Source organism: Trifolium pratense, linkage group LG3 (assembly GCF_020283565.1).
Source record: "Trifolium pratense cultivar HEN17-A07 linkage group LG3, ARS_RC_1.1, whole genome shotgun sequence".
Lineage (NCBI taxonomy): Eukaryota > Viridiplantae > Streptophyta > Magnoliopsida > Fabales > Fabaceae > Trifolium > Trifolium pratense.
The window spans coordinates 10,162,976-10,223,055 of NC_060061.1; the positions used below are offsets into that span (position 1 = coordinate 10,162,976).

A 60,080-nucleotide genomic window follows, 5' to 3' on the forward strand; every position below is an offset into this window, starting at 1 on the left:
ACCATGTTAAATGTGTTTGAATTTCATTCCAAAAACTAGCTCAAAAAATGAGGTTGCTAAAGTACATTTATACACTCAATAGTCCAGAAACCTGAATAATGTGAAACTTCAAACAACTTCAATAGTTTTCACCAGAAATCGAACTCGGGTTCTCTCGAATAATTTGTTCTAAGGGAGTTTATTAACCATTTTAATAACCTCACCTTATTTTGGCTTGTTAAAAAAAAATAACAATAACCTCACATTTAAATAATGAAGAAATGTAATGAGACATTTGACTCAAGCAACTCATTGATGTAACTATAGGCCCGACCCCTATAAACCCCTTTTAAAACAAATTATTTAGGAGAATTCGAATTCGATTCCTAGTGTAAACTGTTGAAGTTCCATATTGCTCATGTTTCTGAACTATTGAGTGTATAAATGTACTTTGGCACCCTCACTCTTTGATCTGGTTTTTGGGATGAGATGCAATCTCATTTAACATGATATCTGAGCCGGGTTAAAAATCTCAATGTGACAATTGGACCTAAGTCCACGCTAGGTATGAGGGTGGATGTTGAAGTTGTTTGGAGTCTCACATTGCTTATATTCTTAAGCTATTTAGTATATAAATGTGGTTGGACATCCTTTGAACTGACTGTTGGTATGAGATCCAAGCTCATTTAACATAAATGTTTTTTGACAAACTTTACCTACCTTACAACCGAACTCTGAATTACCATACTCCTTCTCCTCTTGAGATCCGAAGTGTTAACAAAGTAAAATAAAATAATGAAGAAATGTTGAACAAGTTGTACAGTAGTACAGTACCATTCCATCTCTGCAAGATGGATCTATCCAATTTGTACATTAAAGTGAGATGAATGAGTGATTGGCTATGAATGAGGTGGTGGTGGCAACAAGAACAATAGTAGTATTACTCTGTTAGTGGGGCTATGAAATTGAATCTCACGTTATATCCGCGTCAATTTAATGCACCCTATCTACACTCCCAACTGTAAAAGTTTATTTTACATAATACTATACTTTAATACTTTATGTCTTTTAATCTTATTCTTTTCCACTATATATATTTACACTACTCATTCACACACTTCATTCATTCTCATTCACTCACACACCCCTATCTATCTACCACCTTCCATTTCTTGCTTCAATGGCATTTGTTAATGTCATCATAAACATGTTTGCATTGTTGGTTGTGGTAGTACTTAGTTTGTGGAGTGGTGTTGGAGCTGAGCCACAAGTTCCTTGTTACTTCATTTTTGGTGATTCTTTGGTTGATAATGGTAACAACAATGAACTAAACTCTTTGGCTAGAGCTGATTACCTTCCTTATGGAATTGATTTCCCTGCTGGACCTTCTGGTAGGTTTTCCAATGGGAAAACTACTGTTGATGAAATTGGTAAGAGCCTTCAACTTTTTTTGTATATAATTTGCTTAAAAAATTTGCATGCAATTGTAATTATGCTGTTAAAAATGATTAATAGCTATATAGGAGTATAATCTACAGTATTTATCCAGTCTTAAACTAGTTGCACATGCATGCTGGATCAAGATTGGCTGCTGTTGGACATTCACACAGTTCAACGCAGTAATAAATCTCAACCGTTGATTTAAGACCGGACGGTTTAGATTGCAAAGTCAAATCACACAGCTCAACGCAGTAATAAATTTCAACTGTTGATTTGAGATCGGACGGTTTAGATTGAAGAGTCAAATTACACATTAAAATGATCTGAGCCGTCAATTTAAATCTAACGGCTGAGAGTTGTAACCGCGTCACGCAGTTATAGCAGGGAATCCAATTCCCATGTAATAATCATCCTTGTCAGAATCAGTTATGATGGGTCAATGACATCAATAAAGCCAGTACTTATATTCTTAAGGTCTTTTCAGAAAAAAACTTATATTCTTAAAATTTTAAGGTCTGTTTCCTTGCCATCTTAATTTTGTTTTTTATCGATAAGTTATCATAAACTATATTGAGACTTTTAAAGTCCCTTCGAAGGACATAGTTCAAATCCTTCATAATGAATTAGCCTTTCACAACGTGACAAATCAATGTTTGAATCTCAGTTAAAAAAGGAGTCCACATTTAGTGTTTGGAATATGATCAGCTATGAGGAAAAACATTACTCCCCCGGTCACATTTATAAGCAAATTTGACTTTTTGATACATTCAAGAATGCATGTATATGACCAATATTATGACTACATACATTCATTTTTCAATGTATCAAAAAAATTAAATTTGCTTATAAATGTGACCGGAGGGAATATAGTTTTTGACAACATTCACAAAAGTTAGCAATTCTTTAATATACGTAAAAATGCCAAAGTGACTTGCATTTTGAAACGGATGAAGTAACTTTAATTTGTAAAATCCCTTTGAAGGACATAGTTCAAATCCTTCGGAATGAACTAGACTTTCACAACGTAACGAATCAATGTTTGAATCTCAGTTAAAAAAGGCATCCACATTTAGTGTTTTGAATATGTTTAGCTATGAGGAAAAAAACTTTCATCACCTAGCTAGAAAGAAGTATCATGGATGTCCTTAATTTTTTTTACTAGTGAAAATAATATTGTTTACACAAAACTAAAACAGAATCATGATGCATTCCTGTAAGCATAGATCAGTTGGCAATGACATTGCATGTAATATGTAGAGATCAAATCCAAATCCTGGTACTCCTATTTATTCACCGTAAAAAGTAAATTTATAACGACTAGCCTATTTGATAAAACACAAACAGAACCATGATGCTACTACACCTCATGAGTGTGAATCTTGTGGCTGGCCTTAAAATTTCCATTCAATGCACATGGGTCAGTTTGGTGGCAATAAATATGCAATTTAAGACAGTACTTTTACATTTTTGACAAAGGTTGAAATGCAAGTAAAGAAAGAAAGTGCACAATGAGGCAGAGTTTATACTGCCAAACAGATCCATAACTACCAAAGTAACTGATTTGGTAAAAAACAACAAAAGGTTAAATTAGAACATATTCTTGCATAAAGTATTGATTCTTTCACATCTTGTAAGTGCATAGTAAACTTTTTTTACTGTTGTCTAACTATGTGTAGAAATTTAACAGCTGCACTACTGGGATTCGATGATTACATTCCTTCCTATGCATCAGCTAGTGATGATGCCATACTCAAAGGAGTAAATTATGCTTCTGCAGCTGCTGGAATTAGAGAGGAAACCGGACGGCAACTGGTACTCCTATATCTTATGGATTTAATTGATATACATCTTCAGTATAATTTTTTTTACACCGTCAATCAATCACAATTGTTATATTATTAAAAACATTTGACTTTTATATCATAACTACTTTTAAAGTCATATGTTGACGGTATATAAAAATTAAACTCATATATTATATAGTTTTGTTTTGCTTCATTGAACATCACTTTTTTGAAATTATGTTCTAAAAGTGATGATTTGTTTGTAGGGAAGCCGGATTACTTTTAGTGGCCAAGTGCAAAATTACCAAAACACTGTGTCACAAGTTGTAAATTTACTAGGAACTGAGGATCAAGCTTCAAATTACTTGAACAAGTGTATTTATTCAATTGGATTAGGTAGCAATGATTACTTGAACAACTATTTCATGCCTCAATTCTATGACACAGGCAGTCAGTATACACCAGAAGAGTATGCTGATGATCTTATTCAATCATATACTGAACAACTTAGAGTATGTCTCTACCTCACTTTTTCTTTCACCACTTCAATTTCATCACCTTCATTAAGTTAGTAATTGTAAGCTTAACTATTTGTGTTTGTGATTCAGACTCTTTATAGTTATGGAGCAAGGAAAATGGTACTATTTGGGATTGGTCAAATTGGATGCAGCCCAAATGAATTGGCCATGAGAAGCCCAGATGGTGTAACATGTGTGGAGACTATCAATTCAGCAAACCAAATTTTCAACAGCAAACTCAAAGGTGTTGTTGATCAATTTAACAATCAGCTTCCTGATGCAAAACTTATCTACATAAATTCTTATGGTATTTTCCAAGATATTATAAGCAACCCTACAGCTTATGGTAATTTAATTTCTTTCCTTAACAATTTTATTTTATTTTATATAATCTAGGTGCGAAACTCACACGCTGAGTGTTGTTAAGTGGTGAATTGTGGGTTCGTACCCGCGTGCTGACATATCAAATGTTGAATTGCGAGTTTGAACCCACACTCTGCATATCAAATGTTTCTGCAACGTGGCTTAACTCAACCTTACCCTTACAAAACCAGCTTGTAAGGTGAGGGGTGCTACTCTTCATAAACTATAGTCCGGTCTTATCTTTAATCAACGTGAGACTTGATTTTTTCAATACACCCCCTCACGCCCAACACTATTGGGCTTGGTATGCGGATATAAATGGTGGGTGGCCCAAAAAATTAAGCTTTGATACTATGTTAGAATTAGAAGTTGGATCTAACTCAACCTTACAAAACTGGCGTGTAAGGTGAGGGTGCCACTCTTTACAAACTAGTCAGGTCTTATCTTTTAATCAATGTGCGGCTTGGTTTTTTCAATAGTCCTAACATTTTTCTAATCACTTTTTCCTTAGAATCAAATAACATACGAATATGTTACCTTATGGACATCAATTTAATTTTCAGGTTTTACCAATACAAACAGTGGATGCTGTGGAGTAGGAAGGAACAATGGTCAAATAACATGTCTACCAATGCAAACACCATGTGACAACAGAAGAGAGTATTTGTTTTGGGATGCTTTTCATCCAACTGAAGCTGGAAATGTTGTTGTTGCTCAAAGAGCTTACAATGCTCAATCTCCATCAGATGCTTATCCTACCGATATTAGCCGCTTAGCTCAGATGTGATCTATGAACATGGTCTTGCCAGTAGCAAATTAAATTCTGTCACTACCATAGTTAATGTTCTTGGAGTGTGTTGTTTCATTTGAAGAATTAAGAATTTTAAATGTTCTTTGACTTCTATCTTTGTTGTTACATATTCATATGCTAAGTGTTCATAAATGTCTTCACAAAAGACTATGTTGGCTTATCAATGGTCCTTGCTAAATTTTCGTCCAAAATCATTCAGAACATTTCAACTTTTGCTTTTAAATCTATGTAAAAATGTGTCAAATACAATTAATTAGTGTACTATTACTAGTATTTTTTGTGCGTGACTAAGAGTCTGTTTGGTGCGCAGGATAGGTTAGTGACAGGATAGGATATACAACAGGATAGTAATAGGATAGGATATCAGCAGGATAACAGTTATCCTCAGTTATCCTATCCTGTGTTTGGTGCACACAGAATAACAAACATGATAATTATTATATCATATTTTTAATACATATTTGTTCATACCAATATGATAAGATACATAACATATTTAAATGACAAAATTACCCTCGTAAAACAATTGTTATTTGTTAAAAATTATATTGTAATACTTTGAATTTTATAAATAAAAATATAAATAAGTAATTGTACAAAAAGAAAAAGTAATCACATATATAAATATATGATATATGTAAATAATAAAACTACCATTGCAAAAGAATTATATTTAAGTTGTTATTAAATTTAAATTAATATTCTTATTTTGCAATTTTTTAATAATTATTTTAATTTAAAATATTGTAATTTTAGGAGAATTTTGATTTTTTAGATTATATAAATTACAAAATTATCCTTGTGAGAAAATCACATATATATTTAAAAAATAATTATTTTATTATTAATTTACTATCAAATTATTTTATTAATTTTCAATTTTTTATTTTAAAATATATTTTATAGAATAAATCAACGATTTTTTTTTTCTTATCCTATCCTGCTGGTAATCCAGCTCAAATTCAGGATAAAGATTTTAACTAGAGAAACAGGATAGGATAAGTTTCAGGATTAACTTATCATATCCTGTTGTGTCACCAAACACTGGATTGAGACAGGATATGATATAGTTATCCTATCCTGTCTCTTATCCTGTGCACCAACCGGGCCCTAAATGTACAAGTACAACGTAACATATATTGTCTTGTTTCTTTCTATCAACGTCTTCAGAATCATACTGTAGATCAAACTGGTCGGTTCAATATCATTTGAGTCGAAAATTGGCCAATTTAAAAGCTGTGAACATATATACATTCATAAACACGTGTAATTACTTTGAATTATGATTTTATGTATATATTGTAATCCAAACGTTACCTTCTCTATTTTGTGAATAATTTGTGAAGAATAAGGAACATTATCTTGTGCTTAATTGTAGGCTTGTAGCTATGTTCACTTGTACTTTTGGTGAATATCTAAGTATGCGGTAAACATGACAATTAAGCGGAAATCAATAGTTACCTATAAACTTGTTTTTACATTTGTTGGTTTTTGCTTAATTTGAGAATTTTAAGGTAGTTACATTCATCACATACAGTTGAACTAGTCTTCTCACTATATATGTGGCATTCTAATCTTTAACACAAATTGTTTCAACAAATTTTATCCACAAAGGTTATGCTAAATTTTGTCTTTCCTTTCTCTATATATATTTAGCTACACTATTAATCTTGTGTTTGGATTCCAAATATTTTGGATCAGAACAAACTTTTTTGAGTTTTGACATTTTTTTCTTTGAAATGGATTGTGAGATTAAGTTATGGTTGGTAGTGATTTTTTTGTTCTCAAGTGCAATATATTGTGTTGTTGGGGAGCCTCAAGTACCTTGTCTTTTCATTTTTGGAGATTCATTATCAGATAGTGGAAACAACAATAACCTAAATACTGATGCAAAAGTTAATTACATGCCTTATGGGATTGATTTTCCTGGTGGTCCTACTGGAAGATTTACCAATGGCCGGACTTCAATTGACATAATTAGTAATATTTTCTCATATACTTTAATTATTATATGTTGAAAAGTCTCGTATCGAATAAAATGTGTTTATATGTGGTGGACGACCCTTGTTTTATAAGTTGATTTTGTAAAAATTGTGTTAGGTTCGACCCAAATTTTAAGACTGCATCTTCGGCTCTTCTGTGGTGGGTTGAACACATGGGCTAATAATAGTGTTTGGTTTTGCATTGGTTTTGAACACACGAGCATTCCAGAATTTGTACAAACAACAAAATCAAATTCTACGTCAATGTGGTTTTTCACATTGTTTTGGAGAACGTAGTCTCACCATGTTTTTAGAGAATGTGTTGCAGGACCAAACAAGTGCGATGAACACTTTTGACAATCCTCGATTTGAATTTCAATATAAGTTTGTGTTGGGGAGTTTGGGGGAGCGTCGGGAGTAACAACGGGCCAATGTTCCATGATCACAAGAGAGGAAAACGTCACATCACCAAAACCTTAAGGCATTAGGTTCATTGGTCACCTCACACTCCCCCACCAAGTCAAACTATGACTCTGATACCACTTGTTGGGGGGAGTCCGAGAGAGCATCTGGACAAACAACGAACCAATACTCCATGACCACAAGAGGGGGAGACGCCACATCTCCACCCAAAATCTTAAGTTCACGAGTCACCTCTCTTATACTTATAAATCCAGCATTATTAGTATTCATAGTCAATGTGAGACTTAACTACTCACACTTGAAACCCAACAGTTTGGGACACGGTTTTGAATTGTATTTGTGTTTCCTAAATTTTGTTAACAACGGAAAAGATAAATTCACATATATATTTTATTTTCACAAGTCATTCTTCAAGTTTTTCTTTTCTTTTTCTTTTTCCCATTTATATTGAACTTAGGATTCTATTATTGCAGGTCAAATTTTGGGATTTCCCAATTTTATACCACCCTATGCAAATACAGAAGGTGCAGACATAGTTCTAGGGGTTAACTATGCATCTGGTGCAGCTGGGATTCGCAATGAAACTGGAACACACTTGGTATAACTCAAACTCTTTTGATTCAACAATTATATTTATCTTCACACTTTAATATCATTCAATTCCAAGAACATGTCACACAGAAGTTAATGTAACATTTTTTCAAGTATTTGATTATGTCATCTAAATGTCTTTTATTAGTCACTTTGGCAATGTTGCAGGGTCCAGATATCAGCATGGGATTGCAAGTACAACATCACACAGACATTGTTTCCCAAATTACTGAGAAACTTGGAAGTGAAAAAGTGCAAGAACACCTAAATAAGTGCTTATATTATGTGAATATAGGAAGCAATGATTACCTTAACAATTACTTCCTACCACAATTTTATCCAAGTAATGGAAAATACACTGCTGACCAGTATGCTGCAGCTCTTGTCAAAGAACATTCAACTTATTTAAAGGTGTATACTTGTTGCATTTTTAGCATAAACTCAATTAGTGAAGTGTTGTGGACTAAGCTTTAGTGGTCAAAGTTATGGATCCCCATGTTTCAAAAGTTCAAACCATTTGGATTCTGCCCCAACTGAATTAATGCTTGAGGAGTGCTAACAACACATTTTTTTGATACACACATTTTTATCGGTTGAAATTTAAATTGGTTCCGCTAATCATGTAAACGCCAAATAAATTTAGCAGAATTCAAATTGCTATCTGATTTGTGTGCAGGCTCTGCATGAGCTTGGAGCAAGAAAGTTTTCTTTGGTTGGATTGGGCCCTCTAGGTTGTATTCCACATGAAATTTCTACCCATGGGAAAAATAATTCATTGTGTATCAAAGAAGAGAATAATGCAGCACAACTTTTCAATGACAAACTTAGAGCCCTCGTTGACCGTTTCAACAAAGAATTACCTGATGCCAAATTTATCCTAATTGGTGGTTCCAAATCTAATGATGTAAAGCTAACAGGTATAGAAACATTGATCATATAAGACTAAATTGCATATTTGATCTCTTACGTTTATTTTAGGTTTCAGATGTATAGTCATTGTATAATACTATTAATATTAACTTTGGATTTCAGATATTGCAATATGTTGCAAAGTGGGATCAAATGGGCAATGTATCCCTGATGAGAAACCATGCAGGGCAAGAGACCTACATCCATTTTTTGATGCATTTCATCCTTCTGAGATGGTCAACAAATTGTCTGCAGAAACTGCTTATCATGCTCCATCTCCATCCTTTGCATATCCAATGGATATCAGTCATCTTGTTAAATTGTAAACAAACAAGATGGATCTCTAGTAATCATTCATATACTAGAGTTAATTTAGATTGTAATTAATTGGTACATTTTTCATTGGAAATGTTGTGGTAATTATACCCCATCCATTTCAATCAATTTACATAGTGATGATTGTTTATATCAATAACTTAGTAGTACTATGCTTGATGTAATGATGGTAAATATGGAAAGTAGATTAAGGTCAACACAAACAAGCTAATTAATGTGTAATCTCCATACTTAGTGTCTTAATTAGTACACATGCTAAATAGATCATAGAAGCTTTCATAAAAGATAACGAGTAATTAATTAAGCTTATGAAAGTCTACAAAGCCACTAGATAGATAGATAGATCCCATTCACATATATAGTTCTGCTTATATTTTCTTTAGGCATAACAGAAAATCTAAGTCTTTCCCTTCTCAAGCGCGCCGCGAACACATCAACTGCATAAGAGAGTCGTAAAAGAGTACTAATTAGATTTCATGTTTGATTATTTTGAATATATGAACACTATAAGATATGAAATTAGTTAATTAGCAGATAACAGATATCATTTAACATAAAGTAATAATGAAAATAATTATCATAAAGTTATTTATATATAGAATGAATGTGAAGGATATAGCAAGGGAGCTAATTAGCTTACACAAATTGAAGAGACATCTGGTCTTGCCTAGCATACTGATCATTTGGTTGTAATTCATTCACTTGGAAGTAGCCGCGAGAGTCAAACTGCTGCTGCTGCTGCTGAGCATGCATACATTCAAAGTTTGTGCCTCCAGGAAACACATTGACATTATGGTTGCTCCTCTCACTTTCTGATATCTACATATACACAATAAACAAAAATAAAATGCCATAATTAGTAATAATTGATATGATGGAAACAAACATATATATAGGACAGAGAGATAATAACAAACCTTTGCTCTAAGAACTTGGTTGCTATTATGCAACTCTATCTCCTGTATGTAGCAACCATATATATGTACATTTTAGTTATCATATATACTTTCAAAATTATTGTATAAATCTTATTTGTTATCAAACAATATCTTCACATATGAAGGTTAATTCATTCTAAAACAACTTAATTTTGGTGAGACTAGTTTACAAGCTAATCAAATTATAAGCTATAAGTAATTAGTTGACATGACTAGTAATGCACATAATCAATAGATTAAACACAGGAACATATAAGTTGAAAAAAATTATTAAAAGATGAATACAAGGAAAATATTTACTTACCCTCTTCTGCATGTACTCAAGTTCTGCAAACAGCATTTCATTCTGATAGGCACAAACAAAATAAGAAGGAAGAAATTAGTATCTATCATTAGGATATAGCATAATCTATTCTTTTAAAATATACCAAAATTAAGAATTTGTGATTATATAAGAAGTACCTTCTTGGAGCGAACTCGGCTAATTCCTTTCTCTAATTTAGCCTCAAGGTTTTTGAGATCCTTACCATTCATATTGCTCAAAGCTTCACCCATCATTTGCCTGCATTATTATATTAACATTTTCATCATTTAATAGAAACATTTAAAATGGTTAAGACTTAAGATCCCTTCTGCATGAAACTATATAAAGAATAAATCAACTTGCCTGTTGTGATTCTGCAAATTACTGATTTGGACTCGCAGTTTGGCAGATTCTTGCTGGTAAAACTGAGATTAAGAAGTCATGTTTAAAGGGGTTAGTTTATTTATTCATTACATTGCTTACAATTTTCTTTTTATGCTATAGATATTTATTATAAGTTTATAATTGTTGTGAACAAATAATGATCATACCTGAACATTAGACTCAGAAGCTGATTTAGCACCAGAAGTATCTGAACATGCTTTCTTGTACCTCTCAATAGATGCTTTCACACTGAAAATTAGTATATAATATCATTTACAAATCATGTTCATTATGTATTATGCTAAGTAAGGTTTGGCAATGGCATCCAATTAGGGACAAAAGATTTCTGAATTCTTAATTATCATTATGAAAATTGTTGCTTAGGTAAGGTCACTTTCAAAGTGCTTTGAAAATTAAAAAATATTAAACCAACGCGCGCAATCAAACATGTACAAACTAGGTTAAAAATTAAGTACATTTTTTTTATTACGTCGAGTTTGACAAAATCACCAAAATATCATGATTTTTAGTGTGTTTAGAACTTTGCAAACCACGGTGAAAACGCGCGGTCACTTGTTTCTGGATATTTTAGCTTCTATAAAATCACGACCATCGAAAGACTTTTCAAACATACAATCTATCTGTCATGCAAAACCAAAGATACACACTAACTTAGAGTAACAAAACATAACTTACCAAGGTTTGAGTTATATAGTTATAATTATTAAGGTTTGTATTATCTTTATAAACATATAAAGTTCTTAATCATAAATAGATTCCATTCTACATTACCTCTTTATCCAAATATTGCAATTTCTCGTTGAACAAGAACAAACAAAAAAAGTAAAGTTAGGACTTAGGAGTAAGTCAATTTGAAACTAGTCATATAATTTGTGGTCAAATCATCCAGTTGGTTCAGTAAACTGAACCTTAAAACGCAATCTTGAAAAACTCACATCCAAAGATCTTATTCCTTAAACTCAAACCTTGACGTCAAAGTTGATTTGATGTATTATTTATCAACCAAAAAAAAGTTGATTAGATGTGATGAAAATAAAACATTAATACTGCCACTGGTACATAATATATACAGTGTTTTCAAAAAAAATAATAGTATAGTATATACAGTATATAAAAATAAATGGATAAAAATCTTTTTCCATTTTCAGTATATGCTATCACTGATACCTTAATTTCGTCGAGCCATTGATTGGCTGCTACTGCCACGCTGGCACAGGTTCCTAAATATGATTGGTTCAACCATTTTTAGACCTTTTTTAAATTATTTTCTCTGCCGGATGAAGGAACCATGTCATACACAGTGGTTAATACTCTCAACTACAGTTTATTACACACCTTGACACTTCATTCACCAAACTTATTTAACTCTCCAACAAACCACCATTTTTGGTTCTAAAAAAATGTAACTAGTTGTCACATTAGTCTTTAAATGAGACTCGATCTTCTCCGGTATCGTTTACCGGATACTGTCCAATGTATATTCCGATCCTTCAATTGATTTTCAATTATGTTGACCGCACAAAGTAATATAGGATCGATGACTGTTATTTAACTACACATAAATTGCAATGGCGACGATCTGCTCTCATCTTTTAAGTATATGAAAATTGCAATTCCATCTACAAAAATCTATTTTATTAATTATGACGGTCCTCTAATATGTTTTTTAGATAATCAATTTAGTCTTCAAATTTATTTTTTGTCGATAATTTAGTCCTAAAAGTTACTACCATAAGAGAGATTAGAGATACATTAACAATTTCAACACATTCAAAAACTAATATATAATTTGTTTTTAACAATATGTAGATAAAAAATGGTTGTTTCCTATAATCTTTTAAAAGAAATACTATTTTATTTGCCCTTATTATATTCTTTTGAGTGTTTTCTGTCTGAATGTGCAAGTCTGGGTTAAATCACAGCCGTCCAAATAGGTTGAGTCACTGCTGTAGAGATGTAGCAGTACAGGAACAGTTGTTCCCGTTGCATGGAAGAAGACAAAATTGATCATAACAATTTCATTGGCTGGTCACAAATTGTCGTACGTTGTCTCTGCCCTCATTTACCTCACTCTCCCACACTCACACTCATTGAGCTTAGAAAAACCTTTCCTTTTTCTTCATCAGTCTATTACTTTCACAGATTTGATATATATGTGAAACATCTTGAGATAATTCAAACCAACTCGGTCTGTGACTAAAATTATCATAACCACCCTATTCATTACATCATCGCTCTCTCTTTTGTTGTTTTCTAACTATTTAAAAAAGTTTAGGTTTTTTTTACCCTATGATAAGAAAAATATTAATTATAAGCTATAAAAAAAAGATCAACTTTAAGAAAATTCACTTGTTAAAAATCAACTGAGAGAATTCACTTGTGATATGACCTAAGAATAAGATTCTTTCAATTCAACCAAGACAAAAAAAATTGAAATGATCAGTGATTAGCTAGTGAGTCATTTAAACCCTAATTAACCAGAAATAACAATTCCGGTGTCCGAAATCGGAGAAACCAAAAGACAATATGAGATTTGGATACCCTTTTGACTATAATTTAAGAAAGTTTCCATCTTGATTAGTTGGTACCATCTCAAAAATTAGAAGCTTAATGAAACCCTAATTTCTAGGGTTAATGTTTATCCAATCAGAGATCTTGCACGTGGGTGAAATTAAGATTTGGGGAAAAACCTTTATCTGGGTGTTAGTGTTCCTAATCAGATTTTATGGTAATGAATTAAAAAAAGATTTATTTTTTTTCAGCATAATATATGAGGAACTATAGTTTTAAGCTTTTTCACAAACCCTAAATAACCCTTACCTTTTCATTACATGTTTATTATTTTATTTATTTTAATTTAACTTAACTCATTGCCAAATAGCTTTTTCAACTTGCTTTAGGCTTTGTTAGCCATAATAGAAAAGGTAAAGAAGAAAAAAGAAAATGGAAAGTTAAGAAAAAATGAAGAAGGAAATTAAGGTTTGGCTGATCTCACATTCCTTCTTTCAAATCTTCCCAAAATCCTTACCTTACTGATGCTACAAACAACTTATAACAACCATAGTGCTTATAAATTTTTCTGTTATTCCAGATCTATGTGCCCACCAAAATCAAGAGCTAGGAAAAGGGTAGAGAAAAATGGACTTAAAAAAGTTGATAGAAGGAAAAGAAAATAAGCCAAAATAGAAGAAACAAACTCAAGTGAATTTTGGTTGCAGAAAACAGACATACTAAGAGGAAAAAATTAACATATAACTAACTTCTTCAAAAGATCTATTAACATGAAAACATATAGATTAATGATATAACTTTATTGTTCCTAAAAAGAAGCAACAAAGACATAACTTTGACTTATCAAAAACTAGAAAAAATAGAAAAAGAACAAACAAATAGAAAAAGATTGAAAATTTGTTGAGTAATTTACCTGTTATTTGCATATTCATAGAGACGGCCGCGGGTCGAGAAGACAATAAGAGCAACTTCAGCATCACAAAGCACAGATAGTTCATATGCCTTCTTAAGCAAGCCATTTCGACGCTTACAAAAAGTAACTTGGCGATTTGTTGTGTTTTCGATTCGCTTGATCTCAATCTTTCCCCTTCCACTCTTCAAAGCTGAATTTCTTTGGGGAGAATCTGGCATGGATTGGTTTGGAAAACTCATTGTTGCAAGCTGAATCAAAGTAAAACATCATCAACACATTTTTTCATCACAAACAAAGAGTCTATAATCTATATAATCTATATCTTAACAAAAACCATGAAAAAATTGATTGTTAAATTAGTTTTAGCTAGTTTGGTTTGATTAGAAAGAATCTTAAAAGGAAAAAGATTGAAACTTTGAAAAGACCCTTTAAATCATGGGCTATTTAGCTACAAACTTTTCATGTTTTCAAGGTGAAAAGAGGTTTTTTTTTTTTTTTTTTATACACCTAAAAGAGAGGAATCATTGAGAAAGGATTTGAAGTGATGTTTCTATTTTGTTAAGTAACACTAACCTGGTGAGGTAACAAAATGGAGAGAAAAAAATAATATTAAGATGTAGTAGTATAAAGAGATATCAGAAAATGAAAGCAAAGGGGCTAAAGAAGGGTTATTTATAAAGTGAAAAACCACCTTTCATACATGATGGTTTATGAATTATGCATATGAAACAACATGTACTCAACTGCATTTTATTGATTTTTTTAATTTAACGATTAATTACAATTTTGGTCCTCTATTTTCGTCAACTTACGAAAATAATTCGCTATATTTTAAAATCACACAGTTTTTGTCTCTCTATCAGATTTTTGTATTTAAAAATAGTTATTTAACATATTTTAAATGATGTGGCATACAATCTGATGATAATAAATGATCAAAAGTCCTGAATTACAAGAAAACTTAATAAAAAAAAATTGATTTTGATTTCATAAATTATTCTTTTATAAAAATTTAATTAATGAAATATAAATAATTAATCCACCCGGTTCGTATGATATAATTTAAAATATATTAAAATATAATTTTTAAGTAAAAAAGTCAGATGAAGGGATAAAAATGGGGGTATCAATTTCGTAAATGAGTGAAAATAGGAGGACCAAGATTGTAAGTTAAGCCTTAATTTAATAGTTTTTTTTATTTTATTTTATATTTTCTTCCCTTTCTATCCCCACTAATTGAGTGGTGTGTGTTTAAAGAGAATCAAAATGGAAGGATAAAGATGGAATAAAACTTTAGAGTTAACAAAGCTTAGAGATTTTTTTCTTGGTTTTCAAAAATGCATTATCATGAGTAAATGAAGTAGGGCACAAAAGAGAGGGGGGTCTGAAAAGGATTATTAATGGGGTGAAAAGGACATTGAGCTAAGTTGCAAAACTTACCCCAAAAGTGGTATTTCACAATATATAATGCATAGGATAGGAACCTCTTTCCCTTTTGTGTAGATGACCATAATTTGTTTTAGAGCTAATGCATTAATACTAATTGAAATTTGAAACTAATGGACATCTTTGTGTGTAAATTTGGTATTTGTTGACTTTTTCAGTTTAAAAGTAAAAACCAAACCACAAGAATTTCTTCATAGAAAAAAAATGTTAGAATCATTTAAAATAAGATAAGACTAGAGAATTTTGAAACTGTTTCATTGGCAAAAGTTTTACCTAAGATAATACTCCTAACTAGAGCTTATTAACATTTTTTTTAAAAAAAAAAACTTGGTATCCGGCCTTAAGACCGACTAATTCAAGAGAATCAATTTCACCACCCACTTGCGGGAGCTTCATTTAAAGCCAGAATACTTTTGCTCTATATGGACTTTCCGACAACAAGTTTAGAGCTTATTAAAATTTCAATTGGATTTTCCGACAACAAGTTCTGCCAAAAACCCAAAGTAGCCCAATCAAGGATTTTAGAGCTTTAGACCTCAAAAAAACTTTAAAATGTTGAATTTATTTACAAATATATATATAAAAAACAAAAATCAATCTTGATATCCGCTCTTAGGACCGATTAATTCAATGAGACCAATCTCACTGTCCACTTGTGGGGGTCCTATTTAAAGCCATAGTTTTTTATTCTGTATGGACTGACCCACCAAAATTGGCGTCAGAGAAAATTGAACATAAGACCTTAAGAGGAATATACTCAAATTACAGTTTGTTTAACTTAGTTGGTCAAGTTCAAGGTCTCAAATGCTATTTGACGCAGATTCAAATCTTGAATTTTTTATAAACTTTGTTTCAATTTTTAATTTTAAAAATCTCACTGTAAAATTTGTTTTAGGCTACCAAGTATCAACATAGCAAGTCATTTGGTTTGAAAAATACAAATATCGGAGAAAATAACATAGAATAGAACAACACATGACAAGTTTTTAAGATAGTGAACAACTTGTTGTCTTGTATGTATGGTGATTGGTGCATAAGGATTTATTTTGATATTTAGATAATTTATACTTGAGACAAGAAACAAGATCCTCTCCGGTGCATATTTCACCGGAGGTGGTCCGGTTTGATATCCGCATCTTTCAATCGTTTTTATTTGAGTGAACAGTGCACAACAAAAAAGAATTATTGGATGGTTGTGAGATGTGACCGGAGGTTTAGTTGTCTTGTGATTTAGTGGGAACGAAAAGTTATTTGCATCCTTCAATTTATCAAACACAATACAATTAGATCTATCTTGTCTAATCTGTTTTACCGATTAAACACGCCTAATGGACATACGTGATAAATTCTTGTGTCTCTTAACTATTTGTGTATGAAAAAACTTTTGGTAGGAGACATTAATTTCTTAAATGAATCTAAGTTATACCATGCGTTTAAAGCTTGAAGCTGTATCTTCTACTACGACAACTTGTTTTGGAACAAGAGAATTCATAATTGTGGTAAGTGATAACATGTAACTAAAAGAAGGCTTAGACAATCATTTTCATAATAATGTGGACTTCCTTAATTAGTTGACCTAACATGAAAGATTAAAAACAATAACGAAAACTTTTATGAGATGAAAAATCTAATATTTTTTAAGAATTAAAGACCAATAAACCGACAAGTCCTTGGTGTTTTATCTTGAAATTGTACTACTAAGTGTATGTTTGGTTTCAATTCTGGAGCATCCAGAATTGATTCTGGACGTGTACAATTGATTCTGACTTGTTTGGTTTCTCAAAAGTAGAATTGATTCTGCCTCCAGAATTGATTCTACTTGAAGCTAGAAATCATAGCTTCTAATTCTAGAATTGATTTTTACACTCAAATTTTTTGTTCAACTCACTTTTTCATGAATATATCCAAACATAAACCACTTCAGCTTAAAATCAATTTTGGCCAGAATCAATTTTACAGAATCAATTCTGCCAAAATCAATTCTCTCCGCCGCAGAACCAAACACACGCTAAGTTATATATGCACAATATTGTAGGACTTCCTGTATCCTTGACTGCAAAATTTGTTGTACGTACCTATAGGGTCATGACTCATGATTTTAACTTTTTGACCGCAAAATTCTTGTTTTATTCATTTTTGTTTTGTTTTAACCATTAATGGAAAAGAGGTCATAATTTATCAAATACACTTCTTGTATTAAAATGGATGTCACTTGTCCACAAATTATTTCTCAACGGCTGGAAATATTGAAATTTGTAAATCCAACGCCGTGATCAAGATTCGAACTAAAAAACAAATAGTTAAATGAACCATAATAGATTTTTATTCAAAGAAATAATCACATTGTGTATGTTGAACTTGAAAAATACTTCATCTGTCCTATTTTAAATAATTTAGTTTTATCGGATACACTATTTATCAATTTCATTTTAACCTTATTTTGTACAAATAAATTAAAAAAATATTATCATATAAGATGTTAGAATTATTTTGATCAACATTTTTAAAATATCAATTTTTTATAATTTTTACTAATATAAAATTAAAAATATTAATAATTAAAATTTTACATCGACAAATGTAAAGTGATCAATTGTATAAATTTAGGACGTGGAGTAACATGACAAATCTAGTTATCTCCAACATATATAAGTTGGTTTACTACCTTTGTTGTGCATAGTTACAGATTTAGTGGATTTACTCCAACCTAAGTTTACCATCCATGATGTCCCAACGAGGCAACGCAAATGTTACTACTTGATTGGACATAGGAAGTGAAATTGTGTCTATTCTCGTGGGTTGTGGTTGTTGTGCCGCATCAATCATGGTGGCACAGCACAGGACATGTCACCTATATCCATCATCAATACGTTCGTTGCCATTGCCAACAAGTAAATACGGAAACATTTTGTCTTCTTTTTAAAAATAAAATAAAATAGGAAGAGTGTTTTTTATTTTGTTCATAAACAGCCACATTGTCAGCTAATTTTCAAATTTTAGTTGATATACCAAATACTAGTATTGAACATTTTAATTAATGAAATGTTATAAGCACTCTTTCGTCAAAAAATTTGTGATAAAACTAATGTTGCGCTCCACTTATTACATAGCGGACCATATGAATATAAAACAAATTTAACAAACATTGAGATCCTTTAACAAAAATATTTGGGGATAATTTAGTCTATAATTTTTTTTAAAAAAAATATTGATTAAATAAATTCATTTTTTTTCCTTCTACTTTTTCTTTTCTTTTCTCTCACTTTCTTTCCATCCTACCAAACAGACCCTAATTGTCTCTTGAGTTTGTTTAAATAGACGTAACCACATGACAATTTGAGGGTCACATTAGCCTTTTCACAGTTCAAAAAGCCTAAAATAATTTATTGGGTTAAATATATTTTTGATCCCTATAGTTTCCCAGAATTTTTATTTTAATTCATGAAGATTTTTTCCACACTTTTTAGTCCCTGAAATTTTTTCGTCAATGTTTCTAGTCTCTACTTTTCATCCCTCATATTGACAAATGACGAGACTCAATGTCTTGATTTAAAGAACTAAATTACATTATTGTTTTTCTTGTTCTAAGATAGTAAACTGAGCTTCGTAATTTTTGTGAGAGATAACATTAGACTTCACTCAAATAGTAATTTTTTAGACTCGGTATTCAATCCAAATACCGATAAATTTGAAAAACACTAATTTCACTATTCACTAGCGAAGGCTCATTTAAAGTCAAAGTTTTACTCTATATGAACTAACCAAACATATAAAACCAAATCATGTTAACAAAATTGTTAACGAACGCATTTAGGACAATAGTTAAAAATAAAAAAAAATCATATTGCCTGTTGGCATTGAAATTTTGTTGAAACTATGTAGTGTATAGTTTTTGTAAACTTAAGATATTTCAAATGTAATTTTACCAAAGTCACCGCCATACCAAATAAAAATAAATACTTAGAGGTTACAAGAATATAAACTAATTTTAGCATTCCAACAACACTTAAAAGTCCTAAACCAGAGAGCTTTGCAAAAGTATAAAATTGTAAATCTAAGAACAAAAAAATCCAGTAATACATTTTTTTTCTTTTTCCACCTCTGAAAAACTGAAACTCTATGGCCATGTCTCTTGGCCAACACTTTTATGATTCAAAATCTTCACTTTTCACACAATAAAATGAGGCAAACCAACATCAAAGAGAACCGTATTTTTCTAAGTTTCAAAGTAATTAAGCAATGCCAATGATGAGAGTAATACCTATGTCTTATTGAAGCTCATTTACCGTCATACTGTGTTTTCTCCTTCAGTGTGGAAATATATATATATTTAAACATTTTTCCTTCCCCAATTACCTCATCTTAATATCATGCTTATGTTTTTGCCTACATAAGAAAGAATTTATGCATACCAAGAAGAATATCTTGCCCATATCTTGCAAGACAGGACCACAAAAATTTGGGGTGAGTGGTAGGTTCCACATGACTCCTGCTTAAGCCTTCCAAATACTAAAGTTAAGAATCGTGTCATCATCAGACAGCATATCCATAATATATATCCAACTTTCCAATGAGAAATTCTTATGTTCTCTATTATTGATTGTATATGTATCATCTTAGTAATACAACAATTAATGATCCAATTATATATGGTTTTCAATGTTATGTGATCAAAGGAATATATGTATATCCAATAAAAGAACTAATTTTATAAAAGTGTTAGGACCATTTTTATGTAAGTAGTCAAAAGTTAAAAGTAAAAATCATATTCCTTGGATCACATTGTATAACTACAAGGAGGTGTAAGCCAAAATCTAAATCTTTATCAACTGCCATTGGAAGTAAAGAATGTCTAATGATGCAATGAATTTTGAAGAAGCTAAGTACAAATACAAACTACAGTTACTTTGAAAACTATACCCCCCACAGAAGGGGACCACTAAACAATTACATGGTTCTCTATTATGATTTCTACTGATGCTATGTGTTGCTGTTCTTGAATGCAAGACCTAATCTCATAAATGCATCAAACATAAATGTTGTCATAATCTCACCACCACCTTTCCATAAAGCTATTGTATGATTTCAAGTTTTCAACAGATTCAATTAGTGGCTTTGGCTTTAACATGCTTAAATAGAATGTTTAATTAGCACAAATGGTAACTAAGTTGAATTCAAATAAGGAGGAGACTGCGAGGAATTTGCTCTTGTTTAAGCACCCTCTATCCGAACTAAGACATATGAAGTATTCAATATTAACAAATCGACTTGATAACTCATTGAGCATATTCTATGCTGGCACAAAAATCATTGAAGCATACACTTTTGAGCCTATGCATAAATAACTTTTTTTTTTTACGATGTTTTAAGAAATCAGCCAATTTTAAAGCTATTCATTGGTACTAATTGAGTTTTAAATATCAATAACTAGTTCATTGATTTACCATATTACGGCACTAGTAAACAGGGACGTCAATTTGCATCCGTAAGCAAGGATTCCCAAGGGGACTGCCACATCCGGAGCCCCTGGGCAGGGAAGTTTTCCTCGCGGAGACAGGGGAGAAAGTCCTCCTAGGGGTAGTTTGGAGACGGGATCATACCCTCTACCCTACGGGGCCCGTCCACGAACAAATACTTTGTTATATTTATGTCTATTTGATACTCACACAATATGTGTATACACTTCTTTTATATGTGTGTTTATTGTTATCTCAATATACACAATAATATCTCAATAGAAATTTGTTATTTTTATATGTTGATGGGGTCCCAGCAAGAACCACGAGGACAGGGACAAAAAAACTCCCCGAGGTGGGGAACAGGGACGAGACGGAGAGCTCCCGCTCCCGGTACCCGCCTCGTCGACGTTTCTCCTAGTTAAGTTTCTACTGTTGGCAAATTATACAACTTTAAGCCATTAGGAATTAATTAATGGTATGCAAAATGTGACAGTTTAGAAGATACCATTACTTCAAAATCCTCCATGTCCGCATTTTTTCTTCTAGATCAAAGCCTGACAATATTGAACCTATACAAGATGGTCATGGAGGATTTTGAATTAACGGTCTTTTCTAGACGGTACAAACTTCTCATACCATTAGTGGGCACTAATTGGGATATCTCTGTCTATATCCCACTCACCTTTAGTGTGACTCAAGTTTTGTCAGCACATCCTTTTTTCAAAAGAAAATCATTACAATGTAACTGGTGTAGAAGCTTGTAATTCACATTTAAAGTACAATTCTGCCATCCATTTTACACCTCAAATTTCTTTACTACCTTTTCCTTTAAAGTCAATATATATTTTAGTTGATGGGTCCAAATTTAATGACCCAAAAAGATGTGTAAAAGGAACTAGGGTCTTCTGAGACCACTCCTTAGTTGGATCACAGAATAGGCAAGAGTTCAATAGTTCTTTCTCCATGATAGAAAGTTTAAACCCTTATTTGTAATGTGATATTACCTATGATGCTTCTCTGTAATGTAAAGTTTCACAAGTGGTTAACGGAAGTGGTTTATTACATCACTATATATATAAATATAATATGAAGTACGAGGACCAATCATTTTATACTTTAGAAGGAAATTGATTTTTTTATATATAAAAAAAACAGCTCCAATGTATAATGCTGAGATATCATTTATTAAACAGGAGTAATTTCAAATTACTTGGAAGGAACCAACTTATAGTAGTCAAATAAAAACATTACTTGGAGAAAACTAAGAATACAACTACAGAGTACAGAATATAAAAAGAACAGAAGCAGTTGCAGAAAACAAACAGTTTGTAAGACAGCTTCTGATGGTATATGTTTGTTTATTTTCTGTACACAACAGCTTGTCATGGCATAAGTGTTGGCAAGCAAGCTAGTTTGGAGTAAGAGTGCATTCAGCAATTTTCTCCCAAGATTTCAGAGTTTTGTCTTCCGTATCAGTTTTGTATAATGCAAGCTTACTTATCTGAAAGCTCAAGCCGCTGAGACTGTCGTCAAGAACATTAGCTCTTTCTTGAGCCTTTTGCTTCTCTTCATCGGTCAAATCTCCATACAGAAGGCTCAGGTGTGGCATGTAAGCTGGACATTAAAACAATATATACATTGGTAGCTTATCAAATACACACAGACACACACCAGTAAAAAGATGAGATAAAAAGTAAAACCTATGGTTTATGCATCTCACTCACACTACTACAGCAGTGAGACTCTTTTGCCTACTTAAACTGTTACGGTTTTACCCTAATGCTATTGCTTTGCTACACAAATCATTAACACTTGCAAACTAATGAGGCTCTTTGATTATAGAACACAAAGTTAGTTGAGTTTCAGAGGTGACTATCACTTATGTTATGCAATATATCTTCTCTCATCGGAATAGCTGACACTCTGATAATGATTTATGTTCCAAGAGAAAGTAGATTCAACTCTAGGGGAAATGGATTTAAAAATTACAAACAGATTAACAATAGTAAATATTTTCCTTCAGTGAAAGTTTTATGATTGCTTCACAAGGGCAGGAATGTGATTTAGTGTGTGTTTGTTTTAGCATTTGAAAACATTTAAACGCACATTCAATGTGAAGCTCCAGTTGGTAGCTTCATTCCAATTCTGCGGTGACAGCATCCCTAGCGCAGTTCCAAACGTCTACTTTGTTTGCAATACAAACTAACTGATTTACTAGCATTTCATACCATATACTGTGCTTGAAAGTGCAACTTGTTCTTTATGGTGACTTTTTGGTCTAGACCTTTAATAATAGTTGAAAATCATATTGGGTCCTGACTAATCTAAGTTAAGCCAAGTGGACATATATAGGGGGCAAAATTCTCTCAACTACTTATACTATTCACAATACTCGAATTCAAGACTTTGCCGGAGGGGAAGCAATGGCCTTGCTGCTTGATTCTTAAAGGTGACTTTGCAGTTAGTGTTTGACACGTGAATAGAACGAAGCATAACAGTCGGTTTTAATCTATTATCTTTGATTCAACCAGTCAAAATATACACCTTTTCTACCTTATGTTCTGCTCTATAATTGTATTCTACTTTGAATAAGCATCAAATACATACAGAACAAACACATAAATTGCAATCATTTTATATATACAAATAAGATCCCAACATAGTAATAAACAAAAAATTACCACAAAATTGATGGTAGGAATAATAAAATGAGTAACTTACGAGCTGAATTCTTATAACCGAAATGACTGCAGCAGTGTCCATTTGTTTCCACTATCTGCCAATAAAAAAGTTACACAGAAAATATTTTACATCACAATACAAAAACTATATACAAAAAATTACAGTCATTTTTATTATTTTCCATCAATTCAATCACTTTCAGTACAAGAAGTAAAAAACAAATAATAATAAAAAAAACGAAAATTGAAAGAAAACCTGAGGAGTAGGATGAACAAGGAGATAAACACATTGATAAAAGAAAGTGCCGGCGGCAACACGGTCAACGGTGACATCAAAAGGCTTAACACCTTCAGAAGCTGATCGGAGTTTGTTGAGTGCATCGTCGGGGGTTAGCTCTATTGCTCCGACGACGGTCATGTGTGGTTCGAAATGAGGTCCACTGAATTCGGATCCGAGGGTGGTCATGAGCTTGGTGAGACGGTCACATACATCTTCCGGTGGGATCGCCCACACCGAATACACTTCCTTCTTTGTTGATGATGCCATATGAATGAATCAGATTGTCATAATCACAAACATGTTTTTATTTTATGGAAAAGCATGTCATGGTCATGTGGCATATGATGATGCTCAGTATATTCCGCATAGTCATGTACTGTATTTTAATTTTATCACAAAAGTCTTTTTTTATATAGAAATTGTGCCAAAGTCTTTGGTCATAAACATGATATACTCATATTATCATGTGGCAAACATTTTTTTTTTTTTGGTATTTTATTTCGTAATACTGATAAGAAGTGACCTAACGGATCGTGGAAAGATACCATCTTAGAATTGAGTATTGGACTAAGTGATCCTTAGAAAACCGGCTATTTGATGAGGATTGTCTTCAGTTTATAAACATATATTCGGGTCATCTCGCAACTGATGTGGTACTTTTTATAAAACAATAGCCTCTAACTTAACAAACTTACAAGGAAAAGAAACTTACATTTGACATATAAAAAAAGCATAACATAATTTTTCACTTACTATATGTTAATAATCATATATTCCCTATTGAGAATCCACATCTTTAACTGCAGGAGCTTGTGGCCTATATTTGTACCTCTTTGAAACTACCAAATAGCCACAGAAATTGATCAAACTCAGCAAAGAAAGCAATAAGTAGAAAAGATTCAAATGGTTTCTGTTAATATTATTCCCTGCTAACCATCCACCACTTGCAGTATGATTCTTGGTAGCCCTATTCACAATTTGCACCATTATGCTACTTAGAAAATATCCAATTGCCATAGAACTCCATAGGAAACATGTTGATGTAGATTTAAGTCCTTTTGGTGCTTGTGAATAGAAAAACTCAAGGAGTCCAACATAGGTAAACATATCGGCTATACCGAACACGAAGTATTGAAATGATAGCCAAAATATACTCAAAGGTAATGGTTGTTCTCCTGGAATAGCATCAAGCATGTTATTGTCTCTAGCAACGTTTTTTCTTTTCACTTCTACGATTGCCGCAATTGCCATCGAGATGCAGGATAGTACTAGGCCGACGCCTATTCGCTGCAGGTGTGTAACGCCGGTTGGAATGCCGGTGAATTTACGAAGAAGTGGCACGCAGATTCGGTCGTAGAAAGGGATTATAATGATTAAGAATCCGACCGGGATGATTGGTAGTGATGCTGGTGGGATGTGGAAATGTTTGCCGATTCTTGTGTCCATTGTAAAGCCTTGTTGAACCGAGAAAGTTTGAAGCTGTGCTAAGCAAAGTGTCATTATGACTGTGCAGCAGAATATTGGAATCATGCTTAGGATTATTTTAGCATTTTCTACTTGTGTAACTCTGCATAGTTTCCATGGGCTTGGATTCTGTTGTTTCTCTGGTTGTGCATCATCAGATTTTCTTTCTATGGCTGCTTTGTCCAAGAACCTGTGCAAAAAGATGCATCAATTTAGAACTAGATGAGCTTGAATTTCTATTTTATGAGGTATAAAATCAAAATATGAAACTTAATATGTATACTCATCACATTTAGAGTCTGCTATTATTGGCTTATTTGAACTTATCTACTAGCATAAACATGTGATATTGTTTGAAAGAGCTTATGAAAAGATTTTATGACATGCATGTCAGCAAGTTGTTTTCAACTTATTCCTACAATCCAATATAAATTATGAATGTAGATTATAGGCACACAGTTTATTTTATCTATTGTTATAGAAATAGCTTATGCATAGGCATGTATATAATAAGCGCTGTTTATCTAAACAAGACACTTCCATAAGCAAAGATCAAGTGACATTTTGGATACTAGTGGAAATGTACCTAAATATGTCTCTATGAGGTAGAAACTCCAATTCCATTGCAGCTTCTTTGTCCTGTTCAATTTCATATAGTTCTTCAGAGTCTGCTGGATGGGGAAGCTTTCTGTTGCGAATCGCAGCAATGTACACCTGGAAAATGAACAGGAAAAAAACAGCTTCATCAATGCTACCTTTCTATTAATAAAAAAATTGAATATATGTATACTAGATCTTATCTACACTCAAATAACTGCATATTTAAATAATCACATAAAATTTTGTAACAGAACAGGCAACCACGTTAGTGGCCGTCTGCACGCGAGTTTAATATAATATACCTGAATGATCTCAATAAGGCAATTACTTCTTTGTGCAACATGAATTCTGTATAGTGGCAATCCAAAGGCAAAGATGATTGTAGCAAAGACAATAGCAATGGTGGAGATTCCAAAACCCCAATCCCATCCCTTGCTATCTTGTATCCAAACATTGAATGTTAAACTGACAGAACCACCAACACAAACTGCTAATAAGAGACAATTAAAGAAGCTGGACATTTGTTTTGCTTCTTTAGGATTTCTTTCATCAAATTGGTCAGCACCATGTGATGGTAAAGATGCTTTCAAGCCTGCACTTCCAAAGGCTAACAAGTAGAGACCAATGAAGAGGAAAGCTTCTTGGCTGCCTTTGACTTTTTCACACACTGCATTTTTGTCATTGGGGTTGCATATGGCTGGCTTCAGGTTAGGGTAATGTGCTTGTATTGTGAGAAACACCAGTCCCTGCAGCATAATTCATAATATATAGACTCCATTACTTGTGTTACAAGATTTAATTCACACACACACACACGTGTGCGCAGCGACCGATGATTATGACTCATAGACACAGACGAGGAGTAAGAGGCGAGGGAGCTGAGCGAGTGAAGCCATAGCCCCCCATGATATGGTACAGGGATATTGTTGTAATCTGAATCATAGTATTATATATGACTTGTAACTTTGAAAATTCTATCTAATTTATTTAAGTAACAATACATAACTTCAGATGGTCTTTAGTCACAATTCACAAATGCGACACATTTTACCAAACTACGTGAACACAGTGATTTGTGCTTCGCATCTCTGGTATATTTTTAAAAGAACTTGATTTTTATTCCTAGAATCTTCTAGTAAATTGTAATTAGATCATTTCTATTTTTCAAAAAATACAAAGAAGACTCTATTGGGGGTTCATACTAGTGGCGGAGCCTGAAAATTTATAAAATCTGGACAAAATCTCAATTTTAAACAAAAAAATCTCAGTTTTGCCATAAACTAACCCTTAAAAATCTCAGTTTTACCTTAAACTAACACTTAAAATACCAAAAAAAATGACCAGAGCCTGGGCAAGTGCCCGGACTAGCTTCATGGGATCATTTCTCTCCCGACCCCCCCTCATTTCTTTTCTACCCCTGAATTTCCGTTTTTGCCCTTGGGGGTACTGTGGTTTATACGAACCGAAGGAATTTGACATGCTGATAAACTTCGATAACCACTTACCGAAATCTGGGACATTTCGGTTCGCATGTACCGAAATAATTATTTCGGTAAACTTCTGCTGAAAATGGCCTAATTCCAGCGACCCAATGAAATTTTCGATAACAACGTACCGAAATCTAGGACATTTCGGTTCGCAGGTACCGAACAAGTTGACGTTCGGTTTTTGTGTACCAAAATGCTAATGTTCGGTTCGCAGTTACCGAAATGGTCTAATATTTGACTTCGGTGAATATAAACCGAAGTTTTTTGGCAAAAATTTTTCAAACCGCAAGGGGCAAAATGAGATTTTTTGGGGGTATAAAAGAAATGTGGGGGTTGGGAGAGAAATGATCGCTTCATGGTCTTACTTATTTTCTGTGATTGGGCTTATACTATTTCTCATATGGGCCTGTATGCTGCATAAGGTTACCATTTGAAGGTTAAGGAGTTTCTATTTGCCACCCTTTTTTCTAACACATCTTCTCCATTTAAATTAATCCCCCCGCCCCTCTCAAAATTACCACCTTTTTATTGTATACTACAAGAATACACAATATTTATCCAAAAATAATTTTAAGAACACATAAATCTATGTTCTAAAGACTAAAAGTTAATTTCTTTATTATGTAGTGAGTATTCGATTAATCTTCTAACATGTATTTCGTGTGTTTCCAAAGTCATCACACCGTAAAATATAAAATATAGAGGCTAAAGATAGTTGCTTCTACATAAACATGCGTCGAGGGCTAATGTACCGCAGAAATAAACATAGCCTTATACTTTTTGGAAATATATACTATTAGTTAAGTACTTAAGTTTACATAAATGTTTGTTTTCATAAGCCGGGACATCCTCAATACGGTACTACTTGCTTGGTTGTTTTCTCTTGTTCCATTGGGGTTAAGGTCTAGTCCCCCCCTTGTAATTAGATTTTTTTTCTTTTTTAATAATAATAATAAGGGGTCTTGCTAACGAGTGCCCCCGGGGCACTCTTTAAGCATTCCATTTAAAGAAACTTTTTATTCAAAAAGTTAAACATTACAATTTCCAATGCATTGACTTTACGCATTCCGATAAAAATTCTATAAAAAACTTACTATTTAAGGGCTTAAAGAGTGCCCCGGGGGCACTATTTAGCATTTGCCTAATAATAATAATAATAACGAGATATCTATATAGATAGTTGTGGAATTGGCTATCTAAACCCTAATCCACAAACCAATGAAAACATTTCATTTAGCCACATCATCCACTTACATTCATTTAATGTGGGATACTAATTGTAATTATTATTATTATTATTATTATTATTATTATTATTATTATTATTATTATTATTATTATTATTATTATTATTATTATTATTATTATTATTATTATTATTATTATTATTATTATTATTATTATTATTATTGTTGTTGTTGTTGTTGTTGTTTTGAGTTATTATTCATTTTAAATTTTTTTGTTCATTTTATTATTTTGTGATGTATTTTATTGTTTTTTTTTCAAAAAAAGTTAATGTTTTTGTTAATAGTCTTTTGTCCAATCTTTGTAAATATAAGAAGTTGGTCGATTGTCAGGACTACTTTCTAATGTTAGTAAAAAAAAAAGATAAAATAAAATTTACTAATGGTTGTTATGCCCCGTATGATTTTTATCATATTCGATATTTGAGTATGAGTTAAGTTGGTTTATCTTTGCTCCAATAAGTTTCAAATTAATATAAATGTCAAATTCGGTAATACAGTAGTTTTTTGGTAAGAGATAATGAAGTAGTTTATTCAACTCAGAATCCTCCAATGAGATTTATAATATAAATAAAAACTTATGTTTCAACATCGATTGTTTTCCATGGTCAAATATATGTTGTCATTTCCGTAGTTATTTTGAAGAATGAGTTAAAGATATTGCTAATCAATGTTAACGAAGAAGATACTAAAATAACTTCAAATGTGATGTATAAATAAGTTTTTTAAATGTATAAACATCTATATATATAATTCCTAAATAATTGTGCAACCACTTATCTAACCACAGTGTATGAGTATGACTACAAACCGTTTTCATAGTGGCATGATAATTTATGGATTACCAACTTATTTTGGTAGATGCAATATGATCCATTGTAATCTTTTCGAAATGTATAAACACATCTTTAATATCTATCTTATATTTACATCACTTTTTTATTATTATTATTTTGTTGTTGTTGATGTTATTATTATAATTTTCACAATATTTATTATTTTAATTTATACGGATGATTTTTCAACATTATAATATAAAGTACCGCATAACACTCGTGCATCGCACGGGTGTGGGACTAGTAGATAGTGGAAGGGGAAGGATGAGGGTGCCAACATATAGTTGGAATGTCTATCCCTACCTCGATATCTATAAGCTCTTATTTATCAAAAAGAAAGTTTACATAAACGTATAGAACTTACCAAAAACTCAAAGAAGCCAGAAATAATAACGGATTTGTATCTTCCAATCCATGTATCAGCGATAACGGCTACAACAATGGAGAGCAGGTAACTAACTCCGGCGAAATTAGTTACCATGTTAGCTGCACCTGCTAGGTCAAAATGCATAACACCAATGAAGTATGACACCAAGTTCACTGCTAGTGATAGTGTTGCCATGTTCTCAAATGCAAAAGTCCCTGCACCAAAAACCCAAATTTAATTCACTTTTCTTTTTCATGTTATTATTAAGTTGCAAGGAAATTATATATCTATGAAATGATTGGTCTTAATTACCTAGTACAAGCAAAGAAACTTTCATCCCCCCATGTTTGTGTCTCACAGCTGTTCTTCCTCTCCAATCAACTTTTCCATCAATTAACTCTTCTTCCTGCATGCATGGATTCACATAATGATTTTTTTTTTTTACACACATAATGAATTATTATTAAGTAGTATGTAAAAATAACAATACTATATAAATAAATAAAAAATTTAATTAACGACAAAAAATATGAATTTCATCTCTAATTTTATTGTTTGTATTTGAAACGCTAAAGTTATAAACTAATTAATTCCATTTTTTTTCTATCTCTAACTTTTGATGATAATTCAACTTTTTTTTTACTTGTGTAACTCAAGAACACATTATAGATGTATGTGGTGCATGCATGTACATAAATATAATGAAGAGTACCATTGTTGTTGAGGAAACTTATTTTGAGTAGCTAGCCAATTCAAAAGAAAGAGAAAAACAAGTAAACTACAATAGCAATATGAAGACTAGTTTCTGCCCTCCCTATATATAATTTTCTTCTGAAGTATATATTAATCTCTTCCATTTTATATAGTTTTTGTTATAAAAAAAAAAAATATGTCTAGTGGAGGCAGAGTGCCATGGTCTTGTTGTATAGCAAAATTGAGTTATATGGAATTTGCCGACTTTAGAAGAGAAGATTCGGAGCATAAGTAGAATGATGACATACATATGTTTTTTTTATAAACCAATGACATATACATATGTTATTACATATGTACAAATGTATTTTATTTTATTTTTGACAATAACATGTACTATCAATTTTCTTTTTGCGTAAATCAGGTATCCTCTGGACGCAATGCAGAGACTAATCCCTCGAGATTTATAAGACTCAAGATAGGCGGCAAACTCTCCCTAAATTTTTTAACGTCGTTGCATTCCCAAGTCAGGATAATTATCTAGAATTGCATAAAAAGAAATTATCTAGAAAATAAGAGTGGCCTAATATGTACCTCTCAAAATGGATGGATAAAAAATTATTAACATAAGATAAAATGATTGTGGATGCAGAGTAACGGTAAGATGTTGTATTAAATATTAGCATTTGAACTTTTCTTTGTACATTATATGCATGTAACTAAAGCAAGTCTCCAGCTAGAAAAAATCTTTGGGATAGTCCAACTACTTCATGGCCAACACTTGAGTATCTAACTGTCTCTTTAACCTTTTCTTTTTCTCTTTGAATCCTCATTTGCCAACAACAGTAACAGTTTTGCTAAAATATACTATACTGAAACATCATGCTTTGGAGATCATTTATTAAAATATTGGCAATTTGCTAAACAATATTAGTTAGTAGTACTTGTAAGCAATAAATTAAAAAACTAAGTGTTATTTTCTGTGTGTCACAAAGAAAAGTGAAAGTTTGTTGTAACGTTTCATATAAAAATAAAATGTACAATAATACAAATAGATATATGACATATATATGAGGTTCACATCATATACTTACTATAATACTAGTAAATAAAAATTTCGATGATGACGATAATTACAATAATTTGATTTTAAGTGAGGTAGAAGTTGTCCACTTGTTGCTAATGCTAGCTTTCTATCTATACATCTAATTGGCTATGCAATGTTTCCAATTCCAATCTAAATGAGGTAGTAGGAGTATTAAAATTTTCAATTTGCCGGCTAAATGATAGAAAGACTGCGAAAATGGATTGATTCACTTTACTTTATAATGATTTTTTTTGTGATATTTTTGTTGATGTAACGTGTGATTCATTGTCCACATGTGCGTTGATTTGGTTAAAATTAGTGGAGGACCGACCTCTTGCAAAACTGGCTAAAGTTAGGATTTGGATTCAGTGCAGTCGAAATGCACGCAGTCGGTGCATCTGAACCGTCCAATCAAGATCAGACAGTCTAGATTTTATAATCGAATTTTAATTGTTTATAAATAGAAAATTCAAGCTTAAATTTTGGATCATTCAATCTTAATCTGATAGTGGTTATTGGGCCAACTGCACTGCAATTATTATTAGCCGACTGCACACAACCCCAATCCCTAAAGTTAGGGCCAAAAGTGTTGTTATGAAAGTTAAGGGGTCGAAATCGCAAGTTTGTGAAAATTAAGGAGTTAAAAGTGCAATTTAGTAAAAAAGAAAAAAGAATTTGAGTATCTTGCAAGAAAGGTGAAAAGAATTACAAAGAAAGAATCCAAAGATGCATGTAATTAAGAAGCCATGAGTTACAATAAAATTTCACATTCATTTCTTTAAAACAATAGCCTCTAACTTAAACTTACAAAGAAAAGAAACATACATTTGACAGATAAAAAATGCATAACATAACCCACAATTTTTTCAACTTACTATTTCTTAATCATACATTCCTTATTGAGAATCCACACCTTTAACTGTAGGAGCTTGTGGTTGTGGTTGTGGCCTATATTTGTACATCTTTGAGACAAACAAATAGGCAAAGAAATTGATCAAGCTTAGCACAGAAAGCAACAAGTAGAAAAGGTTCAAATGGTTTCTGTTAATATTATTCCCTGCTAACCATCCACCACTAGCAGTATGATTCTTAGTAGCCCTATTCACAATTTGCACCATTATGCTACTTAGAAAATATCCAAGTGCCATAGAACTCCAAAGAAAGCATGTTGATGTAGATTTAAGCCCTTTTGGTGCTTGTGAATAGAAAAACTCAAGAAGTCCAACATAGGTAAACATATCGGCTATACCGAACACAAAGTATTGAAAAGATAGCCAAAATATACTAAAAGGTAATGGTTGAAGTCCTGGAATAGCATCAAGCATGTTATTGTCTCTAGCAACATTTTTTCTTTTCACTTCTACGATTGCCGCAATTGCCATCGAGATTGAGGATAGTACTAGGCCGACACCTATTCGCTGCAGGTGTGTAATGCCGGTTGGAATGCCAGTGAATTTACGAAGAAGTGGAACGCAGATTCGGTCGTAGAAAGGGATTATAATGATTAAGAATGCCACCGGGAGGATTGGTAGTGATGCTGGTGGGATGTGGAAGTTTTTGGTGATTTTTCTGTCCATTGTGAAGCCTTGTTGGACTGAGAAAGTTTGAAGCTGTGCTAAGCAAAGTGTCATTATGATCGTGCAGCAGAATATTGGGATCATGCTTAAAATAACTTTGGCATTTTCTACTTGTGTGACTCTGCATAGTTTCCATGGGTTTGGATTCTCTTGTTTTTCAAGTTGTACATCATTAGCTTTTATGGCTGCTTTGTCCAAGAACCTGTACAAAAGGACAAATTAATTTAGAACTAGATGAAAACAAAATATTAAAGCTTTGTTTGCGAGTTAGTTTTTGGAGGGTTTTGGCTGTTTTCGAGGGGTTTCTTTTTTGGTCTAGTAGTCTAATGGCTAGAAATTCCACCTTAAAGGTGAATAATTGGAGTATTCGGGGTTCGAACCCCGGCTCCTGCATAATATATGCGATGAGCTAAGCTCACGGGGACTTTTCGAGGGTTTTAAAGGGCTACATCTATATTTTGAAATATAGTGACTATTTTAAAATAGTTTAGTGTTTAATTATCTATGATCAAGTGGAGTGAACCTTAAGGTGTTTCTATGAGGTAGAAACTCTTTTTCCAATGCAGCTTCTTTGTCCTGTTCAATTTCATATAGTTCTTCAGAGTCTGCAGGAAGGGGCAGATTTATGTTGCGAATTGCAGCAGTGTATACCTGAAAAATGAATATGAAGAATAATTTTGTTTCCATGAGATTCTCATGTTGATAAATAAATATACAAATATCAACTAAAACATTGTTCATCAAAATTTATGAATGTAACAAAACCAAATTATATGCCAAAGTGATTGGATAGGTAATTTAAATCTCCATATTATGTATTTTGAAATATCAAGATTTAGTCTATCATTTTTTCTTCTGATATTACCTTTTATTTAAACTATTTTATTTATAATTTTATCTTTATTTACCTGATCAAATAACTGAATTTTTTAAATAATCGCATAAAATTTTGTAACTTTCACCAAGGTCAATGTCGTCTGCGCGCTAGTTTAAGATGATATACCTGCAGGAGCTCAATTATGGCATTAGCTTTTTGTGCGACATGAATTCGATATAGTGACAATCCAGAAGCAAAGAGGATGGTAGCACAGGCGATAGCAATGGCGGAGACTCCAAAACCCCAATCCCAACCTTTGCTGTCTTGTATCCAAACATTAAAAGTTAAACTAACAGAACCACCAATGCAAAGTGCTAATAAGAGACCATTAAAGAAGCTTGACATTTGTTTTGCTTCTTTAGGATTTCTTTCATCAAATTGGTCAGCACCATGTGATGGTAAACAAGCTTTCAAGCCTGCACTTCCAAAGGCCAATAAGTAGAGACCAATGAAGAGGAAAGCTTCTTGTTTGCCTTTGACTTTTTCACACACTGAAGTTATGTCAGTGGGGTTGCATAGGGCTGGCTTCAGGTTAGGGCGATGTGCTTGTATTGTGAGTAACACCAGTCCCTGCAACATGATTCATAATACTCGGTTAGTCGCAGACGTATGCTCACTTTGTCGAATTGTGTGAATAGACGGCCGCGTTCTATTGTTTGCAATGTGTGTTTCGTTTCTGTTACACAAAATAATATACTAAAAAATAATATACTTCAAGAATACACAATATTTATCCAAAAAATAATTTGAAGAACACATAAATCTATGTTCTGAAACTTAATTTGCTAATTATCTAGTGAGTGTTTGGCATAGCTTCTAACATGTATTTTGTGCGTTCCAAAGCCATCATACAGTAAAAAATTGATACTAAAAATATTTTCTCAATTCTACTACATAAACGTGTGTCCGGGGCATTTGTACCGTAGAAACAAACATAGGTTTATAATTTTTAGAAATATACTATTGAATTCACATAAATGTATGGAACTTACCAAACACTCAATGAAGCCAGAAATAAGAACAGATTTGTATCTTCCAATCCATGTATCAGCGATGACGGCGACAACAATGGAGAGAATGTAACTAACTCCGGCGAAGTTAGTTACCATGTTAGCTGCACCTGCTAGGTCAAAATGCATAACACCAATGAAGTATGACACTAAGTTCACTGCTAGTGATAGTGTTGCCATGTTCTCAAATGCAAACGCCCCTGCAATATAAACCCAAATTTTAAATCCATAAACTTAATTGAATTTTCTTTTACATGTTATTACTTCTTGCAACAAAAAAAAAATCTATGAATCTTGGTCTTAGTTACCAAGTACGAGCAAAGACACTTTCATCCCCCCATGTTTGTGTCTCACAGCTGTTCTTCCTCTCCAATCAACCTTTCCATCAATTAGCTCTTCTTCCTGCATGCATGAACACACATAATAAATTATTATTTATAAGTAGTATGTAAAAAATAACGCTACTATAAAAAAATTAATTAACGACATAAAATATATGAAATTCATCTCTAATTTTAGATGTATGTTGCGAAGCCACTAGATTTAGTATAGTGATAAAAGATTTGAATAGTATGTATAAGGTATTGGATTCAATCACCGGCTTCATTATAAACAAAAAAAATGTATGTAGTGCATGTACATAAACAATGAAGATTACCATTGTTGTTGAGCAAACTCTTTTGAGTAGCTAACCAAATTCAATAGAAAGAGAAGAACAAGTAAAGTACAATGGCAATATGAAAACTAGTCTCTACCCTACATATATATAATTTTATCAAGTATATGCAATGCTATATACTAATCTCTTCCATTTTATATATATGTCTAGTGGAAGCAGAGTGCCCTGTTCTTGTTGGATAGCAAAATTGAGTTATATGGAATTTGCCGACTTTAGAAGTTGACATACATGTTTTTTTGTTTTCTGAAAGTAAGTTGACATATGTTATTACATGTACAAATGTATTAATTACCAAATTTGTCATAACAAAAATATTATGTAACAAGATGTCAATTGGTTGTAGTAGTTTTTATTGGAAAGGGATATTGGAATATTGGAAAATAATATAATTTATTCATCATGGTAGAAGGTATATACAAGAATAAGAGGATGCTATTTCAACACAAATTCAAGACACAAAGTTGACTTCTCCCCTCACAAGCACGCATATCAAGATATACAAATAATATTAAAAAAAAATAAAAAATATATATTTGTTGTATATTTGTCAAAGATATGTGTCTAGATAACATTTTCCTAAGAATAATATGTAAGTCAAATTATGAAAATAATAACAAACATAAATATAAATAATTACAATCATACTGACAAGAATATTCTATCACTTTTATTGTAAAAAAACGGGGATTTTGTTCATAAATTGTTTGCTCTTAAAATAAAATTTAATATGAAAAATGATAATTTTCATAAATAAATCTTGTGTTTTTTTGCTGCTGCACTTCAGAAAATCATAATCATCTTTTCTTTGAGTGCCCATTGGCGCGCCGCATTTGGAACGATATATGCGATTGGCTTGGCTTTAGACCTGTCACTCATGAAGTTGGTTGGGCTCACTTCCTAGCATTCAGCGAACATCTCAATTCTAGCAAGTTTAAGAAAGTGAGACAACTTGTTTGGTACGCGACTACTTGGTGTATTTGGTCCTTAGAAATAATGTTATATTTAAGGGAGCTCCAATCATTCTTTACTCTTTAATGGACACGATCAAATATGCTTCTTGGTTATGATTTATTAATAAGAGTGGTAGACATTTAAGCTATTCATATAGCAACTGGTACACTAATACTTTATACTGTATGCAACGTATCTAATGCCTTATTGTAATGGTTGAAGTATATAATTATTCTTTGCTTATAAAGAAACTGAGGGCATGGTGCATTTTAACTAATTTGAGCAATATAGAACAAATTGAAAAATTATCTAGAAAATAAGAGTGGTTTAATATGGATCTCCAAAACTGGATGGACATTACTATTTTTAATTAAACAATTATTAACGTGGGATAAAATCATGATTAACACTAAGTTGTTTTTTTTTTTTTTTAACGAGCTAAAATGAAATATATTAAATAATCAAGTTGTCTCTTCAGTACAAAGTGTGCCGAGATAGACTTAACAAAAATTTACATAAGAGTCATGACAACAGAAAAATAACAAGTATAACATGATTAGTCGTTAGCCAAACATATCAGCAGGCTCGACTACCAGCTATGGTAGTTCGAAACTAGGTTAATGTTCGTCGTCTTCAACCATCCATAAGAGAAAAGTTTGACCATGTCTATCAATTGTTGTGGGGATTTTGCTTAATTTTTGAACAATCTATGATTTCTATTATTCCACACAACCCAAACGCACACTAACCAAATACTCCCTCCGGACACAAATATAAGAAAAAAACCGTTTACGCGGTGTTAAAAAATTTAGTTAAGTGTGGTTAATTTTCTTGATTTAATGCAAAATATAAGTTAAGTTTACTATATTACCCTTTGAAAAGTGATTTATGCCATGGAAATCACATAAAACTTTTGAAAAGTAAAATAAGTGTAAGTGATTAAATAAGGGTATATTAGGAATAGTAGTATTAATTAGTTTAAAAGTAGTTGACTTTTACTTATATATGTGTCCAAAATTTGAAGTGATTTTTTCTTATATTTGTGTCCGGAGGGAGTAAGTTGCATAAATGACCGTCGTGATTGGCTACCACTTGATAAAAAAGTGAATTGAAGAAAATGCTCGTATATATTTGGAGGATCCACCGACGAAAAACCGATCCAAGAGCGAACTAACGACCAAAGAGAACCAAAAGTGTTGCACGAGAAAAATAAATGTTGAGTTGTTTCCACATCCGGACACGCAAAAATGAGCTACTGGTGTATTAATGCTTTGGGTTACTGGCAACCTGTCGCGCAACAGTATCCATGCAAATATGGACACCTTCAGAGAGACTTCTTTATGCCAAATAAGATCGTCAAATAAAGCAAGTAAATAAATATTAGAATTTGAACTTTTCTTTCAACATTTAACATTATATGCATGTAAATAAAGCAACTCCAGCTAGAAAAAATGTTGGGGAGATAGTCCAAGTATTTCATGGCCAACACTTGAGTAGTGTCTAACTGTCTTTTTAACCTTTTCCTTTTATCTTTGAATCCTTATTTGCTAACAATAACACTTGGGGATAAAATAAACATCTTGTTTTGGAGATCATATATTATAATATTGGTAATTTGCTAAACAATATTGGTTAGAAGTACTTGTAAGCAATAAATTAAAACTAAGTGTTATTCGATGATGACGATAATTGCAATAATTTGATTTTAGGTGAGGTAGAAAATGTCCACTTGTTTTTTATGCTTGCTTCTACACTTATAATTATAATGCAGTGTCTCCAATTCCAGTCTATTAAAATTTCCAATCTGCCGGCTAAATGATAGAAACTTTAGAAAGACTTCGAAGATGGATTCACTTTGTAATGATTTTTGGTAATATAGGTCAGGGAGCTTTGGCTAATATGAACAAGTTGATCAAGTGGTGCATGGTGCATGGTGCATCACTTGTCAATAACTCTATGACGAATACGAATTTTACAAAATTTATCGTTGGATTGAAAGTTTATATCATATAGATCATCCATATAAATTTTTAGAAAAATTGAAAATCATTTGATATGTTATTGAGACACATCAAAATTAACGGTATTTAATAAAAACTCATAAACCGTTAATTTTGATGGTCTCAATAACACATCAAATGATTTTCAATTTTTCTAAAAAATTCTATGGATGATCTATATGATATAAACTTTCAAATCCAACGGTGAATTTTGTAAAATTTATATTCGTCATAGAGTTATTGAGAAGTGGTGCACCATGCACCAATTGATCAACTTGTTAATGATAGAAGTGGCCTACATAGGTTAGGGTTCACTTTATTTTTTATTTATCTAATCTATTTTTAAATTGTCCCTTTTTTTATATTTGAAGTGAAATCATTTTTTGGTTAAAGATCATGTGTGTTCTATCTATTAATCCAATTTCGTTTGCATTCTAATTTATGGATTTTGCAAAAATATTAAGATGTATTTTCCAAGCAATTTCGTTAGCCTCAATTTAGTCTATTAATTTGAAAAGGTAGAAATGATAGTTTTTAATGGCAATGCAATTATTATTGAGAGGTTAATCTTTATCATCAAAGTTCATATCTGATGATGGTTTAAAGCAAAGAAAAAAGATTTTCGTTTCGATCTAAATCATTGGATGTTAAATCTAAAAGTTTTTTCCTCTGAGTATGAACTCTTATCTTTAAACATATTTTGTGCTTAATTTGATTTAATATATTTTTTTGAATGTCATACTCATACATCTTTCTCATCTAGAATTATTTCTTCATTAATTTTTTCTATTTTATTATTAGATTAAAACTAAAGAGGTAGCATGAGATAAAAACAGGAGGGTATTTTTTTTGATTAAAAAACAGGAGGGTATGCCTATATGTATCTATACTATAGTTAATAAACATGGGAAAATGCTAGAAAGTATACTCATTTAATATGGAAATCGCATCGTATTGACATGATATATACGGCCTCAGTCCTTTATTATAAGCTTCTATTGATATTTTTTTTATACATATTAAGAAAAATTGATAGTGTAATTAATATGTATTTTTTTGAGGTTACAATTACTAAATTTTTCTTAGTAAAAAAATAGAGTTATGTTTGAAAAAATAATATTAAATGTGTATAAGAATTTAAAAGAGGACTTATATTTAGGGAAAAAATATTTTGTTGAAATCATAGGTTGCTTTCTTTAGGTTCAGAAACCTTACTTATCAAATCGGACAAGACCGTAAGAATGAGACTACACGTTTTAAGTAGTAGGATTATCATAAAACAACTGCTCTAATATTGGTAAAGTTGTACTACTAGTACTTTTTATGAAGTATTTTTTTAATCATCAATTTGTTTGTTTGTAGGATAGTCCAAAGCAAACGACTAAATTGTTTTCATTAATCAACATATGAATATAATTCAATAAATATATCTTTATTCAAATATGCAAATCACTTCAACTGGTGATAATAAAAAGTATTTTTACTTGACAGTGGAAGTGATGGGTTACTTAAAAATCTTTGGGTCAGAAACCTTGCTTATCAAATCGGAAAGATTTTGAGAAGGAGACTACACAATAGTATCGTGACATAAAATACTCCGTATTTCGGAGTATATTAATACTCCGTATCTCGGAGTATATTTAGCAAGGGAGAATGACTTCTAGACAGTCTGCACTACTCTGTCCGATTTCAATTTTTTATTAAATAAACAATATTTTTTATTTTATTTTATAGACTAAATGACAAAGTAGATCTTTATTAAATACGTCACGAATCTCAATGATAATCTCAATGACATATCATATGATTTAAGGATGTAATTTGACTCATACTTAAAGGATACACATAAAAATTACCGACAACGGGTAGGGTAAAATATTTGAATGCAAACTACTCATAGTTCTAATTTTGCCATTAAATTCATTAAAATTATGGTACAAAAATATCTGAATTTTTTGTCAAGTGGCCTAATGTCTAGAAATTTCATCCGGATAAGTGGAATTTCCGGGATTCGAATCTCGACTATTTGCATATAATACAATGTTTCTGCCAACTGAAATAAGTTCATGAAACAAAAAAATCTGGATTTTAATTTATGAATTCTTGACATAAATTCAAATAAAACATGATTTCAAATGATGGAATTCAAAAGTAAATATGATGCACTTGCAAAAAATTTGGTCTCCCAACCCGTTCCACTTTCTCACCCTAGAATGAAACTCAACAATAAGGTGAACTTTTTTTTTTTTGAATGAGAAATTGTTAGTTGTTAGCAATAACATATTTGCAATGTTAGGTTGGTTTTTCTCCATGACTTTAATCCTGGACTTCCAACTCCTTAACTCTTAGGTACTATTTTGGATATACAATAATTTAATAAAGGCTTAATATTGAATAATATTTTCATTATTCTACGTAAACGTGAGAAACTTCATTTGGAATGGTATGAAGAATATGGCCATGCATATGGTGAGTTGGAAGAAAATCCTTCAACCTTTGCATTTTGATGGTATGGGTACGAGGTCTATGCATCTTTAGAATATAATGTTGCCCTATTGGGTAAGCTTGTTTGGAGTCACATTCTAAATTGTGGGTGTTTTTAACGTCGAATCCACCCCTTGCTTCGTTAACACTATTGAGGATTGTTGCATTTGGAAGAATAACTTCAATGGAAATTACACTATAAAAGTGGGTATAAGCAAATTTACAAGAAAATTTAGCTGATAACCATGAGAGTCATAGGGACAAAAGAAATTGAATTCAATTTGAAAATTAAAGTTGTATTTTTAATCAGAAAATTATCACAAATCCATATGTCCAGAATTGCTTTCAAAATAATTCTCCCAATAACGTTTTTTTATCTATTAAGTTCTTTTCTAAGCAGCTATTTTTATAAAAAATAATAAAATAAAAAATATGGTGTGCTAGAAAAAAAATATTATTGATGCAACGGAGAATGTCATAGTTTAGTTGATTTCCTTGTGTTATGAAATACTAGGGTAAATCCGTGCAAGTTCGATTAAATATATAATTAAAATATTTTTATAAATGAAAAATAATAATTGTTATAAATATAATAATATCATATAATTAAATGATAGATATTAAAATAGTTTATTTAATTCATCTTCAATGTATTATTGGTCAAAAAAGAATAAGAAAATATGAGACATAAGAGTAATTTAAAGTTCGCTTATAGAGATGTCGTAAAATAAATTATAACCTTTAACTTTTAAGCTTTTGCATAGGTCATATACATTCAAATTATTTCTAATGTAGTTGAGACATACATTTTTTTTTTTTACAAAACATACCAAATCCATGGTTTAAATAGAAGGAAAACTTTCGATCAAATTGACGTGCTCCATGTGATACAGGTGAATAGATATTAGTTATATAAGGACCATGGAGTTTAATTTATAACATAAGAAATTAAAACTCTTTATGCAAAAACCACAATAACACATGGAGTTTAATTCTTTTCATTTTAGTGTGCCGTTTCTTATACAGATAATCAAAAGTCACACTATTAATTGGTGTTTCCAATTATTTGCAATTAAGTATAAAATAAATCTCATAACCGATTTCAATTATTTTTTCTTCTATGGACTAATAAGAGACATGTTATTGTTCTCGTATTTATCAATTCTCTTTTCTAAAAAGTCCGGTATCAAATATAAAATTATATTCATAGTTATACAATAACTTTAGTAAAATTACATATTATTGGAACAATTCTAGTTAAAGAACAATTCTAATCATTGGAACACATCACAACTTAGAATAAACAAATGGAAAGAAATAACACAATTCGTTCATAATTCATATATAATAACTAATAAGCCATGTCAATACAAAGTAACACATCATCGAAATAAACAAGAGTACACATAACATATAATTAGAAAACAACGCGAAACTGTGGAGCGTTGGATCCAGCGGCGAGTATACCGCCACCACAGTAAACCCATTATGCTTAACTAAACTCTATCTAGGGATTTCATTTCAATTTATTTATGCAATTTCCTCGGTTATTCCGTCAAATTACGTTTTTGCCCTTTCTTTTTTTTAATTGAATTCACTACTCCTATGACTATATAACTAAAACTAACTGCATTGTTCTTTCAGTAATCTGGGTCTGTAATCTGGGTCTGTGTACGGTGCGATGAACGAATTACAAAAGTCTCTGATTCTGGAATCTTCTTCTCGCTTCTTGATTCCTCAAGGTTCGCAATTCCATTTTTCACAGTATATACTAACTAATTCAACGGCGTCGTTTTCGTTTTCTGATTATTGTTAATACGGTTGAGATTTTTAAATTTTTTTGTAGGAGTGAAGGTATCGTACGGTACTGCGGGGTTTAGGGAAGATGCATCGATTCTATCGTCGACGGTGTATAGAGTTGGAATTCTGGCAGCTCTTAGATCGTTGAAAACACAATCAGTGATCGGAGTTATGATTACTGCTTCACATAATAAGGTTTCTGATAATGGTGTTAAAATTGCTGATCCGAGTGGAGGTATGTTGTCTCAGGATTGGGAACCTTTCGCTGATGAACTTGCCAATGCTCCTTCTCCTCAACAACTTCTCCAGGTTTTGGATTCTTCACTTCAATGTTTCTCCCTTTGATGTTGCGTGATAAAAAAAAATCTTCATTTTCTTTTGATGTTGTGACGTGGTAATGATGATTTCGTGAGATATGATGATAATATTGTAGTACATTTTTTTAGTTCTTAAAAAAATAGAAAATTGTGTGTTTTAGTCCTGATAATAAGAAGACTAATGAGAGACTAAAAACACTAATTTGTTAGATGTAGATAATTATTCATCAAGACTTTCACTATTCTCTTCTGTCTTTTGGTTTGTTAAAAAAAAAAAAAAAAACTATAATTTTAAATAGAGGTTTTTTACTTAAACTAATTTTTTTTATTAGTTGATTAAAAAAAAATAGATTTATTAATTATTTTAAAAACATAATTTTTCATTAATTTTATGATTGAATTGGTTTATAATCAACCCACAAAGTTTTTTTTCTAAACCCAAATTATTTTTTACTTAGCCGAAAACTTGTTTTTTATATTGTTTTAAACAAATTTTTTATTATTTAAAAAAAGAGTAATTTTTAAAATTAAAAAAACTGATTTTTAAATACAAAATAAACTAATATTTATTATAGGAAAAAATAAAAATACTAAATTTTTGAAAAACTAAAAACATAAAAAACTGATTTTTTTTATTTTTTTTAAAAAAAACTGATTTTTTTAATTATTTTTATAAAAAACTGATTTTTTTAAAAACTAAAAACATTAAAAACTGATTTTTTAATTATTCTTAAAATAATTATTAAAAGTCTGATTTTTAAAATAAAATAATAATAAAATAGTATGGGTGGTTAGTGGTGGCCGGCCGCCGGAGCACCACCACTGACTGCCGTGAAAGTCGTCGGGGGTCCGCCGGAAAACCGCCCGCCGCCGCGCCGGTCGGAGCGCCGCCGCGCCGGCCACCGGTGGTCCGGTGTTGACCACCGGTCCTCCACCATCTCTTTTAATTAATTATTTTATTATATAATAAACAATTTTAAAAACTTGAAAATTGGGCCTGAATTTTCAAACCAAATTACAAAATGTGGTTATGGTTTATAATTGGTGTTTTTTTATTGGAGTGGTGTGGTTTTTTTTTAAATGGATTTTGCAAACTAAGATTGGATATGGATTGGTTAGTAATTTGGTTAAGGATAGCCAAATTTTTTGCACACAGCACACCCCTACTCCAAAGCATGCCAAAAGGCACAGCAGAAGAATTTATAGGCAACACTTTGCTGAGGTGCAATGAGTTAACATGACAACTAACAAAGGAAACTATCTAAAATAATATACATTATATGAGATAAGATAGATAAAGAGTTGAACCAAAAGATGTTTCTAGAATCAAACCTTTGGAGGCCTTCTTATCAGATAAACCATTGTCCTCAATGATAAGAGAAAAGTGGCTTCATTATACCGCACGTAGGACTGTTCATTATTAACTGTGAACCGAACCGCCTAACCGAACCATACTATAAGTTTGCGAACCAAACCATTAATATTTGGACGGTTCTCTAACTGTGAACCGAACCGCAATTAACCGAACCAAGCCGTGATAACCGAACCTCAAACTCAAAACTTAAAAACCCAAGATCAAATTTGGGGATTTTAAGTGAATTTTGTGATCTTGTATGTTGTGGAATGGATGGATGTTGGTAGTACCAAGAAGGGATTTAGGATTTTATGGTTTAGCTTATTTGATATTTGATTACTCATGGAATTCTACATACTAAAAGTTTCTGATTTCATGATTTTATATATGTGTATAACAGTATAAGAATAAAGTAAAATAAAGTTATGTATATCAGTATATGAGTTACTTGTTGTGTTCGTAGTTTGTCACGCCGTAAAATAATATATGTAATACTTGGAAGTTAAATTAGCCTTTTATCTGCAAAACTTTCTTTGACATGATCCTTTTAGACATATTAAGGAATTAATAGTGCAGCTCAGCTGCTCTGTTAACTCGTGGCGGACTTCGGTTTTATTATAGTTGATCTGTTACTGCATATATGCTGCTTTGGAAATATATTGCTCATCAGATTGTGACTGCATAGCTTGCTTCAGGGAGTGGAGGTTCAGCACTAAGTGGATTTTTTAGGCTTTTACTATTGTATGGATATAAGTTGTTCATTAGGCAGTGACACCTTTAATTGCATCGGGGAGTGGAGGACCTGCATTAGTGGAGGTTTTAGGCTTTTCTATTGTATGCTTGCAAAGCCTTCATGAGCTAGTTTTCTGATAAAAACTGTTATCAGGTCAGTTCAAGGTGTCTAACGGTTCGGTTCAGTTAAAAATTAAAAACCGGTTAACTGAACCATAATTGTAATTCGGTTCGGTTAACCATAAACCATAACGGTTCGGTTCGGTTTTTCGAACCGTTGTTATGGTTCGGTTCGGTTATTTGAAAAAACCGAACCATGAACAGTCCTAACCGCAGGAATCTCATTTCACCCTCTGCAGAACCACTCAGATGTGCATATCCAGGCTCATTAAAGTAAGGCTTTGTATTTAAGATTAGACCTTGTATGAAGACCAGGACCTGTAAAATTGTCGAATCGCCTGGGAGCCACTTCTCATTTTTATTGCCAGAACAGGTGTTAAGTAGACTAAGGCACACTTTGCCACAATTATATAAATTTGGGTTGAGTCGAAGTCCACCAGAGTGGTAGTAGACTTTCTGCATTGAAAAATGTCCCTTGAGTCACACTTTGAATTAAAGATTAAAAAGATGGTGTGCATAATAATAATGCAAGTCAGATGCAGTAATCTCAACAACATACCAGAGGTACATTAGGAAAGCCACTGTGAAAGAAAACATCAAAAAAGAAAAGGCCATCATGATAAGGAGTTCCCTCTGCTCCAATAATCACAGCCCTCAACAGATCTATTCTCGATTCATAAACTCTGACAAATATTGAATCTAATAGAAATAAAATAAAGTGTCAAAGAAACAGCAAGAAATTGTACAAAAACGCAGTGACAGGTTGCTCATTCTGATATTAAAAACACAATTGAAAAAGCAAGATTGACCACTGCGGTAAGGTGCGGTGAGAAATGTGTAAGAGGACAGGACATAGATTCTGTACTTAGTTAACTAAAAATACTAATGCAAGACTGGCAAGGTGCACCAATGATCAATCGATTTCTCTAATGGGAAGTTTATGTTGAATTCATAAATGTTGGAAGTTTTTTTTATGGGCCACTCAATATGTTTGAATCACCAAATGTTTTTTGTTGTTATACATTTGCGTGATTCCTTTCGGAATTTCGCCTGACATTTGCATACTGCATGCTTATTGACTTAGTGAGTAGTTGTTCTATTATTTAGGATTGAGTAATGGACTTTATGCTGAATGCATTTCGGTTTTTCTAATTTCCCTATTTAAAAGGCCCTAACAATAATGAACTGAGGAGGGAATACATATCAGCCATACTTCACCTTTTATTTAGTTTTCTTATAATATGAATGAAATATAAGCAACAAACATACTTATATTCTGTAGTCTCACATATAAGTAAATTTAACTACTTTCACTATGTTTAATGTCATTTTCAAGATAACCCTAAATTAATATATATTTTATTTTTTAATGTCTCTTTTATTCTCATGGAACAAGTCTGACGAAGTACACTTTTGAAAATGCACATATTTTCTTGAGATTAGGAAGATTTGACACACTTAACTAAGTTTCTTACTTTAATTAGTATGAAGTTAAGTACTTTTGCTTATAATCGAGATCGAAGGGAGTAACTCACTATGAATGTTATTCTATATGGACTTGCAGTTGATAACTGAATTTGTTGAGAAAGAAAGGATTCCATTTGATGGGGTCAGGCCAGCTGAAATACTTTTGGGGAGAGACACGAGGCCAAGTGGAGAAGCTTTGCTTGAAGCTGCTAGACAAGTATGGGCCCGTAAACTATATTTAGCTTCTATTAGCTTTTTGTACTATTTTCTTGTCAAATTAACATTGGATATAATTGGATAAAAATGAAGGGAGTCACTTCAATTGTTGGAGCTGTTGCATCTGACATGGGAATTTTGACTACTCCACAACTACATTGGATGGTTCGTGCTAGAAATAAGGGAATAAAAGCGTCAGAGCAAGATTACTTTGAACAACTTTCCAACTCATTCAGGTTAGTACAATCCTATCCCAATATTGTTATGATGCGTAGACGTGATTCCATGTTGTTCCTTTTTGGTATTGATGGTAAAACCATCATTGAACACATCATATAGGATCATTGTGTGAATGAATCAGGTGCTTAATGGATTTGATCCCGACTGGACAAAGCAAGTGTGATGGGATGAATGACAAATTGGTTGTGGATGGAGCTAATGGTGTTGGTGGAGCAAAACTTCAAATTCTTCATAAATTGTTGAATGTTTTAGATATTGAGGTTCGAAATAGCAGTCAAGACGAAGGTGTATTGAATGATGGAGTTGGTGCTGATTACGTGCAGAAAGAGAAGGTTGCTCCGCGCGGCTTTGGTTCTAAAGATGCTGGCATAAGGTTAGTTTGTTCATCATCCGATGCTAAAATTGAATATTTACATCCCAGGAATTTTCAATAAAGTGAATGATTTAATCAATTCACACTGGATAACTCATCACCGACGTTTGATTTAATAGATGTACCTTTCTTAACATTTAATATATATTGGTGCTATTTGTTTCAAAAAAAATATATTGGTGCTATTTATTGTGGTCCTGCTAATGGAGCTAGTTAGTTCTTGTTTGCAGGTGTGCTAGTTTGGATGGAGATGCTGATCGGCTTGTTTATTTTTCAGTACCACCTGAAAGCAATGCTCCAATTGATCTTGTTGATGGAGACAAAATACTATCCCTGTTTGCTGTATTTATTAGGGAGCAACTAAGTTTTCTTAATGAGAAAGAAGACATAAAAAACTTCGATAAATCACGTCTTGGTATTATACAGACTGCATATGCAAACGGGGCTTCTACTAATTACCTTAAACATTTGGGACTCGAAGTCAATTTAACTCCCACTGGAGTGAAATATTTACATGAAAAAGCTGCTGATTTTGATATTGGTATATATTTTGAGGCAAATGGCCATGGAACTATCCTATTTTCGGAGACTTTCATAGAGTGGTTAGAGGTCAGAAGTAACAAGCTTTCTTCAGGATCCAAAGGTTTATTCAGTGGTTTCTCATTAAGCGCACTTCAATTTTAAGAATCAACTGCAGAGCAAAATACTAATGTTTTGTTTGCTTGTTTCAGGTTCAGAAGCAGAAAAGGCTGCTTTGAGATTATTGGCAGTCAGTAAGTTGATCAACCAAGCAGTAGGAGATGCTTTGAGTGGAGTGCTCTTGGTGGAAGTCATATTGAAGCACATGGGATGGTCAATACATAGATGGAATGAACTTTATCATGATTTACCGAGTAGGCAGCTCAAGGTTAGTTATTATTTTCATGCATCATTTTTGAAAGCAAAACTTTTGTCAAACTATCAGAAGTTTTGTCTGGATCATAAATATATGCTCCTTTTGTTTTCCTATTTAAGATGATAATATCTGTGTGGTGAAGTTCATAACATCCGTGGTCCTGCCATGCATTAGTGAATTGTTAATCAGAATTTTAGCTATGTAAGCATGGCTAGCTAGCAAGTCTTTGTTTTAAAATGAATTAGGATCAGTTCATGCTGTGTTATCATTTTCTGTCTCAACTGCCGGCATTTGCAATCTGGTGGCCATGTTTTTGACCCAAATATCACATTTTACCTTGGCTGCAAAGTTATTATTCAATTAAATATTTTAGTCTTCCCTCCCTTATATTTTTTACTTGTTGCTACTTATTACTAGATTTTTTGCAAGGGCTTAAGCATGTGCCTACTTTTGTTATATATATGTCCACAATTTTTTTGTCAATTTAACTTTTTTCAAAGTAATTGCTTTAAATATTTCTGAATGAATGCTTCCACTGGTGTTTTTACCTGTTAGGTTAAAGTTGCTGACAGAACGTCCGTAGTTACAGCCAATGCAGAAACTGTGGTTGTGAGACCCCCTGGTTTGCAGGAAGCCATCAATGCAGAAACTGGTAATTCCTTTGCTCCTTCTCTTTTTCTTTGTTGCCTTTGATATAATATGGCACCACTCATTTTGACATTAAAGTCCATTTCTATCCACCAATTGAAGGAGAGAGACTAGTGGCATTTTTCCACAGCAATTTCGCAAGATTTGCTCTAAAAAAATCAGCATTATTATTATTAGTTTCATTATTGATTCATTGCTTTTCAATGCAAAACCGTCAAACCACTGTTCCTTCTTTTTGCATCATTGTCAGTTGGATTATATTAATGATGTTTTGAAATCCAATTGACTTGCCAAAATTGTTGGAGGGCGAGAGAATACCAGTCAGTTTCATCCATCTATTAATGCCTTTTAGTTAGAAGATTAAACAAGTTTTAGAATTTCAGTTGTACTAATATTGCAGCTTGGTCTCGTGTCTTTTCTGGTTTGCAGCGAAGTACACTCAAGGTCGATGCTTTGTCCGTCCATCAGGCACTGAGGATGTTGTTCGTGTATATGCCGAAGCATCAACTCAAGAAGCTGCAGATACCCTAGCCAACTGTGTGGCTAAACTTGTGGACCAGTTCTTAGGGTGAAAAAGTTCTTGACATATCTGTGTAATAGTTCTTTCCAACCATGGAGATTTTCCAATAAATTCCTCCTGGCATTATCCTTTGAATATGATTGGTGTTAAATTTATCTACATGTTCACAAACTGTATTTTTATAATCCGCCTTTTTAAGTCCACTCATATATTCAAATCAAATGTACTTCCATTCCATGCATTTCGTCTCAAGACTATAATGACAATGACAACATTCTTTTTGCCAAATATCCAATATCTGGAACTGGTTTTCTTACTTTTAATATATAATGTTTAGGATTTACTGTACCCGAGGTTTAATTTTTTTTTAGGGACAATGAAACTATTTAGAGTTGTGATGTGTTCCAATGATGCGTTGCACGGGTTCGATTAAAATACAAAATTAAAATATTTTTATAAATTAAAAATAATAATTGTGATAAGTATAATCACACATTCGATTAAAATACATTGTTAAATAATTTTTACGATATGATTATATTCAATATTATATATGTGTAAAAACAAAAAAAGTTGTTCAGAATTAAAATAATTTTTATTGAAATGATGTATCATATTTTATTTTAATTGTGTTATTGTATAAAATCTTAGTTTTCATTATATGAGTTGCAATTTTAGTCACAAATCACTTTTCTTTTTTATTTTTAATATATCGCTTGTTTATTTATTTTCAATAAGAGTTGGAGGTCATACATACTTATACTTGGTGAAAATATTGCTCATGGGTAATGTTGAACTAAGAAGTATGGTGGTTTTGATATTTTTTATCACGTGATCTCGTGTTCTGAAAATTACCTATCAAATAGCAATGTTACTGCTTACTCCCTTTTATACAATTTAATATGCCAAATAACTTATCTACTCACCTTCCTCTCGTTCCCTTGAAGTTTCTTATCAATTATTCACTTGGTGAAATTTTATCCAGATTTTATTAGTCTCGATTTTGAGGAAAATATATCAACCCAAAATTTAATTATGGGCTCGATTAAAATACACATTTAAAATATTTTCATAAATGAAAAATAATAATTATGATAAATATCATTATATATAATTAAATGATTGATAATATTTTAAAATATAGTGAAATAGTAGGTTTAATATTAATTTATATTAAAAATAAGAGGGTTATTTAGAAATATGAAATTTTGTATTGGTTTATATAATTGATTTTTTATTTTTATATATATTTTTGCTCAAAAATATATTTTAAAGACAATTAATATAGTTTTTAATGATCTCTTATAATATTCCGTAAAAAAAAATGATCTCTTATATTATTTGTAAGTGTGAAAAGATGTATTATATTGTATCTTAATTGTGTAATTTTAATTTAATTTTTTTATGGGTCTCATTAGTGCACTCGCAAGTTGTTTTGTTTTTTATTTTGGTATATTTTTTATTCTTTTCAATAAGAATTATAGCAGCAGTCATCCTTGCTAAAAATATTGTTTATGAGAAAGAAAAAACCAAACTCAACTTATAGAATGTGATATAATTATTCCATATATATATATATATATGGTAGTTTTGTCTTTTTCATCTTTTGCTTATATTCGATGAAATTATGTATAAAAAAGCAAAACGACTTATTATCTTCCATCCAATTTATGTTTTCTTATATTTTATGAAAATAAAATTCTTGTGCTGATATATTGACTTCTTTTAAAATTTTACGTCAAACTTTCACTTGATGGAGTTTATTTTAACTACCAAAGAAATTGCAAATGAATGCATGCAGGTTTGATTAGAACATACTTAAAATATATTATTACAAATGAAAAATAATAATTATGATAAGTATAATGACATATATATTTAAATTATAGTAACATGATTTAGTTGTAATTTTGTTATATTAAAAATAAGAAAGTTGTTTAGGAAAATGAGATTTTATATTGTAGATTAAGGACACAATGAATATAATTTTTAGCGAGTCTCTTATAATATCTCATAAGTTTGAAGAGATGTATTATATTTTATTCTAATAGTGTAATGATATAAAATAAAATTAAAAATTTAAGTGTGTTCGCATAAAATAATAAATAAAAGGAAAAACTAATATATCTCATAAGTTTGAAGAGATGCATCATATTTTCTTTTTATGGATCGTAGTGGAGCAGTCGTAAGTTGTTTTGCTTTTTTACTACGGTGTATTTCTTATTATTTTCAAAAAGAGTTAGAGGCGGTTTGCTAACAATATTGCTCGTGAGAAAGATTGAAATAAGTTTCAATTATAGAATATAATGTGATTCATAGATATTAATTTTTCCTTTTTCATCATTTGATCACATTCTTTGAAAGTATGTACCAAATAACATAGCCGCGCGCTTATTCTACTCTATGTAATTAAACATAACTTATATTTAACAATAATACAATTTTTGTGTTGATATATTAACTTTTTTTCCTCTCAAACTTTTACTTGGTGAAATTTTATCTCAACTTTTATTTCTGAGGATTTTTTAGTTTATTGTCCAGTTTACCTTTTTTTAATTGCTTAATTCTTTCTTTTTTTAGTTTTTTTTTCTTTGCGAGGTTTACCTTCATCCAATTTTGTTTATGTAATTGAAGTGTGAATTGTTTAAATAATTACGAAGAAATTTGTTAGTGTAATTCAATAATAATCATCAAATTACCAAGAAATATATATATTTCATCAATCAACATCACCATTGTTAGTGCAAATCAATAATAACCATCAATTACTAATGTATAAATCGTTATATTTAACAATGGAAAATGAGCACACAAAATAAAAAGAAATACATATATAATTAGTATAAAATGTTAAGAGTTGGTAGACTAATTTATACTTATAGAGTAATTTTTACCACAAACTTTTTATTGATTTGTTATCGTTATAAGAATATTGATCTTCTCATACATTCATTTTTCTTATTGTAACTAATTTACAAATGAATTAAGGTGGATTTGTGGTTTTATTTTCACGGTTACTTCAAAAGACAAATTTAATTGAATATAAATGAATAACTGCTCTATCACAAAGAATAGGTAATATCAAAATTAAAATGGTTTTTTTTTTCTGTTACAATTAAAATGATGGTTTTGTTGTTTTAATAATTTTAGTGATATTTTCCTTGAAAAAATAAGTGATATTGTTGTAGGGTAGTAAGTAAAAATTATCTTCAAACTTGTTTGATACTTTACTACAGATGAATAACAAAATTAGTTTGTAAAAAAAAAAAATTAGTACATATAAATATGGTATTATGAAATGTACAAAAAAAAATGGTATTATGAATAATAACATAACATAGATGAAATGCACTCAAAGATATATATACTCTCATATAAATTGACGTTTTTCATCGACTTTCTTGAGCATCAAAGATGCAAGAAAGACAACAATAGAAGTCCCTCTTTTATTCTTTTATCCTAATTCACATGAAAAAATTGTCATATCTGCGTTAAGAAATAAAAAAAAATAAAAAATAAGAAAAAAGTTAGAAAACAAACATTATATCAATAAAAATAAGGATGTCTAAAATTTTCACACAATATGTAAGAGTAACATGATTAATAAGTTGTTATATATATAGAAACTAATAAATTGTGAAGAGATGAAGAACCTATTGAAGCTGCCATCCAATAGTTGATCGGGGAAAAGTGATGATGAAAACTGAAATTTGCACTACAAATTAACATTTAGCATTTGTGCACAAAATCATATATTTATACACACAATGGTTAGGGATGAGAAAAGATGAAGGTTTAAAGGATTGTATGATAAATTTATTTGTCATAGTTAAGGAATAAGAGTTAAGGAATATGAAAGAATGGTAGTTTAAAGGTTGGTGTGACAAAGTTAAGTTTTTTTTAAAATAATAGCACAATAGTAATTAATTAATAAACAATATAACTAAAGTTTTTTTTTTCATAAAATTTATTTATTTATTTTGTCAAGCATGAAATTTTTTTGAGGAGTAATTTTTTTATTTGGTTTATTTATTTAAAGTAAAATTTTGCAAATTGCAGATCATATTTACGCATGCATGATTTATATTTTATGTTTGGTAGTGTAAAATATGAAAGAACATATATCTATTCATTATTCTTTTGTAATTTGGTAGTTTAAAAGTTGGTGTGACAAAGTTAATTTTTTTAAAAAAATAATAGCACAATAGTAATTAATTAATAAACAATATAACTAAAGTATTTTTTTTTTCATAAAATTTATTTTGTCAAGCATGAAATTTTTTTGAGGAGTAATTTTTTTATTTGGTTTATTTATTTAAAGTAAAATTTTGCAAATCATATTTACGCATGCATGATTTATATTTTATGTTTGGTAATGTAAAATATGAAAGAGCATATATCTATTCATTGTTCTTTTTGTAATTTGTCTTTTTTTTTTCTTTTCTTTCTTTCATTATTATTGGGAGCCATTATTATTGTAACATATAGATAATTACTTTGGAGGATGAATGGACACACAAAATAAATTGTGGGACAAATTTTAAATAGATATGAGAAGTTCTCTAAAGCATGCCACATCATCACAATGAAGGCCTATGAGCAATTCAACCTTCCTTTTACCTAGGGGTAAACCCGTGCGTTGCACGGGTTCGATTAAAATACATAATTAAAATATTTTTATAAATTAAAAATAATAATTGTGATAAGTATAATCACACATTCGATTAAAATACATTGTTAAATACTTTTTACGATATGGTTATATTCAATATTATATATGTGTAAAAATAAAAAAAGTTGTTATCAAAATTAAAATAATTTTTATTGAAATGATGTATCATATTTTATTTTAATTTGTGTCATCATATAAAATCTTAGTTTTCATTATATGAGTTGCAATTTTAGTCACAAATCACTTTGCTTTTTTATTTTTAATGTATCCCTTATTTATTTATTTTTAATAAGACTTGGAGGTCATACATACTTATACTTGGTGAAAATATTGCTCATGAGTGATGTTAAACTAAGAAGTACGGTGGTTTTGACATTTTTTATCACGTGTTCTGAAAATTACCTATCAAATAGCAACATTAATGCGTACTCCCTTCTATACAATTTAAGATGCCAAATAACTTATCTACTTACCTCCCTCTCGTTCTTATCAATTATTCAATTGGTGAAATTTTATCCCGATTTTATTAGTCTCGATTTTTTTTGTCTATTGTTTGTTTTTTTTTTACTATGAGGTTTTTCTCCGCTCATTTTGCTTTGAATTTTTTTATTTAATAATCTTTATTCGGATTTAAACATAAGAAGGTTATTTTAAAAAAAAATTGTTTAATATTAACCTACATAGTAGATTTGTGTATATTAAGGACAATTAATATAATTTTTAGTGAATATCTGTTAATATTCATAAGTTTGAAGAGGTGCATTATATTTTATTCTAATAGTGTAATAGCATGAGAACTTAATTTTTTTTTATGCATCGTGGTAGTATAGTCGTAACTTGCTTTGTTTTCTTACTTTTTTTTTTCTTACCGTTGTTTTTTTACTTTTGTATATTAGATGTAGTCATGCTTGCCTTGTGATGATATATTGACTTTGTTGAGCTGAGTTTTATTTATTATTAAAATTTATTCTAATTTTTTTTTTTTGATCATTTTTTTTCATTTGTGCAATTTTTCAACTACTTTTTTCCTATACTATTAATAAAAAATGTAAATAATTGATATTTTAATAAAATAAAAATAGTTTGTAACTTACGACTTTTCATTGACCTTTCATCAATTTGAACCTTTTATTATTTTTATAAATAAATAAATAAAAATATTTTTTTGTGACTAAATTTGTTATTCTATAAATGAAATTAAATAGAAAAAAGAGTGTTAATTAACTAATTTGTGGAATGAGTGATGGATAAATTTGATTATGCTTGCTTTAACATAATCAAAATTCTTGGGGACGACTCTTGAGTTTCGTGTTTTGAATTTTACTTGTACCTAAAATTAAATAGAGATGTTGCTAGCAATGAATAAAAAAAAGTAAAGATTAGCCATATATTTAATAAAAATTACAGTAATAATATATAACAATTATGTAAAAAAAAAAATTGATTGAGACTATACATATAAAACTAAAATAACTCTGTACCAAAAAAAAAATATAAAACTAAAATAACTATTAACTTTACTCTCTATGTAATTTAAGGTTTCTCATATTTATTGAAATCTATGGTCATCCATAAACAAATTAGTATTCTTCATCTTTTAATTGAAATTGAAATACTACTTCAAATTCTTCATCCCCTCTAAATCAGGTAGATTCCTATCGGAAAGAGGTTTGACAATTAGTTTTTTCAAAATTCATTATAATTTGGTTTTTTTTTCTATGCTTGCAATTATATTGTTACAAAATATTTTTAAAATGTGGAAGTTGAAAATGTGAAACAATTGAATTAAGATTAAAGATGAAAATTTAATTTTTTTTTCTAATTCACATAATTATAGGCACTAATAGTATAAGAATGGGTGAAAAATGTTTTTGACACAAACATAAACGAATAATATTAGAGTCATTCACTCTTTAATCTCTTGCAAATGGACCAAATTATAAAAATTGTTTTCACTTTTTTATAACTTGCATATAATTTTGGCATACTTACATTTTTTATAACTTGTAAATAGATCATTTATATAGTTTAGGGATGGAATAATTTTTTGTTAAAAGAAATGATAATTAAAATCAATTTAACAATATGTTCATTAGTTGTATATATAAAAAATCTCCAATTATTAATTTGATTCAAATGATAATTATCCAAATAACATTTAAATTGCAACTAAAGATGACGTGCTTAGATTAAAATACGACTGTCTATTAAAATTTATATATATTCAATCCACACTTAATCGATCCGGATTTAGGCACATGTTATACGATAAATGTATGAAGACTATATATTTGGACAACCTCTAATTCAAGTTGAATCAATATACTTCTTGTATTACAATTATAAGAACCACATGACTTGAGTGTCAACTTAAAAAAAAAAAAACTACTTTATTTTTGTTTCTGTATTTCTCTTGAGATATATCACCTACACATTGTAGACAATATAGTATTTAAAAATGAAACACATATTTATATTTCTAAATTATTTGGATTGCCCTGCTTTGATTGAATGTCTCCAACATCAATATACATACCCTCAATCTATATAAATTTTAAGGCACTACAAAATCAATAAATAGAAGTCTCTTTTATCCTCTTCAACTTATTCACATGAAAAATTAAATATATTCCCATTAATCAACATAAGAATATAAGAAACAAATAAGCTAAAACATTAGACTAATAAAATAATACACAAAAAAAGAAGATTTTCTAGTAACAAACATTATATCAATAAAAAGGATGGCTTACATGACTGTCATCAGAGTTAAATACACATCCTGTTTGTTTCCTTCACATGAAAAAATAGTCATATTCATATTAATCGATATCGATATAAGTAAATAAGAAATGATGCTTAAAAATTAGACTAACAAATTATACCATATCGCTAAAATAGGAAGCCTTAAATATTTGTTGAATATGCAGATTGTCCCACATTCTAGCAATGCACACTTTTATACTACTTTCATTTGTCGCATTGTCGAGGTTATTTAAAAAACTGTATGCGACATGATCTCCAGCTCCTGTTGGCCTGTAAGGAAAACAAACCAAGATTTTATATGTATAAAGGGTTAAGTCTTATGTAAGTGGAAATATTGCATGTGAAGATCATAGGTGTATGAAATGTAAGAACAATATGCTTACTTATTGGCATTACTTTGAGAAGCAGACATGATGTGGTAACTCTCTTAGTTGTGTAATTAAAATATTTCTTGGGTGTGAAAGGTGATGAGTATAGGAGGAATGTACACATTTATATAGGAACCAATTAACCATGTTATGAATATAGGAAGAGTTAGGCTTGTTAAAAAAAAATATAGGAAGAGTGTTAGGATGTGACCCAAAAAAAAAACGAAGAGTTTGGCTATAGAGAGTCACACATATAGTGGTTACAAATATTAATTACTTGGAGTTACATGATATGAGGGAATGATTAAGTGGGAGTTACATAATAAAGTAGATGAGAGAAAGACAAAGGAGCCACAATTTATATGTTGTTATACGGACCACCAAAATGTTATATATATTTCATTGTCAACAAAAAATAATTCAATAATAGAAAAAATAATCTTTTAGATCATCATAATAATTAAAGAACTCAATAGTAGGAAAAAAAATAGTTCAGAAAAGGAAATTGTGTTGTAGATCATAATAAATAAAATAAATAAATAGTTGAAAATAAATTTATAAAATGTTATAAATAAATAAAAAATTTACATTTAATTATTTTAAATTTTGCATGAAATTTTTTTAGAGGTGCCACATCATCATCATATGAAAAGTAAAAAAAAAGTAGTATAAATTTTTTATTAGTGAAACAAACAAATTATTTATTTTAGATTTTGCATTAGAACACTATTGAGTATGTAAATAGTTATGCAATGCAACATGATGAGTAAAAAAGAAGAGTATTCCGTATAAATTTTTTATGGATTTGGTAGCCATAATTTGTAAGAAGGTGTTTTTTATGATAATTGTAAGAAGTTATATAGTGATAATTTGATATATTGATAATTAAAATGATTTAATTAAAGGAGATGATGAAAATGTTTTTTAATAGAGATTGTAAACTTTTCATGTAGAGTGCCACATCATCAAAATACTTGATTGTGAGCAACTCAACATTCCTTTTACTTGTAAAAGATAAAAGATGTCATAGTTAAGGAATAAGAGTTAAGGAATATGAAAGAATGGTAGTTTAAAGGTTGGTGTGACAAAGTTAAGTTTTTTTAAAAATAATAGCACAATAGTAATTAATTAATAAACAATATAACTAAAGTTTTTTTTTTCATAAAATTTATTTATTTATTTTGTCAAGCATGAAATTTTTTTGAGGAGTAATTTTATTATTTGGTTTATTTATTTAAAGTAAAATTTTGCAAATTGCAGATCATATTTACGCATGCATGATTTATATTTTATGTTTGGTAGTGTAAAATATGAAAGAGCATATATCTATTCATTATTCTTTTGTAATTTGGTAGTTTAAAAGTTGGTGTGACAAAGTTAATTTTTTTAAAAAAATAATAGCACAATAGTAATTAATTAATAAACAATATAACTAAAGTATTTTTTTTTCATAAAATTTATTTTGTCAAGCATGAAATTTTTTTGAGGAGTAATTTTTTTATTTGGTTTATTTATTTAAAGTAAAATTTTGCAAATCATATTTACGCATGCATGATTTATATTTTATGTTTGGTAATGTAAAATATGAAAGAGCATATATCTATTCATTGTTCTTTTTGTAATTTGTCTTTTTTTTTCTTTTCTTTCTTTCATTATTATTGGGAGCCATTATTATTGTAACATATAGATAATTACTTTGGAGGATGAATGGACACACAAAATAAATTGTGGGACAAATTTTAAATAGATATGAGAAGCTCTCTAAAGCATGCCACATCATCACAATGAAGGCCTATGAGCAATTCAACCTTCCTTTTACTAGTAAAAGATTATTTTTTTTTTCTAAGGAAGATTATTGTTTTTTTGTTTATCAGAGAATTTTTTAGTAAAGTTGGACGCAAAAATGTCAATATGGCGCAATTCAATTTTTTCTCAATTACATTATATACTATCATTTAAGGGACCAAACTGATTAACGGAGATGTCTTTAAGTGACCTATTCGGACCTTTTTTTCTTTAATGAACCTATTCAGACCTTTTTTTCTTTAAGGGACCAATCTAAAACCAAAAATGTTTTTAAGGGACCATTTTACTAATTAAACCTTTAATAAATATATCTTTATTCAAATATGCAAGTCACTTCAACTCATGATAATAGTAAAA

The 60,080-nt window shown here is 30.8% G+C and overlaps 7 protein-coding genes across 10 annotated transcripts; 3 read left to right on the forward strand and 4 right to left on the reverse strand.

The window, feature by feature from the left end:
- The first annotated feature begins 1,084 nt into the window (after positions 1-1,084).
- On the forward strand, positions 1,085-5,059 carry LOC123917848 (GDSL esterase/lipase At5g45670-like). Its single transcript, XM_045969722.1, has 5 exons — positions 1,085-1,409; positions 3,107-3,231; positions 3,470-3,715; positions 3,812-4,067; positions 4,648-5,059. Exons 1-5 carry the CDS (start codon positions 1,160-1,162, stop codon positions 4,869-4,871), a joined length of 1,101 nt encoding a protein of 366 aa, XP_045825678.1. The 5' UTR covers positions 1,085-1,159; the 3' UTR covers positions 4,872-5,059.
- Positions 5,060-6,634: 1,575 nt separating this feature from the next.
- On the forward strand, positions 6,635-9,126 carry LOC123917849 (GDSL esterase/lipase At1g29670-like). The gene is made up of 5 exons (XM_045969723.1): positions 6,635-6,875; positions 7,774-7,898; positions 8,060-8,302; positions 8,568-8,808; positions 8,924-9,126. Exons 1-5 carry the CDS (start codon positions 6,635-6,637, stop codon positions 9,124-9,126), a joined length of 1,053 nt encoding a protein of 350 aa, XP_045825679.1.
- Positions 9,127-9,344: 218 nt separating this feature from the next.
- Positions 9,345-14,917, reverse strand: LOC123917850 (agamous-like MADS-box protein MADS1). Of its 2 annotated transcripts, XM_045969724.1 has the most exons (9): positions 14,781-14,917; positions 14,208-14,455; positions 10,930-11,011; positions 10,742-10,803; positions 10,537-10,636; positions 10,379-10,420; positions 10,054-10,095; positions 9,777-9,955; positions 9,345-9,573 (listed from the first exon to the last, which is right to left on the reverse strand). In XM_045969724.1, the coding sequence occupies exons 2-9, from the start codon at positions 14,444-14,446 to the stop codon at positions 9,570-9,572; spliced, it is 750 nt and encodes a 249-aa protein (XP_045825680.1). In that variant the 5' UTR covers positions 14,447-14,455; positions 14,781-14,917; the 3' UTR covers positions 9,345-9,569. The 2 variants fall into 2 exon arrangements, with proteins under 2 accessions (XP_045825680.1, XP_045825681.1); XM_045969725.1 differs by lacking the exon at positions 10,054-10,095.
- Positions 14,918-22,219: 7,302 nt separating this feature from the next.
- Positions 22,220-24,448, reverse strand: LOC123917852 (cyclic phosphodiesterase-like). Its single transcript, XM_045969727.1, has 3 exons — positions 24,050-24,448; positions 23,834-23,888; positions 22,220-22,726 (listed from the first exon to the last, which is right to left on the reverse strand). The coding sequence occupies exons 1-3, from the start codon at positions 24,338-24,340 to the stop codon at positions 22,521-22,523; spliced, it is 552 nt and encodes a 183-aa protein (XP_045825683.1). The 5' UTR covers positions 24,341-24,448; the 3' UTR covers positions 22,220-22,520.
- A 323-nt stretch (positions 24,449-24,771) lies between these two features.
- LOC123917851 (protein NRT1/ PTR FAMILY 4.5-like) lies at positions 24,772-31,001 on the reverse strand. The gene is made up of 6 exons (XM_045969726.1): positions 30,784-31,001; positions 30,384-30,477; positions 30,069-30,286; positions 26,440-26,883; positions 26,124-26,251; positions 24,772-25,727 (listed from the first exon to the last, which is right to left on the reverse strand). The coding sequence occupies exons 1-6, from the start codon at positions 30,784-30,786 to the stop codon at positions 24,851-24,853; spliced, it is 1,764 nt and encodes a 587-aa protein (XP_045825682.1). The 5' UTR covers positions 30,787-31,001; the 3' UTR covers positions 24,772-24,850.
- A 1,590-nt stretch (positions 31,002-32,591) lies between these two features.
- Positions 32,592-36,088, reverse strand: LOC123917853 (protein NRT1/ PTR FAMILY 4.5-like). 2 transcript variants are annotated; one of them, XM_045969729.1, is made up of 6 exons: positions 35,974-36,088; positions 35,624-35,717; positions 35,298-35,515; positions 34,432-34,875; positions 33,952-34,079; positions 32,592-33,630 (listed from the first exon to the last, which is right to left on the reverse strand). In XM_045969729.1, exons 1-6 carry the CDS (start codon positions 35,974-35,976, stop codon positions 32,748-32,750), a joined length of 1,770 nt encoding a protein of 589 aa, XP_045825685.1. In that variant the 5' UTR covers positions 35,977-36,088; the 3' UTR covers positions 32,592-32,747. The 2 variants fall into 2 exon arrangements, with proteins under 2 accessions (XP_045825685.1, XP_045825684.1); XM_045969728.1 differs by lacking the exon at positions 35,974-36,088 and having other exon boundaries at positions 35,624-35,770.
- A 6,979-nt stretch (positions 36,089-43,067) lies between these two features.
- On the forward strand, positions 43,068-50,296 carry LOC123917855 (phosphoacetylglucosamine mutase-like). 2 transcript variants are annotated; one of them, XM_045969730.1, is made up of 9 exons: positions 43,068-43,171; positions 43,276-43,538; positions 47,317-47,436; positions 47,529-47,671; positions 47,797-48,048; positions 48,279-48,691; positions 48,780-48,955; positions 49,499-49,595; positions 50,021-50,296. In XM_045969730.1, the coding sequence occupies exons 1-9, from the start codon at positions 43,111-43,113 to the stop codon at positions 50,161-50,163; spliced, it is 1,668 nt and encodes a 555-aa protein (XP_045825686.1). In that variant the 5' UTR covers positions 43,068-43,110; the 3' UTR covers positions 50,164-50,296. The 2 variants fall into 2 exon arrangements, with proteins under 2 accessions (XP_045825686.1, XP_045825687.1); XM_045969731.1 differs by having other exon boundaries at positions 48,786-48,955.
- The last annotated feature ends 9,784 nt before the right edge of the window (positions 50,297-60,080 follow it).

Coding starts and splice junctions, on each gene's coding strand:
- LOC123917853 (XM_045969728.1), bottom strand. CDS start 35,723: ATGCAGGAAGAAGAGCTAATTGATGGAAAGGTTGATTGGAGAGGAAGA. Junction 34,876..35,297: donor CTGGCTTCATTGAGTGTTTG/GTAAGTTCCATA, acceptor ATCATGTTGCAG/GGACTGGTGTTACTCACAAT. Junction 33,631..33,951: donor CCTCATAGAAACACCTTAAG/GTTCACTCCACT, acceptor CCTTTTGTACAG/GTTCTTGGACAAAGCAGCCA.
- LOC123917852 (XM_045969727.1), bottom strand. CDS start 24,340: ATGGCATCATCAACAAAGAAGGAAGTGTATTCGGTGTGGGCGATCCCA. Junction 23,889..24,049: donor TTGTTCATCCTACTCCTCAG/GTTTTCTTTCAA, acceptor TTTTATTGGCAG/ATAGTGGAAACAAATGGACA. Junction 22,727..23,833: donor CGGTTATAAGAATTCAGCTC/GTAAGTTACTCA, acceptor TTTAATGTCCAG/CTTACATGCCACACCTGAGC.
- LOC123917851 (XM_045969726.1), bottom strand. Junction 30,287..30,383: donor AGTTTCTTTGCTTGTACTAG/GTAATTAAGACC, acceptor TTTTTGGTGCAG/GGACTTTTGCATTTGAGAAC. Junction 26,252..26,439: donor GCCTTATTGAGATCATTCAG/GTATATTATATT, acceptor TTCATTTTCCAG/GTGTACATTGCTGCGATTCG.
- LOC123917850 (XM_045969724.1), bottom strand. CDS start 14,446: ATGAGTTTTCCAAACCAATCCATGCCAGATTCTCCCCAAAGAAATTCA. Junction 10,421..10,536: donor GCCGAGTTCGCTCCAAGAAG/GTACTTCTTATA, acceptor TGTGCCTATCAG/AATGAAATGCTGTTTGCAGA. Junction 9,956..10,053: donor ACCAAGTTCTTAGAGCAAAG/GTTTGTTATTAT, acceptor GTGTATATGTAG/ATATCAGAAAGTGAGAGGAG.
- LOC123917855 (XM_045969730.1), top strand. CDS start 43,111: ATGAACGAATTACAAAAGTCTCTGATTCTGGAATCTTCTTCTCGCTTC. Junction 43,539..47,316: donor CTCCTCAACAACTTCTCCAG/GTTTTGGATTCT, acceptor ATGGACTTGCAG/TTGATAACTGAATTTGTTGA. Junction 48,692..48,779: donor GCTTTCTTCAGGATCCAAAG/GTTTATTCAGTG, acceptor TGCTTGTTTCAG/GTTCAGAAGCAGAAAAGGCT.
- LOC123917848 (XM_045969722.1), top strand. CDS start 1,160: ATGGCATTTGTTAATGTCATCATAAACATGTTTGCATTGTTGGTTGTG. Junction 3,232..3,469: donor AGGAAACCGGACGGCAACTG/GTACTCCTATAT, acceptor ATTTGTTTGTAG/GGAAGCCGGATTACTTTTAG. Junction 4,068..4,647: donor AAGCAACCCTACAGCTTATG/GTAATTTAATTT, acceptor TTTAATTTTCAG/GTTTTACCAATACAAACAGT.
- LOC123917849 (XM_045969723.1), top strand. CDS start 6,635: ATGGATTGTGAGATTAAGTTATGGTTGGTAGTGATTTTTTTGTTCTCA. Junction 6,876..7,773: donor GACTTCAATTGACATAATTA/GTAATATTTTCT, acceptor CTATTATTGCAG/GTCAAATTTTGGGATTTCCC. Junction 8,303..8,567: donor AACATTCAACTTATTTAAAG/GTGTATACTTGT, acceptor ATTTGTGTGCAG/GCTCTGCATGAGCTTGGAGC.